General features: G+C 47.2%; 1 protein-coding gene across 2 annotated transcripts; it reads right to left on the bottom strand.

The window, feature by feature from the left end:
- Nucleotides 1-31,461: 31,461 nt before the first annotated feature.
- Nucleotides 31,462-68,965, bottom strand: SNX19 (sorting nexin 19). Of its 2 annotated transcripts, XM_045860223.1 has the most exons (12): nucleotides 66,774-68,965; nucleotides 64,875-65,013; nucleotides 64,147-64,188; nucleotides 63,771-63,871; nucleotides 63,534-63,653; nucleotides 61,552-61,682; nucleotides 60,277-60,373; nucleotides 59,606-59,780; nucleotides 56,982-57,111; nucleotides 34,804-34,988; nucleotides 33,859-33,946; nucleotides 31,462-32,789 (listed from the first exon to the last, which is right to left on the bottom strand). In XM_045860223.1, the coding sequence occupies exons 1-12, from the start codon at nucleotides 68,469-68,471 to the stop codon at nucleotides 32,657-32,659; spliced, it is 3,039 nt and encodes a 1,012-aa protein (XP_045716179.1). In that variant the 5' UTR covers nucleotides 68,472-68,965; the 3' UTR covers nucleotides 31,462-32,656. The 2 variants fall into 2 exon arrangements, with proteins under 2 accessions (XP_045716179.1, XP_045716180.1); XM_045860224.1 differs by lacking the exon at nucleotides 64,147-64,188.
- Nucleotides 68,966-71,381: the final 2,416 nt, after the last annotated feature.

Below are 71,381 nucleotides of genomic sequence, written 5' to 3'. Positions count from 1 at the left end.
CTCAAAGTTAGATGAAGTTGCTCTAGTAAGACTCCCCTAAAAAGAAGGGGAGAAAGACGGGGGCAGAATTGCCCAGGGAGAGGGGTTGGCAGGACTCAGAGTGAGAGGCCAGGCCAGGAAGGACCGAAGGACAGGGTCAGGGTCAGCATGGAGAAGCTGCCAGCCTCAGCCTCCCAGCACTGTCCTTCATGGGCAATGCGGGGCTGACAGGGTAGAGTCAGGTTCCCACTGTCCTTGGATGAGAGGGCCCATCTCCTGCCCAAAAAGCTGTCAGATTACCTTCTTGTTTCCCATTGATCATCCAGAAGTTTGCTTATCTTTTCAAACTACCCCACCTAATCCCCACTGTTCAGGTTAAGGACAAGGATTACATAGAGAGTGGAGGCTCGGGTCTCTGTGGGGTTGGATGTTGGGTAGAAAGAAAAGTCCCCGGTTTCTCTCCTGGGTCCAAGAGGTGATGCAGGGTCAACATCAGTTCTAGATCTCCCCCCAAACTAAGACCATGATGGAACATAGCCTCAGGGCACATGGTCATTGTAGGAATCACTGAGACATTGATATCCAAAAGTTTTGAGTATTTCTCTTCTCTTTCTTAGATTGTAAGATATAACAATCTAAGAGAGAGAAGCATATAACAGTGACCGTGTGTAGCACTGAGCATATAACAATGACCATGTGTAGCACTGAGCACAGCACGTGCAGCCTCAAGTTCAATGTTCAACGTGCGGTAGCCGCAGTTACTGTCTTCGTTGAGGCCAAACTAAAACTTCTGGGGCTTGCTGCTTGGTGAAGACATCTTCTTTGTTTCTTCACAACGAACAAGTAGAAAGCACTTAGTCTCAAAAGTCAATGTAGCCTTCAGATCCTCGCCCCCAGTGAGTTCTTATCCCAATGGACCCCTCCCCCTCGTTCTGGGATGAACCCCTCATGCAGCGAGTTGCAGGGGCCACTGTCCAGGGCCCCTCACGAGCTAAATGTGTCACCCCATCTGCTCTGCATTCATAATTCCTGAGTGAACGCTCTGAACCCCCACTCATGTCTTCCTCCACCAGCTCTTCCTTTCCTAGAAAGACCATGCTTGTTGTTTTGTGCATTTGCAAGATAAAAGGAATGTAAACATTTAAATAATACTGTATTTTTAAAGGCATAATGGAGTTGGTTTGGGTAAAACAATCCATTTCACACCATCTGCAGAAGAAATCTAGTATGTTCTGGAGTTCACTGAGGTTCAGAGAATATTCAATTTTGTAAGATATTAAGTTTTTATTGAATTACGTCTTTATTCAAGGCACTTTCGTTCATCTACTGAAACTGGAAGTTTAACTCAGTGATCTTTGGGCTGGTAAAATGTAAACCCTAATGAGGATCTTTGGATGAATTGGTTCTTTTAACAAAGACTCTGTTGGGGCCTTGGAGGCTGCCAGATGTTGGTGATCCTCAGAGATAGGGTGGTTGGTGGCTGTTGATTTCTACAAACAACCGAAGCAAGCTTGCCCAGGACCCTGAAGCGGCCCAAGTGCAGTGGGATGGACAGTGGGAGAGGACTCGGGAACACTGGGTTCTGGCTCTGGTTTTGCTGCTAATAGCTAAAGCTCCCAAATTTCTCTGGAATGCAGTTTTATCATCTGCTAAAATAAGGGAATAAAGCAATTGGTGATTCTTAAATACTGATCTGACATCAAACTAGTTACTTAACACTCTCCAGGGGAGGTTGTTAAAAATACACATTTCTCAGCATAAATCTGGGAACAGCTTAACTGTCCATCAACAGGGGACTGGTTAAATCAGTTATGGCACATCCAACCATAAGCGCTTTTTAAAAAGCATGCACTGGTACAGGACGGCCCATGGGTAAGACTGTTATGTGAACAAAGCAAAGCACAGAGCAGTGTGCGTGGGAACTGCCTCCATGTGAGTAAAAGCGCATGTACGGGGCATAGTCGTGATGCGATTTCTGTTTGCTGAAGGTATTACAAGGAACTCTTCCCAGAATTGACCTCTGGAAACCCCAACAACTCTACACAGTGAGGTATTGCTAGTCACGGTGGTGATGGTATCAGTTAAGGGCCAAATCACCAGGCCTGCTCTGAGATCGTGTTTCCTTTGTGCCCTTCAAGGTGGACCTATAATGCATCACACCAAGTAGATAACTTGGCATTGCGGGAAGGATGCTGAGTTTAAGTCATATACTGGTTGAGTAATCTTGTGAAAGTATCTTCGCTTCTCTGGATCTTTGTGTTCTTCTCTTTTAAATGGGTGAATAGGACTAGCAATACAATTTGGTGGCTCTAGTTTAATTTGCACTGTGTGTATCATCTGCCAGACAGACACATTCAAACAGAAAAGTGAACAAAGAACAGGCACTAACTCAGCAAATACTTTAAAGCACTGTCTTCGCTACGACTTTTCTATGGGGAATGGGAAGAAGTAATCTGTCCTTGGGAAATGGTAGGATCTGGTATGAGAGGTGAAGCACACTCACATGAATCAACTAGGGAACAATAGGAGGCTGCATATGAACAACCCTGGGTTTCTCTCGTTGGTGTGGAGCTCACTTTAAAGTGTTTATTTGCCTGGAACTCAAGAAAGCCAGACTCAGCAATAATAGTGAAACCCAAGCCCCTTTGCCACACTGGCTCTGATCTGTAAAATAAAGTCTTACACAGATAATCACCAAGTGCCTTGGAAGTGGTAAAATTCTATGATTCTGCAATGTCTGAAATTAGGTCCGAACTGAGATTGTTTCCCTGACATCAGATTCCTCTTGGTTCCGTCATCTCCATTTCCAACTGATGCTTTACACCTCTGTTTAACTCCTGTGCACAGCCCCTCCCCCAGCCAAGGATAAAGCCAGAGAGAAGGCCATGCAGTGGGAGAGGGAACTTGGCTCAGGGCAACCAGGTGGCTGTCTGGCCTGCCTAGTCACAAAGACCCCAGTGAGTGTGGGGAACAGTACATGACAGGGGTTCTGGGCAGGTCAGATTTGACGCCTCACTTGACCCCATTGGAAGCCAGAGTCTGATAAAGACATGATTGAGCTGGGGACTTCTCCTGACAGCTTAACAGATGGCTGTAATTAGGGGCTGTACTGAGGGTGTGCAGATACATAGATCCCATTGTAGAGAGGCTAAATGCTAGGAAGGTCAAGGCCAAAATGCAGTATGAAAGAAGCTCAAAGTTTTCCAATATGTAGGAGGAGGCAGTCTGCAGGGAAATGGGTTTACTGAGCATGATCGAGGATTCCCAAATCCTGGGGCCTCCTGGCCCCTGAGCTGTCTTTCTTGGTGGGTCTGTGTAGTGGAACTTTGATCCCTGAAGCTGTGACTTCAGAGACCAGTTCCATAAAGGTGGAGCCAAGAAAATGAACTTTCCAGCCTGAAAGGTTCTGTGTGGAAGGTCTCAGGGAGCAGCTGGCTTTTTTTCCCTTCTCCTAGAACCTCTCTCCCTAGAATAATAATAATGACCAGAGCATGTGCATAAATTCTTAATGTTAAATTTAATGAATACTTGTCAGGTCTGTTTATGCTTCGTTGTCGAAATGATGATTAATGAAAGTGGCTTAATGCTTTCTGAGACTTTTTAGGCCTTTTTCTTAGAAGCAAGAAGTCACCCTGTGCCAGCCATAATAAGATCCAGCTTAGAACGATCAAAAACACAGTGAGTGACGGCAATAATGTTCTCATAAGGGAAAACAACAGCTCACGGTGTGACAGAGACCCAGGGAGCCAGCAAAACTACCAACCATGTAGGGTCATAGGCTAGACTTGGAGATGCTCTTGACCTGGTCTCAGCTCTCAGGAGTTCATTCCTGGTGAAGCTGGTAGACATCTTGAAGAAGATTCATGAATTCTTCCAAAATTAGATAATCCCACGGTTGGAAGGGATTTTGGAGGTCATGGAATCCAAAGCTTAAATTGTGTCTCCAATATTCCTGCCAAGTAGCTGACCTTCTTTCCTGCAAGGATCCTGGTGATCACAAGTCCTACCTATTCACACAGCCTGCCCCTCATTGGGCAGCCATGAGTTTAAAAAAGTAAAAACAAAACCCAAAAATCTCTTCCTAATACTGAGCAAAATCTGATTCTTTCTCTTCCCACTGATTGATCCCACTGTGTCCCCTGGGGCCACATAGCACATGACCAAGTCTCTGCTATATATGTAGGCAGGACTGGCTGTGAGACTCACAGGCCCCAGGGCAAAAAGGAAAATATGGGGCACCTTGTTGAAAATTATTAGAAATTTCATGATGGGGACGGCAGAACATGCAGCTGCACATGGAGCCCTTCTGGGTGCAGGGCCGCATGCAGCCATCCAGCAAGCCTACCCGAATGTGACTGTTCTGTGTTGTCTCTGAACGACTGGACTTGGTAGAGTACAGACAGAAAGGAACTTTACCATTGCTGCACTAGTGTTAAATTCCTTTTCAAGTCCTTCTGCCTTCCTGCAGAACCCATGAAATATTCTGGTCATTTCAGATACTAAAAAGTCCAGCGCCATCTTTATCAAACTCCAAGCTCCCTTTCGTCACTACTTGTGTCCCTTCTGCCAGGGCCTATAGAGACTGCGAAGCCTGTGGAGACCACTTCTCCTTTTTGTCCTCCTCACTGGTCCCCTCACCCTCACCCTGTCCTTACTCTTCACGATGCCTTTGGCTCCTTCGGGGAGAAAGGCGGTGGGGAGGGGAGGCCCTCCTTCCCTGAAGGGCAGACGTGACCTGGCATAAGCACCCTCCATGGGGAGGCCAAGTGCCGCCTCAGTGTTTCATGGGCACTTTTCTTCAAAACCACAAAACCAAAAACATTTATTTATTTATTTTTAGAGAGGGGGAAGGAGGGAGAATGAGAGGGAGAGAACACGGATGTGAGAGAGAAACACTGACCTTGTCCAACTGGTGGCCTTTACTTTGTGTGGATGATACCATCTAGCAGTATCCATCTCAGCTGCGGATGCTCATTGAAACACGAGAAAAACATACACAGAGACAACCAGGTCCTGTGGGGGAATAGGAACAGAAGGGCCACTCTCTCTAGTGGGGAGAGCGCCATGGCCACTGTCTCTAGTGGAGAGCGCACCGTATCCATTCCCAAGCAGATTTTTATTGAGAATACAGACTTAGTTTGTGGATTCACAGTCTGGCAGAAAAGATCAAAAGAAGAAGATGACTTACAAAGGTGCAAACAGAATCCCCGCTGTGATTCTGGGCAGAGATTGGGGTTTTATCTAACAGGGCTCAAAGGGCAGTTTTGGTTTCCTGTCTGTGCCTTCAAATTCTAATCTAATAACATCCTCCAGCAAACAGATCTCATAGGATCTTGCATATTCTATGTCCCAGGCCTGATTACCCCCGGGGGTCTGCCATTTCTGGTCTGGTCTGCACCGCCCCTGCAGGCCTGAGAAGGGCAGGAGACAGAGACATCCAGGAGACTTGGGTTTCTCACATCTAAGAACAGAGACTCAGGCTTTGACAAAGCCGAAGGGGCAGGGGTTGATGTCCATCACCCCTTCATATCCACAGCCCTGTGAGTCTCTTCCCTTAGGGCATTCCCACGTGATCGCATCTATTTTAGATTCATTCTCTTTCTTAGAGAATTGTTACCCGTCTTTGACTACCAATCATTCCAGGGAAATAAGTTTTGTCTCCTTAGTGGCTCCTGGTCCGGAGGTCTTTCACTCAGCCTAAGTCACGGGGGGTTATAGCTTCCTGAGACCAGGCAGGGTGATCCCCAACACCTTTACAGGATGGCACACACCCAACTGGGCCAGGGCTCATGGCCACTTTTCTAGGTGCCTTTGAGCCTCTCCCCTCGGGAACTCTGAACTGCAGGGTTTTTTTTTGGGGGGGGGGGGCACAGTTTTCCCCTTAGGCTGGCTGCTTGTGACACTGCCCCAGCCCACAGATAGTGGTTTACTTCAGTCCTTTTCTGCTGGGGTCACCCACCCTGTACCCCCACTTTGGTGTCCCCCTTGCTTAGAGAATTCTCAAGCCACTTCACAGTTGGGCTCTCCCCTTGGCAGCTGTGTCCCGACCTTGGGAAATATGCATTTTTCTTCTGCATCTGGTACAACTCACTTCACTGCAGCATCCTCTTCATTCTGCCAACACAGCCCTCTCCCACCTCAAGCTGTAGTCTCTTTCCTTCAGGCTTTCTTCCAAATGGGAGCCAGATACCAGCGCTGCCGTCCTCCCTAATTCCCAGGGCCACATGGCAAACCTGCTGGAAGGTTCCTTAAAGCTCATCTTAGTGGGTGCTCAGCAATTTTTTCTACACAAATATCCTTCCCACTGGATTCTTAATCTTTCCTGCCTTCTGGGGGTGGGAGACAGGCTAATGCGAGCAGGGAAAATTCTTGGCCTAGCACGTTTAAATTTGGGGTGTTGACACCTATTGTACATTCATTAATAATAAAATAAAAACAAACCATACAGGTTTCAAGTGTACAACTTAAAAAAAACATCATCTGCATGCTGCAGTCATATGCCTAGATCGTGGCTTTAGACTCATTCATTTATTGTCTTATTTCACTGCGTTATCCTCCATGCTGCATTTTTTAAATGCAGGTACAGAACTTATATTTACAATTCTTCTAATTGTCTTCAGATTCAATTCTTTGTTCCAACATTCATTGATTTATTCAAAATGATTTATCAGTCTTAGAGCATCCCCTCGCACACTTGTTAATTGCTAATGGAAAAACAATAACTTTTCCGTAGAGACGAGGCAGACAGCACCTTAATCAAGTGATCACTGTTAGCATCACTGCAGTAAGTCCCAGGAACATCTCATACCCCTGACAGGATGCACTGGGAGGGACAGAACATCATGCTGGTGTATTTTTGCCAAAGATACATAACCTCCATCTCACCCCAAGAAAACATGAGCACGTCCAACCTGAGGAATATTTTTATATTATTTTATAATAACTGACCAGAACTCTTCAAAAGTGTCAAAATCATGGAAGACAAAGAAAGACTGAGGAGCTATTTCACAGATTGGGGAGATGGTTCCTGGGTGGGATTCTGGCCAAGAAAAAGGATATCAGTGGGTCTGATTCTGGCACCAATTTTGATGTGTCCATACCACCAGGCAATGAACTCAATTCTACCTCTATCTACCTGCAGCTAGCACGAGGTCCCACAGGTGAAGGGTTTTAGTCCTACAAGACTGTTCCCTTCCTCCCTTCAGAGGTCAACTGCAAGTCCAGGTTATCACCTGTACTTCTGACCCATACTCTATAGTTTGGAGGTTCCCAGGACCCCCTCCTCTGGTCCATTGATTTGCTAGAGCAGCTCACAGAATTCAGGGGAATATTTGCTGACATTTACCAGTTTATCAAAGGACATAAGTCAGGAACAGCCAGATGGAAGAGATAGATGCACAAGGCAAGGTCTGAGGAGACAGTGGGGAGCTTCCTTGCCCTCTTCAGAAGCGCTGCCCTCTCAGCACCTCCTCCTGTTCATCAGCCCAGAAGCTCTCCTAAACCAGTGCTTTGGGATTTTGTGGACGCTCCGTTACACAGGTGCAGTTGATTCAATCTTCAGCCATCGGTGACTGAACTCAACCTCCAGCGCCTCTCCCTTCTGGGACCTGGGGCATAAGATGGGGCCAAAAGTGCAAACCCTCTAATCATAAGGTTGGTTCCCATGGCAACCATCCCCCACCCTGAGGTTACCTAGAGACTTTCCAAAAGTCACCTCATTAACATAACAAAGGACTTTTTGGGGGGGGGCTTTCCTTATAGGAAATTCCAAGGGTTTTACAGCTCTGTGCTAGACATGGGTCAAGATCAGAAACATATTTCCTATTGTAAATCATAACATCACAGTGGGATAATTGGTAAACTTGAAATAATGTCTGTAGATTAGTTAAGCATGTTGGATAAATGATAATATCCTGGTTTCAATAATTTTACTATGGTTTTATAAAATGTAAACATAAGAGGAAGCTGGGTAAAGACTATGTGGGAGCTTTGTGTTATTTTTGAAACATTTTCAAAGTCTATCAATATTTCAAACAAAAGGGCATAAAAATACATTTACCGAGTACCTATTCTGTACCAGGCTCTGGGCTGGGGAGGGGGGTGAAGAAGACGACACAGACCCTGCCCCAGAGGCTTGCAGCTCAGTCTGCAGGAGGACCAGGGCAAGTGCATTCTTAGCAGGGTTTCAAACAGGGTTTTCAAAGGAGATTTAAAGTTTAGTAAAAGCGTCCCGGCTGCTGAGTGGATGGTTGACTACAGGGGCCAAGACCTGAGTCAGAGAAACCCGAAGAGGCTGAGCGGGCATCTAGGCAGATGAGGGGTGTAAAAAAAGGACGACTCAGGGTCCTTGCGAGTTCTGCTTCCCTCCAAGGAGGAGGGGTAGTCACGCGAATTCCCACGGTGAGCCTGGTTCTATTCTTTGCCTACACAAAATGCGTGTGAGCGGTACAGCTATCCTAATTTTATTCGTAGATAAGTGAGTCTCTGTAAGGCTCAGGGGTTGACCCCGCCAGAGAGTGGTAAACACCATGCTGCCGTTCAAGCCCCTGTCCATGCAACACCGGAGCTCACCCTTTCTTTGCAGTCAAACGTCACATGTGGTCTGATCTACTTTCTCTCTCTGTCAGCTCTGTGCCCCTAGCAAACGGTGTGCGTGAGATTCACAACCTAGAGGAAAGCAATCTCGCTTGTGCCCCTCTGAGGCCGGCCACCCCAGTCACGTACAGCGAGGAGACAGCTGTCCCTCTGGGGTGCGTCTGTCTACGGGTGCAACGCTGGGCGAACTCGGACGGAGAGCCTGCTCTGCCCCTTTCATGTCTGGTTCTGTCTACAGATTTCTCAATGACCTTCAATTACCACTCATTCAGATTTGTGTACGTTCTTCTTCACACTCCGCTGTTTCTCATGTTCAACTTAAATGTGAGTTTGCAGTGTTTCAGAAGATGGTCTTAGGTTATAAACAAAAGAGATCAACAAGGTAGGAGCATGCAAAACACATTCGGCCTCAAGTTATACAATTTTATACCATTGTTAAGTCTACAAACACATTCTTGTATTGTCTCTCTTCTGTTCTTGGGGTCATCATAACATCTCCTTGGTTTTTGTGTGTGTGTGTTTTTTTAAAGATTTTGTTTGTTTGTTTATAGGGGAAGGGAGGGAGAAAGAGAGGAAGAGAAACATTGGCATGAGAGAGAAACTTAGTTCGGTTGCCTGCTGTAACACACTCTGTCCAGGTACCAAACCTGCAACCCAGGCTGGGGCCCTGATCGGGAATTGAACTGGAGACTCTTCCTTTTCCGGGATGACGCCCAACCACCTGAGCCCCTCCTGCTAGGGAGGTCCTTGTTTTTTCAAGTGAGGTACTGGTTATTTGTTTTCAAGACCTCCCTCTCTGAGTTCTGATGCCTCCCCTCCCCCTATCCACAAAGAAGCCCCCTTTTCCCTCCGATCACGAAAACCCCCCCTCCCAGGCTGCATCGTTTCCCAGGCCATTTCCTTACTCACACTCCCAGAGGCCGGTAGCTGCTCTCTCCATAAAGGTGCCACGGTGGCTCCCCTCCCTCCACCAGCTCTCATAAAGGAACACACTTCTCACAGGAACGATTTAGGGCCAACTCTAGGAAATCCATTTAGTTCCCTGAGATACAGGTGAAGGTAATCTGGGTTCTGTCCAGCAGAGCAAGAATTCTCATCAACTTAGTCCTCCTGAGGACCCAGGCCTTCCAACGGCAAGCAAATAACAACCCACCTTCTACTAGAGTTCTTCTGCGACCAAGCCACTTATGCAGAGATTGCCCTAAGAACCTTTTAATCCTCATAATTGGGGTATTTATCCTCTAGAAGCAGTCATTCCTAGGCTGTCAGGTTCATGTACTCAGCAGGACCTCAACGCTGAGGAGCTTGTTAGGAATTATTAGGCTACTCATTTGGATGCATGCAAAATAAGATCTTATACAACAGTCTGGGCAGGTTCTAAGCAGGAGGAGAAATCTGGTTTTACCCAAAGGAATCAATTTTTAATGGCGGAAACTTTAAGTACCACATTAGCAGGGGGTAAGATTTCGTACAGGAGGCACTCATCTTGCAAGCATTCTTGTTTTGTCCCTGAGGGATACAGACTTCAGAGTTTTCATCACCTCTGTGTAGTGTGGTACGGGTCAATGTATCACAAGAACCTTCTGTGTTTGATAGTGAATGAAACACAGTTTTCCCAAAATTCCTTCGTTGCCCTGCTTGTTCATTCACATAATCAGCAAACATTTGTTTACTTGGGCAGCCCAAATTCAACGTGAGGAAGAGTCCTGCCTCTAAGTGGTTTAGACCCCATCAGGGAGAAGCACGTCCGTGGTGGAAAAACAATCCCAGCCCACATCGTTGAGTGCTTTCGTTAAATTCTGTGAAAGAAGCCACGGCATCACAGAGGCAAGGGTGTTCTTTCTGAGGGATCACAGGTGGTTTCCTGGGGATTGTTTTGAGGGAGCATTTTGACACTTTCAAGGAGGGTATGTTTGGCAGAGGTAGGGTGACCAACCCTCCTGGTTTGCTTGGAACTGAGGGGTTTCCTGGCATGGAAGACTTCCACCGCCCAAACCCAGACAGTGCTGAGGGACCCTGACAGTGCAGCACCTGAGGGAGGGGAGTGGATGCCACGCATGAGAATGCTTAGGAACTTAGAGCCATTTTTATAATAAAGACCTGTTCTGTGTAGTCAACGTCCTTTTGCTTTTTGGGGGGTTTGATCCTGGTAGGGCACATGTGTGTTGGGGGTTTTGAGGGGAATAAACTGATTGATGTTTCTCTCTCGAAAAAAAAAATCAGTATATATATCCTATGGTGAGGATTAAAAAAATAAAACAATTTTACTTGTTCTAAGATATTTTTAGTGACAACTTCAATATCCACTTTCTCACACAAAATACACCTCACTTGCTCTTCTAACCAATGAAGGCCTTAAGTGGAAACAGAGAATTAAGATCTGTTGTTGCTTTTGTCTTCTCTCCCCCCCCTCTCTGCTCTCCCCCTTCTTCTGACTCCCCGCCCCCCGCCCCCCCCGCCGAAGTCTCCTTCTCTTTCTCTAGCACGAAGCTCCTTCTAAATTCTTTTCCTGAAGAAGCAGCAGAGCAGCCGACTGATCCTGAGAATTTTGTTCCAGGGCCCCGGAAGAAGCAGTGGTGCAAGGACTAACGTAACAACAGGAATGAAACAAGCCCATTTAGAATCTCAAGAGGCAAACGACTACCTCACAGTGAACTTGTAATAACAACGACAGCAGTGGCTGTGACAGCGAAAGCGGATTTCTTCGGGAGCTGCCCAGAGCTTCCCCACACTCTCTAGCACTTCACGGTGGGGACGCGCCCATGCCTCTGGCCCAGCACGTTATTTTCAGAAGCCCCGGCTTGGTCACAGTAGGTTCTGCATCTCCTGCCCTCCCTCTTAATGACTCTCAGTGTTGGTGGAAATACATTCACACCCTCCCTCTTTCAGAAGCTAGAAGTGAGAGTGGAGACAGTCTCTGTAGTGCCAATGCCCCGGAGAGATACAAACACGTCTCTCTTTGATGTATACGCTCAGGTGCGTTTTCCCATTGCTCCACCTGGGAAACCATGTGACCAAGTAGAGCTCTGGGCAGACAAGGAAAGGAACCAGAGAGAAGTTTCAAAAGTTGTGCCAAATGGCATAGCGTGTAGATCTGAGAGGCTGAGATCTGACCTTCAGTGCCTCTCACAGCAACAGCTGACTAGTCGTCCTCAGCAGCAGTAACCGCTGCCTGTGGGAGAAACAGGAGAGTGGGACCCACCGGGCAGCGGCAGGTCCTTGACGCAGGGGCGTGAGTGCTGGATCCTTCAGGGGCCTTGGGTGCAGCGCCTGGTGCACCCAAGACTCACTGTGCATTTGTTGACTTCCTGATGAGTGCCCAATGGGAGGGAATCGAACTGCAGACCAAGGATTCTGACTCCTCAATGAGCCACAGCATAAACAAGGAGAATATTGTCAGCAAAGCTTCCCCTTTCATACCACCAGTTTTCATAACCATTTTCCCAGGATCCCTCACAAAGCTTCTGTTTTCCAGGAAACAGCTGGTATTCCCCCTTTTCTCTTTCTGATTTATTCAATGAAGATTTGGGGAGACGGTAGGGATAAGTTATGGGTTTGACATCAAACACAAGTAGGTTCTCCTCCTAGCTCTCACTTACTAGCTGTATAATCATGTGAAACTGGTTTAATAACTCAGAGGCTGTTCTTTCTCATCCAAGAGTGGCAGCACAGACTACATCAAAAAGGAGTGCAGCGCAGAGACTGGGGGTGTCGGGATCCTCGGTCCATCCCAGCCGCTCAGGAGCTCGGGCTGGCGCAGCAGCCACTACCTCCAAGGCTCCAAGGTTGCCAGTTGGCTGAGCCAAAAGGAAAGCACACTCCAAAGAGTCTCTCATTAGCACTTTAAATGAGTAACAGGGCCAGGCACGTCGGATTGGCTAGAACCAGTCACATGGTGCCACCCACCACACAGGCCTGGGAAGCACAATTCCCGCAGGTACCAGGAAGGCAGAGAGCAGGAAATCTTGGCAATTAGCACAGTGTGTAAAGTACCTAGCACTATGTCCGGCATGCCCTGAGAGCTCCGGCCATGCTAGCTCTATTTCAGTCTGCATCTGTTACATATAAAATGTTGCATGTGTATTATTTCAGTATATTCAAAAGTGTTAAAGACTGATAATTAATTGATGTATTATGTTCTCCCTTTCAGAAGTACCTATTGTTTCATGCAAGCTTCTGAGAAACGTGATATTAAAACGCAAGGACTGGATCTTGCCAGTGACTCAGGTGGTGGGAGGGGTTAGGTTTCCTGGAGGAGGGAGGAGGGAGGGTCTGGACCCATCTGGACAGTTGGGTAGCATCTCAGCAACAAGCAGCCGAGGACAGCGTTCGACACATGGCACAGAGAGCCTGAGGTCTTTGTCAGGCCTGGGGATTTACTCACCCTGTGCCCATTTGTTTATTTACTCATCCACGTTTTCATCAGGTGTTTACTCACTGCTTTAATATGGCAGGTGCTGGGGATGTATCGCTGAAGAAAGCAAAGGCGCTGCCTCCAGGTGGCTTGCATTTCAGCAGAAGACCTTGGAGAGCAGTGTAAAGGAGCACACAGCCGCAGATGCTGACAGCCCCATCTGGGTAGACTAAATGCGGAGCGTCGGACAGGCTCAGGCTGCAGAGGGCAGGAGGGTTTGGCTATTTTTTAATCCTCCCCTGGGATATTTTTTAATTAATTTCAGAGAGCGAGGAAGGACGGAAGAGGGAAAGAGAAGCATCTATGGGTTGCCTCCCCTATGTGCCCAACCAGGGACCGAAACTGCAGCCTAGGTCCGTGCCCTGACTGGGAATCAAACCCACGACCTTTTGGTGCATGGGATGACGCTCCAACTAATGGAGCCACCCAGCCAGGGCAGGTGTTGCTATTTTGTGTGGGGTGGTCAGGAAAGGGATGGGGGGAGCAGGCTCCGTGGAGGTGAAGAGCATTCCAGACAGAAGGACCAGCCAGGTCTGAGGCTGTGAGGGGAGAACCTCTGGAACGGTCTGAGGAAGGAGTGGAATAGGGGCAGGAGCGGGAACTGGGAGCCAGCCGCAGGGACGTCAGCCCTGGTTCTGCCACGCGCACCGGTTCCTGCTGCTGGCAAAACAGCAACAGGGATGTGAGGATGGCGTGGGAGGTGACCGCTGGGTTTGATCCCAGCTCTGCCCCTTGCTAAACGAAGGAGCGGCAAGTCCCCAGCTTCTCTGTGCTTTCCTTTCCTGTCTGTAACCAGGGATCCTCTGACTTCACGCCGTGTTTGGGAGGTGTAAAGGAGTTATTCACACAGAATGCTGAAACCAGGACTTGATGCCCTGTGAACCCAACTGGGCATGACCCAAACCTTCTAGAGCGAGCCGCCTCCCCTCCGCAGCGTCCGCACCGTCCGCACCGTCAACCACAGGCTGTACGCTTCAGAGAGATGGTTTCCTTGTCTCCACTCAAAGACACTCTGTAAGTCGGATGCTCAACCGCGTGTTTTTCTAGGGACCATTTCATGTCATTTTCCTCCCTTCTCAGGCACTGGGTTTTTTATTTTTAGTTTTTTGTAGCCTGAACCCATCATAGTCCTCTTGCGGGCTTAGGTTTTATTTGCCTTTGCCAGCCCTCAGTGTCACCTGCCGATCTCATTCCTTCTGGGAACTTCACACAGCACTGCACTAGGTTGATCGAAAACATCCTTTCCATGAACTTCAATACACTGGCAAGGGGTCTCTGTAGCAGAAAGTGTAGAAAATAAAATTTCAGGCTGTTTTCTGTTTGAAGACCAAGTGTCTGGGAAAGATGCCATTTTAACTAAGGGGCCACCAAGTCACAGGTACTTCGGGACAGCCCTCCCTGCAGTGTGGTCCAGGGTGCCAACAAAGCAGGGTCCGGGCCTAATGGCTGGTCCACGGGGCCCAGACGGTGCACGTTCGTGCTCCTCCGGTCTCCCCAGTGCACTGTGTGCTATTCTGTCGGTGGGGTGAGGAAGGCAGTGCACACTGGAAGGATGGGGTGTTTTAGGATGGAAGCGGCAACCAGGGATTGGTGTCTCTGTGAACGACACTCTGTGTGAGACGTCAGCCCCCAGGTTAGGCACCCCCAGGGCGCAGAGTGAGTGAAGGCGCTGGTACCAGGGATCCCAGACGTGCCCTCCCCAGCTGGGGGCTCAGTTCCATGGGGTCCAGGGCAGAGCGGCCTGGGGAGGGGCGAGATTGGAGAGGGCGGGAGAGCCTGCGCCACCACTTCTGAACTCTGTGACCCGAGTCTCCTGTTCCTCATCCGCAAACAGTGGGCGTGTGCCTTTGTCTTGTGCCATAAATGACAATATGTGCCTTTATAAGTTTGTTACTTACCCTCTTGCATAAATAATGTGCATATTTACATGGCTGTTCTTCAGTTTTTCAACCTTGGCCAGTCCACGGCCTACTGAGTTCACTGCGTTTCTGAGGGAAGAGAGAGAGTGGCAGCGCCCACAGGGGACTCCAGGCCCAGGAGACCCAGCCGGGTGGCCGTCGTTCCTGAGTTTACCCGACCCCCAGTTCTCCCTCACCCTCGGGTTGGTCGCCTTCATCTCCACACGAGTGCAGATTTGTCACCTGCCCATGACACTGGTGCTCTCTGCAGTCCCCCGCCCTTTCAGAGCACGCTGACCTCGAGCCTGGAGAGAAACATCTGGACTGGTCCACCAGCCGCGCCATCAGGCCCATATGCATCCTCATCCGCTCCCTTCTACCACCACTCCCTCAGGTGACAGCCGGCCACACATTCGCTCTTTCTAGTCTCGCTCTCATTGCTTCAGCCGCCCCTCTGCCCGCATTGCCCTTCTCAGCCTTCCTCACCAGCGAGACTCCGACTCACGCGGAGCTCCGTCAAGGGTCACCAGGAAGCCTTCACACCCCACCTCGCCCCGCACGCTCAGACAGGGCAGTCTCCTTCCAGTGCGCCTCCATCCCCCACTTCCTCCCCACAGTGACTTCACGTGTCCACCCACACCCCTCCCCACCCTGAGGACAATGACTTTGTCTTTTCAAATTGCTGGAGCCTACACCCACCCGGCCCTTCAGAATGTCCTCTCAGTTTAGTTGGTTGAACACATCGAAGGTGGAAGAAGCTGCCGGGGAGAGAGAATAAACTATTTCCTTTAAGGTCTCCAGCAAAGTGGCAGTGTGGCCGCATCTGGAACCCACGAATTCTTGTCCTTCATCTAGAGCTTTTGCACTGAATCCCGCTCGCTGGAGCGTGGACCTGCTTCCGGTGGTGGGGGAGGTGTAGTGTTTGCTGGGACGGCAGAGTGAGTCCTGCAGGCACCCTCTCCTGCACGCGGAGGCGCTCTCTGCCCCGGGGCGAGGAAGTTCAGAGCGCGCCCCAAGCCAGAGCCTCTCGCGTCTTGCTGGGTAAGGCAACACCGCCACCTCCTGGCCCTGTTGCCACCCGTTGTGGCCTGACTTGGGAGGTCTCGGGCGCCCTCTTGTGGGCTTTTAGAAGATGCGGCGCGAAAGCGACTTGGTTATTTCCAGGTCACAGCAAGCAATGAGGCCTCCGGGGCCATTTCCTCCTTTGATGTTTGAGTCATTTTGGAGCCTCAGAAGAGAGAGCAAGGTCTTATAACAGCGCAGGATGCAGACGATTAGAGGCGTATGATGTAATAAGTTGCCAGGCTTAGATGACATGGCATGCCCCCTAGGGACAGACTGTCCCGATAGCTCCTCTGAGTGGCTCGGAGAGCAGTGAAAACAGTGGTAAGTGGTGAGGACAGAATTGTGGAGAAGGTTGGGAAGGAAGTGGGTAGAGAAAAGAAGAGGAGAGAAAGGAAGACGATTCCATTCTGACCCTCACGCCCCTCCTCCAGGACTTCAGTCCCTGACAAGGCCTTTTCACAACAGCAGGACGGAGTGGAGTGAAAACCCTTCCCCAGAAGGGGTTCCTTGGTACTGCCGGTTTCCCTGAACATGTGTGACCCCCGAATCTTCACTCAACTCTGAGCGTCCCTGACCACCATCGGCGGCCCAGCGGGGGCTCCGCCGCGCCTCCTCTATCAGCCATGTAAGAATCGCAGAGCCAGCTCAGCTTGAAATGCACGTCCCTGAAAGGCTTATTTTGGTTTGGGACAAATCTCATGCCAACGTGTCTTGCCAAGAAATTATTGCTGCTGAACTGTTGGTTTTCATTGCTGTCAAACACAATCTTACCAGGGAGAGCCAGGGAGGGGTCACCATTGAGGGTGGGTGGGACTTTCTCTGAGCCCTCTGGAGAACTAAAAGAAAGAGAAGAACATCTAGAATGGCTGATTCTGGTGAACACCACCCCTCATGGCGCAGCCAGCCGCTCACCAGTGGCACCTACGGGGTCCGGTCCATTTCAGTGGCCCTCCGTCAGCATCTCACAGCCGTGGCCAGAGGAGGGGGGCAGGCAACGAAGGCCTGGAGCCCCCACCGCAGCTGAGGTCTGGGCATGTGCGGGGAGGATTGCCTCCTTACTCCAGAGGCAGACAGTCCTGCCGGCTTCCGCCCAGCTCACGCAGGTGGGAAGGATGAGGAAACAATTTGCCAATATCTGCTCAGGTCCGGGCTCCTGAAGGGACTCGGTATAGGTGATTCCTTTTCAGGAATGCTTTTCAAAATAGTTGGAGGCACGGGGAGGGGTGAAGTTTTATGCTACTGTCCTTGTTCTCTTGATTTTCTTTTTGATTCCAAGAAAAATCATCTCTAATGCAAAACCAGGAGAAAGTTGAGAGCTCAGAATCGGTTCAGATGAATTGTCACATCAGACCTTGTTCTAGGAAGAGTTCACTATCAGGAGTCAAGATGCTGACTTTCTGAGGGTTCATCCCATTCATTTTCCCTCTCTGGGACTCAGTTTCCTTCTTCACACCGCCGGGAGGCTGACCTTTCAGGGATCTTTATAGTTCTAATGCCCTTTGGCTCTTCGAAAGGAAGCCTTGTATCATCCCAAGGGTGACTGCCTGTCGTCACATTGTCACACATTAGGGTTCTTAGTTCAGAGAGAAATGTTTCCTTGTTCATTCAGTTCCAGCAAGCAGGAAGTGATCTCCAACATTCCTGACACCGTGGAGGACACCAGCAACACCCGGTGAATAAAGCAAGGCCTGGCCCTCATGGAGCTCACAGTCTGCCGGGGTCCGATTCAATACAAACTCAATAAAAATGTACAGGTGCACTGTGTCATGTACTATAGTGTGGTGTGACGGGAAGGCAATGGCTGGGAGTCCTACGTGCTCCAAAGGAAAACAGAGCAGGGGAGGGGCTGCGGGGTGAGGAGTGCCCTTGAGACCAAGTGGTCAGGAAAGTCTCCGAGAGGCTGGCCTTTGGGCAGGGACCACAGAGCCAGGCAGTGAGCCGCCCAAAGTGCAGGGAGAGCCTACACCGGCAGAGCAGGGAGCAAGTGCAAAGGCTGGAGGCAAATTCACTCCGTGTGCCGGAGACAGTGAGTTAGGGGATGAAGCTGCATCACTGCACCCATCTTAAGGTTTGATGCTCAGTGCAGTGAGACGTCATCAGAGAGCTAGTCCCTCGGGAAGAAAGAGCCATCTGGGGGCACGTTGCTAGGCACTGGGGGTACTGAGAGATAACCTACAGTCTTCGTCTCTGTGCTGAAGGACCCTTGGCAGGACGCACACTGATTCCCGAGTGTGACGGTAAGGCGGAGGTGGGGAGGTGGTACCATGTTCAAATGTACGGCCCAGTCATACATCAACAGCGGCCTCACCCAGCAAGAGGAGTTAAATCCCAGCCTTGAAGAAAGGGCAAGCTGAGAGGAGGAAGCTTTTCAGTGGAGGAAGGAGCAGGCACTGGGAGGAGGTAGCAGAGGGCAGGGCTGATATGGAAAAGAGCTGGGTTGTAATGAAAGTGGCTCACAGCAGAGCAACAGAAAAAAGTGGAGTAAAGAGGGGGAGCAAAGCTGCAAGGACCAGCAGGTTCCTCTTTCTAAGGCTGGGCGAGAAGGTGCTTCTCTTTATCGCCAGTGCTATTTCATGATGAAAATGGTTAGGACTCCAATGCCCTTATCCCTCCCTGGGAAGGTCAGTGGTCTCCTTTGAGGGGCTAATGCTCTCCAAGTGCTGAAAGGGATGGTTACCTCAGAGGCCACCGGCCCCATTGGCCCGCCCCCAGAGACACAGCTAAGGAAGGATGGCAGCTGAGCATTGCCTTGAGTGACTTGTCTTTCATCGCAGGAATCCTGCAGGCTGGTTTCTGACCAAGCCTCTTCACCAGCGATCACCTTCCTGCAAACCATGGTGACTTGTCCAAAAATGAGCCTCTCTCCGTCTCGGCCTGTGTTGGCCCGTGCCCACTGCGGGTGTGAAGACGCACAAGACCGTGTGTAGCAGGGCCCAGATTGGAGTCTGGGGACCATAGGTGCACGGAGCACCGTGGATGTGGAATCCTCCTGGGGGGGATTCGGGGCCGCGCCTGCCAGCGGCTCCCTGGCGTCCGCCTGCTGCCACCATCTATGAGATAATGTCTCTCCATTTGGGGACAGTGACATAGTGCCATCAGACCTCAGCAGCCAGTGTTCACATTCCAGGCCAAGACCCGTGTGACAGCAGGGAAACCTGAGCTGTGAGGAGACATTCTCAGGCTCAAAAATCACAAACCCGACAGGGAAAGGCATTTCATCAGAAAACGACACCATTTGGGTTATTTTAATGCTCCGGATTTGAGCTGCCCTTTACACAGAGCCCCTTCTGTCACAGGACTCGGTGCCAAGGGACCCTGGTGGATGACTTCCACTTGTTTTGAGCTGCAGAACAAGGTCATGCCTGTTTCAGGCGCACGGTGAGGTTGTACAGGCCCGAGGCCAGCCCGGCCAGGCCTGTGTTTTCTTCACGCGGGACATGCCATCAGGAATATGGGCCGGGCTGTGAGGCTTTGTGGCAGCCCCTGCTCCTGCCCCCGACAGACAACTCTGGAAACTTCTACCCTCATTCAGGGCACAACACTGTGGTGGCCGGTGCTTTCTGGGCAAGTTCTTTGATCATTCTGAACTTGCAGCTAAGCAAGAAGCAGGGACCGTTGTCCACGCCTTGGAGAGCCTGCCGTCAAACAGTCAGTGCACGGACCAGGCTGTCTGTGCACTTGCTGTTTCCCAGCATGTGCTGTGTGCAGTGCAGAACGCAGTCTCACACGCAGCACAAAACACACACAAGCCTTGTGAACGGACGATCGGTCGCACCCTGGCTGTGGCACCGATGGCGACAGGAAGGAGGAGAAGAGGGGCTGTTCCGGTGGGCAACGGCAGGAGAAAAGCCCTGCATGCACATCAGTGAGTCACCCTCAGGTCTTTCCTATCTCAAGGCCAAGGGTAACCGACCCCTTCCCCAGGAGAGTGGGAGAGTCCGTCTTCAGGATGCCAGTTATACTAAGTGAGAGTCCTTGGTTTATAAATTTTAAAAACTTAAAAGAGAGTTGAGTCCCTCTCCAAAGCAATGAAGACGTCATGGTTTAATGTTGAAAGGACTAACTAGAGTTCCAGGAGAGCTTGGTTCTAGACCCAAGGAATGGAAAGGCTTTGGGGGAGCTTTTCGTTTAAACGTTGAAGGCTTTTGGGTCTCACCTGTATATTAAGGATAATATTGGCGTATGGCAGCACAGCCGTCACACAGCCAGAAGCTGGAAGAGCCAGGTTGCAGGCTCGGCTCTGCCAGTGATAACATTTATTACGCACTGTGGGCTGGAAGTTGTTCTAAGAATCCTAAACATACCAGCCCCTTTCCCCACCCAGTCTCTATGAGAAGAGTGCCAGTGGTGTTCCCGTTTCTAATGGATGAGGAGCCTGAGGCTGTAAATCACCTACCCAAGGACACAGAGCTAATCCCTTGGCAGAGCTCGGATTCCTGCTTGGTTGTCTATTGGCAGAGCCAGTTTCTTAACCCTTGGGCTGTTGCCCCTTGAAGAAAATGGGTGAGTGATCTTGGGCAAGAGACAAAGTCCCTGCATTTCAGTTTCTTCTTCAGTAAAATGAGAATACTAATAAATTCCCAAATTACCTCAAAAACTGATTCCCAAGCTTTAACTAAGATATTGGATATGAAATACCTGTAATTTAGGAAGTCCCATACAGGTGTAAAATATTGCATTTCCCAGAGGAAGCATGCAATGAGAGGGTGGATGAGAAAGATTTCGGGACGTGGAAAACAAAAGGACACACTTTGATCATCAACGCTGTGGTCACCCCGAGAAAGGCCACCTGGAGGACACTAGGACCTCGGACTCCATGAAAAATTAGGGGGTGTGGCTTATTCTTCACATCTGCATGGTATCCTTCATCAGTTTGACTTCGGCGGGCTTGAAGAGGAAAACTGTAGGTTAGAAGTGTTTTATCCAGAGAAAGTCAAGCCGTTCCTCTTGGAAAGAGCATCTCAAAGCTTATTTCCTTCATTCATCACGCTCATTACGCTTCCTTTCTGCCTTCTTCAAACCGAGGCCCACGTGAGGCTGGAAAACCGCTGCTGAGATTCGAGTTGGGATGGAATCTGATCACTCACCCACTTCTGGGGCAGATGTTTAGAGAGCGTCATCGCTGCTCTAGACACCGGCCAGGAGTGAGAAGACAGAGTCTCCACTCTGTGTCACCGACCTGGGCGGGGCATATCTCGTATCCAGTCCGACCTCTGTGTCTGGGAGGGAGGAGAACAACATCGGGGGAGTGAGGAGACTCGTCCACGATCACCGTGACCCACGACCGGAAGCCAGCTCTTCAGGTGCCCGCGCCCAGGGGTTCTGCCCCCTTTTGTCGCTTCCCTTCGGGGTGAGTTTGGGATGAGTGGAAATGTATTCCAGATCCATATCATGGCCCTGTGACCATTCCAAACAATGTCAGGTGATTTTTTAAAAACTCATCTTTGAAATGGCTCCTTCACTGCCTTTTATAGGCCTGAAGAGTGAAGTAGGCACCATCTCTCTGGGTCTCCTGGGTACTGTTAATCACCCAGTTCCCTGGGGTGAGGCGTGTTTCCTTTAGGACCAAAACCTGCACCCATTTAGGATGCTGTGTGTTCCTGTGAGCTGAGACAATCAGTCACCGTCATTAACTATCAACCAATCTCCACAAAACTGGCTTCTGCTGCCCTCCCTCCCTGCCTTCCCTCTTCAAATACCAGTGGCAGAGACCCTTCCCACTGGCAGGGAGATAATTCAAATCCTTTGAAGGCATTGCTCCCTTGCAGTTGAGCTTAGCATTAGAAACAACACAGTGTGACAAAAAGCGGAGGGAGGGGGGACCTTTCACCAGAGTCGGGCTGGAGGTCGGAGAATATGTCTCCTAGGCAGGAAACCACCACCATGTTTTGAGCCCAGAATCCCTCCCACGATGATAAAGAGGACCTTCCGCTCCAGCTACCAAGTACGCAGCTGGTACATACCAAGTTCCATGTGCTTATGAGATGGGTCACGATTAAGAGCCATTTCTCTGGACATTGCCGCCTCAGCCAGTCTCAAAAGGCATTCGAATCAGGAGCTGGCTGGTTACTGTGGCAACAGGTCCCTCGGAGCTTTCTCAGTTTCAGAGGAAGGCTGCTACCGCTAGGAACAGGCTTAGGATCCGACGGAGCAGCTGGCGTGTTTTCACAACACGGGGGCAGTCCGCAGCAGACCGAAGCCGAAGGCTGCATGCACCCGCTCACGGGGCGCTTGGTGCTCTTCCTGGCCTCTGGGTCAGTGAAGGGGATTTTGAGGGGTGTGGGCTCTATTGCGTGTGTGTGGGAAGATGGAAAGAAAATTGCTGGATGGCAGCAAGGATTCCACGCCTATCAGAAGGAAAGAAAAATATTGCTCACTGACACAAGAAGGCTGCCAACCTCACTTACGGATCAAGCAACCGTTCATAGGCGAAGTCTGTTAGAAGCCTAAGTGGAAAGGGTGGAGGAACTGGCCAAGGCTCCTGAGAATTTGTGAGATGACAGGGAACCGTAAAGTGCCACGGCATGGTGCTTGATGCTGGGAAACTCTAGCAAATGAGACGGTCTGCCTCCAGGGGTTCACAGAGAGGCCCTCTCCTACGGGTCGGGCTAGGACAGATGCTTGTCTACCAGGTGCTTCTTGAAGAGGTTGGCTGGATGTGTTGCAAGCAAGTTGTGCTAACTCCAGCCCACTTAAGATACAGTTTTCTTTAATTACATTTTACTGTTTTAAATGGACTTCTTCATTACATATTGCGTGTCAGTGCAGCTGTGAAAGGCATATAGAACTATGAACAGATGCAATTAGCAACAGTTTTTGGCTTTTACGCATCACCTTTCCCATTTGAGCACTAATTCTTTGTCATTTCCTCACCAGTCTTCATAAAATTTGTCCAGGAGGCTGAACTGGCATAGGTGATTTGAGGGGCAGGAAAGCTTTAGCAATATCTCCAGAGGTTGTTTTATATTGTTTTAATGTCTGAACTGTTTTTACAACAGGTTTTCTACAGAAAGCCCAGCAAATCACTAAACTCTCCAACTCTTAGAATTTGGACTGAAAATCAGGGGAACAGATTGACGTGGCTGTGGTTTCCAGGTGGGCGTCTTAGTCAGCTCACACTGCCTTAGCAAACAGTATGACAGGGTGGCTCAGACAACAGAAATTCATGCCTCACAGTTCTGGAGGCTGAGAAGTCCCAGGTCAGGGTGTTGTCAGGGCCGGTTTCATCCTAAGGCCTCTTCTCTTGGTCTGTGGGTGGCCACCCTCTCACAGGCACTTCCTTTGTTAGGCAGGATGGATAGCAACCCAGGCAGAGAGGGGGAGGGGGCACGTTTCCCTCATTAATTCAGCAGTCCTGAGCCTGGTCAGATAAGGTTGCCAGGCATTCCAAAAATCACAAGAAAAACCGCGATACCGTGGGAAGAGAGGATCCCTTGAAATTTTGTATGTGTCATTTCCACTATCTGGGAAAGAAAGCCTTCGAAACTGTGTATTAATCCCTGGGTCTGGAGAGGGAAGGAGGAGGGGAAACCTAGAAGTCGACTACAAGCATAAACCCCCTAAATCTGAAAAGGTGGGGCACTCAGACTAATTGGGTGCCTGCATGCAGCTTCGTGCTCAAGTGTATTTCATAAATAAACTTGCTATTTCATTTCCACCATGCATGTTGTCTCTTATCTGAATTCATCTCTTGAGAGCAAGACAAGAACCGAGGAGGAGGATCCCCCAAACTCGGGTCTCCCTGGTAAGGGACCCCCCTGCTAAGGGACCCCGACCTCTTCTTCAAGTGCATGAGGAAAGAGGACATTGTGGTGTGTCTTTCTCTTCACACAAGGGCATAGTCCCTATGTGGGGGCTCCGCTCTCATGACTTCATCTAAATCCAGTCTCCTCCAAAGGTCCCCTCCTGATACCATCACACGAGAGACTGGGACTTCACTGTACAGAGTAGGCTGAGGGAGGGGGAGGCGCAAACATGTAGTCCATGGCATTGTGTGAAGAGTTTGGAGTACGTGATGAATTCATCAAGATGTTTAATCTTAGGGTTGATAGTTATTCTGATTTCACAGGGGAATACCAGGTCAAGCTTGCTCATAGAACATAAAATGTGGAGTCACGGACAAGCTGTATCATTGTATTTAAGGTTCGTGGGTAACCTTAAACTGAGGTCCATATTCATTTATCCAAAAGACAATTAGAGTTGTTAAGTAGCCAAGTTAACCCACGAAGATTGGTAATCTGCCACAGGAGAATAATTTAGGGATAGAGAGAAAGCAATTTTGGAGCGACACAAGAGAAAGGAGAAATGTTGATCTTCAAAGACATCATTTTTGAAGTTGTATTTTTTCTGTTACTTAGTTTTGTTTTTGAAGAAAAGGCATTCAGAAATAAGCAGAGAGAGGAATTGGGTGAGGAAAACTGCTGGTCCAAGGCTGCCTGCTCTAAGAGGGACCAGAGGAGGAAACTTTCTGTCACTGGGGAAAAATCCACAGAAACCTTCCGCTTATAAAGAACACAGGTCATTCCACGCCAACAGTGGGTGTTCTTCCATATCCCAAACCTGGGTAAGTGGGGCTCGCTGACACCTAAGCCCACGCTCAGCCCCCTCCAGACTGCTCCGAGGAGGTGCCCAGCCCGGCCCTTCAGGCACGAAGGCTTCAGTGCTCACTGTTGCAGACTCACATGCATACTCACCGCCCCCTTAGCTGTCCAGACAAGTTTTTGCCCTGTAAAGGCCATGTGCCACTCCCAAGCCCTTGTCTGAGCAAGGGGACACACCTATACGTGGGGACAGCTCGTTTCCAACATTGCAGCTCCGACTTTCTCTCTCTCATTTGAACAGATCACGGAAAAGGAAACTTCTGGGTTCCTCACCCACAGGCAGGATGTGCAAAGCTGTGTGGAACAGATCTGGTGTTAATTACCCAGTGCTCTCCACTGGAATAAGTGGTTAATCTCAAGGAGGTTTACGCCGGAGACTGACCAGCCTGTCCCCGGGGGGCATCCAGAGCCAGTCTCGGCCCAGAGACTGTTCCACGGCAGGTGTTGTGCGAATGTGCGCTGGGACTTCATTCCACGGCAGACGAGCTTCTTGTGCAGGCCGACTCCAAGATAACACATAAATTATTAGTTTGTTAATTATTAGCACTAAATTATTAGTTTCCTTCTTCCCTGAAATGTGTGTCTTCCCTCTCCAACTGAACTTCCTCCTCTGCTCCTTCACCCTCTCTTCATGGTAGTTGCATTCCTTATAAATTTGTGTCTGAGGCAGGGAAAAAGTTGATAGAGAAAAAGCTGAGAATATTTCCTGCAGGCAGATTTTTCCTCCCTCCCTCCCTCCCTCTTCCTCTCCCCACTCTTTTTTCCTTTCTCTGTTTTCTGATCCCAGTGAGACAGCGAAGACTGGGGAGTAGACAGTGTGTGCTGGGTAATTTTGTGACTGAATAATTTAAAAAACTATTTTCAAATCAGAACCGATTTTCTTTAAAAGCGCACAGCTTTAGAACCTTATGGCCCATGTACCGCAAACAGTACTGTTACAAATGGTGTGGATTTTGGCATAGAAAATATAAAAAAAAAAACTTCATTCATTTGCTGTTTGATTTGATGAAGATACAAGGTTCTAAAAAAGAAAATTTGTTCCCCCCTCATCCCTCTGTAAGTATTATCCCCAGGAAATTCTTTTTATTAAAGTTACTCACAAATTTTACCTCCTAAAACTTAATAAGCATAATATTTAATTAGATGAGCTTCAGTATTTATTTTGTATCTACTACGCACTAGGTTTATACAGGGTGGGCAAAAGGAGGTTTACAGTTGTATGTGGAATGGAGCTTATTCTTGTATTATTGTTTATTAATTACTGTATTATTTCCCACATGAGCAGTTCTGTAAACCTACTTTGGCCCCACTCTGTCTATGGGAAAGCTGAGGAGGCCTAGGGTTATAACGAGAACCAAAGGGACACAAGATATGTTCCTTGCTCTTGAAGAATTACACTCTTACCTAAGAATATCTATCTGTTGAATTATCTACTGGCCTACATACCCACCCCACCCCATACACACATTGATCTGAGGGGCAGTGCAAGTAACTCTGAGGAAGGAGAGTTCTGATTGGCACCATCACATAAAGCATCATGGAGAAGGTGGGACTTGAATTGGCCACAACAGAGAGAGGGCGCCCCCTATGCACGGCTGGAGGGAAGTGACCTGCCCGGTGGAAAGAGGAGCCTGGGCCAAAGGACAGAAGGAGAGAGCAGACAGATCAGCCCGTGCATTTCTGTGGAACCATCTCCACGGTGCATTCCACCCCAAGTAAAGTCCCACTGCCAACCAAGTCCTCGCGATGCTCCAGGACACGTGAAGCCTAATGAAAGGTGCCCTCAATGTTTTTGAAAGAACCCTTCATGTGTATGGAAAATAGAAGGCAAACTTTTGACACAACCACATGGGGCTGGAAAGGAGCTGGCTTGCCATCGCCGTCTTGAATTCGGACTCCATGTGAGTGTTTGCAGAGGATGTCACACCAAACAGTTATTGTTGTTCATAAGGCCTGTCCTCCCTAATGGCAACATATGAAATACAGACATTTTGCTAAATCACAGTTAATCTTTTCCATAGGTGCAGGGGCAAAAAGATTATTTCTCAAGGGCACAGACAGGCAAGAGGACCGTTTCCCCGGGCTTACCACCAGATCCAATGCAATCCAGTGCGGAGCAGTCACAGCTTCTGAAGACAGGTTAGCGCCTTTATCTGCGGTCGCAGACTTCTGTGTTTATCTAGCTTGGTTTAATCCATGTGTCTGGAAGTAATTATAGCCAACTCTCTGCTGCTCATAATAACGGGGAGCAGCAGTGACATGGTACATAAAGGAAAGAAACACAAGCCGAAGTGCAGATTGTATATAAGCCTAGATTTACCTCAATCCCTGTAACACTCCAGTATTAAAATTAGCTTGCCACTTCCCAAAGAAACACTGGCTAGTGACAAAGAGGGCGACTTTGGGTTAAAATGAGTGGATAATGCAACTTCAAGAAATGTTTTCTAAGTTTGGATCTTGGTATTATTACTTTTCTTTGGTCACATTTTCCCTCCCAACCTTCCACATCCCAGACATGGTGAGTGGGGACTCGTGTCTGCAGGTAGGGTTTGACTCATCAGGGTATGTAGAAAAACCAGGTTTTGTCGCGTTGGTGCAGAAACATCAAAGCCAGGAGCAGTTCTCCGTATTTCATCACGTGCTTGTTTTCACTTCCAAGAAAGTGTAGTTGAAATGTGCTTTCAGCCCAGAGACAGGTGAGAAGTGATAGGGAGGCAGCAGGGACGCCGAGCAAACTTGAGGGCAGTGCAGTGTGTCTGCCACAGAGGCTGCTGTGGCCCAGTTCCTCTGGCGCTACGGGGCGGCCTGCTTTCAAACCCCACTACTGTTGGGTCACAGCAGGAAAGAGGTTCTGACGATTTTCAGTTGTTTCTCTCATACACATTCTTCTGGCTCCAGGTATTGTTTTGTTTTTAGGCCAGCCGGTGCTGTCTCTGCGTGATAGGAACCATCACACTTGCCTCGGGATGTGGAAGCTATGTTTGGGGCAGTGTCCCCTCATGGGCTCTCACCTGAGAAAGACCGTTCTGTGGGTGGCAGCGTCTCTCAACGTTTATACCACAAAGGAGCGATGAGGTTTGCTAGCTGGGTCTACCCTTCAGTGGTTGCGTTCTCTCGTTCCCAAAGGCAATGTGAACGCTGCTGCCCTGTGACCTCTGGCACTCCCAGCGGGAAGGAAATGGGAGCCAGGTTATGGCATGGCTTATTGCAAAAGCCTCATGGTGTCCCCCTGCCTCCCACCAAGTATCACTGCTTCCTCGGTTCCCATTCTCTTTTGTATTCAGCACAGCTGGCTGGCTAACCTTCCCTTCCTCATCCTGGGAAAGCACTCCTTGCTCCACTGCAAACGATGGCTGGCGTCGCCAGCAGGCTGAGGGGCTTGGGAACCTGAGGCCTGCCTGCCAGAGGCAGCTTGGCTGAACCGGCCCGAAGCCAGGCGTCGCCAGCTGCTCCCACAGACAGCACAGGCCTGAGAAAATGATGCCATCGACATTTGCAGAGAACGGCACTTGCACTTTGTAAAGCTTGTTCGTATATATGATCTCATTCATTTCTCCATGAAGCTACCGCCTGTACAGGGATTAGCAGGAACAAACTTGAAACGATGGAAAGGAGTCCGAATGTGACAATGACAGCAGCAGGTGTAGGACTAGGGGCTGTGCATGTGCACCATCAAGCCCCTTCATCTCTCAACCAGGGTGATAAATCCTCCTCAGAAAGGGTCTTTGAATATTCCCACGGTGCGAAGGGACACAATCCCAGGTTCCTTCACCTGCCCCGCCAGGCAGCCCCTGGTCCGTCCAGCCTCCAGCGCTCTGTTCCTGCACACTGTGGTCCAACGGCGCTGCACTGCGTAAAGCTCTTCACTTCTTTTATTTTTGCCTTTCTTCATTGTAGTGAAATATGCATAACGTGTAATTTACCATCTGAAGTGTGCAGTTCAGCAGTGTTACTGCACTTACACTGTTGTAAAGATCTGCGGAGCCTTTTCATGCCATGGAAGCGAAATTCCTCACCCATCGCCCCACCCTTGCCTGCCCTCTCTTCCAACCGCCCGCAGCCCTGCTCTTCTGTTTCCCTGAGTTAACTACTCCGGGCCTCAGGGAAGGGGAATCAGGTATTTGTCTTTTAGTGACTACTCTTTTTTATTTTTAAAACTCCTCACCCAAGGATATGTTTTATTGATTTTAGAGATGGGGGAGAGAGAGACACACACCAAAGTAAGGGAGAAACATTGATCGGCTGCCTCCCCTATGCACTCTGATGGTGTATCGAACCTGCAACCATTCCCTGGCTAATTCTTATTAATTCCTCAGGAGTCAATTTAGATATGAGCAGCTCAGGCTTTCCAGGGTCCCCCAATCTCAAGCGCCCTTGCACAATCACACCCAATTGGAGTTGTCTGTTCTAACCCCTTGATTCTCAAAGTGTGGTGGAAGAGCAGACTTCTCCTTGGCGTACACCTGGGACCTTGTTAACACGCAGCGTTCCAGGCCTTTAGTAAGATCCCAGGTAAAGCACACACACAAAGTTTGATACAAGTTGTTCTAACTTACTAGACAAGGGGCCTGCCTGCAAACCACTCGTGGGCCAAAATCTGGCTGGTGGCCTGTTTTTTTAAATAGTTTGATTGGCACGCAGCCACGGTCACTTGTGCATGTATTATCTGTGCTTTCATGCGACAGTGGAAGAGCTGAGTAGTTGCAACAGAGACCAACGACACGTGGCCACAAAGCCTGAAATATTTTTTCTCTGGCCCTTTACCAAAAATGTCTGCTGGCTCCTTTACTAGACCGCAGGCTTCTTAAAGGGGAGAAGCCGGTCTTGTTTTGCTCTGAAAGCAGAAAGGCAGGTTAGTATAATGGTGATGGTGTACGCTTGAGGGCAACCAACAAGATTTATAGCAAGTTCTGCCATTCCCTCGGAAATGACTCTGCCTTATGTTCCTGGTCTATAAATGGGGATATATGATGAAACCTCCCTACAGGGTTGGTGTGCGGGTTAACTAAGTTTCTGTACGTGGAGTGTGTCACGTGGCACCTTCAGCAAATGCCACCTCTCAGCTAGTACCAGGTACTTTGAGAGGATCGTGGGGGACCGTTGATGTCAGCAGAATAGCCCATGTAATAGAAACTGTCTAGGACATTCACTCTCTGCCTCTTCCAACATCTAATGATTTTTTAGGTATCTCCCCTTCCTGGCAGGTGGCCTGCTGTCTGGGGGCTGAGTACCCCTGGTAGTCTGTTGTGATGCCACTCTGTGTCCATGGATCGGCTCATGGGTGGGCAGTCTCTGGCCAACGGGTCATGACGAGATTCTTGAAGGGCTTCTGGGAAATGGTTTCCGAATTCTTTAAAAGAAAAAAATGGAAGGGATTCGTCTGTTCCCTCACAGGTACTATTTTTGTATGAACGCAAGGACCCAAACTGCAGCCACCACAAAGACGGATGGTCCGAGTCCAGACTTCCACGTCCACCCTGGCAGAGCAGGAGGATGGCAGGAATCTCTAGCCCTTTCTGCGGTCAGAGTGGCTGAACCCATGAACCCTCCCTCGGGGCTCACCCACTCAGGCAGTCCTCTCGTGGAAAAGCAATAAATTTTCCTAGTAGTTTCAGTCCCAAACGCCCTAGCTTGTTATCACCAGGGACCATGTTTACACATATTTTTACTCCACCCAGGACCTAACGACTGTTGTTGGGTACGAGGAGAGGAAGTGTAGCTGGAAAATGAATGGGCTCAGTAGGGGAAAAAAAAGGATAAACAATGTCCTGGATTAGTACAGGCGCCGTTCCTCGTTGCCTCTCATCACCCTCACCTGGCGGTATCTTTGCCCCATACCTGTGGCTCTCTCCCAAATGCCTATCTCCTTGTTGTCTGAACTTGTTACCCAAGTAGCAAGTTGACAGGTTGATTTGAAGCCAGATGGGTTTTGATTATTTCCTTGGTGATATCCATGATTCCCCCTTTGGGTAGGAGGGTATGAAGACAGCTTATCTTTTTAGGGCAGAGTGACTGCAGGTGGGGTCTCTTATGTAACATGAAATACACGAGTTTTGGGGGTTGGAAGTGCCAAAAGATTCCTTAGAATTTATAGCCAGAGGGATTTTCTGGTGTGCCAGCTTCTGTACTGGTTTTGCACCACTTCTGAGCCAAGACTAGGAGCTGAGATTCAAAGCAATACAGGTGGCTGCATAAATATGAGGGTAAAGTAAGGGGAGAGAAGGTAACACAAGACAGGGTGCCACCTGTCCCGAAGAGCACTGTGGCCCCAGATGTCCCCTGTTGCCTGAACATGTTACAGGAGGTAAAGATCGGCTCCAATAAGTCAGCTGGAGTCACGCAATTCCACACCCCTACAAATGCTCACCAGGACGGACATGCGGAACTCCTTCTGCCTGGAGGGGTCTAAGAGGTAAAAGATGCTTGTGGAACTTTGGAGCCATAAAAATCACTGTTAACAATCAACTTCCAAGGTTAGCAGGCTCCAGGAGACACTATCTCAGTCATCTCTTTGCCCCGAGGTGGTAACGACAGTTACAGTAGCACAGAATTCAGGGTTAAAAGCCTGGGGATTTGCGGAAGTTGGCAGAACCATTTTACTCGTGTGCACATCACCTGCTTCAGAGTCTAAGAGAATCTTGACTCTTGTTGTAGACCTACCCGTTCTTATCAGATGCCCCTGTGGATGGAAGGGTCTGGAACTCAGTGAAAGGACGGCTCTAAAAGGCCAGCACTGAGGGAGGAAGGGTGGGCACACGGCTCCCAGCCACACCCTTCAAACCTTTTCTCAGCTCTCGCACGCAGTTAATGTACAGCACTTCTCCAGTGTCCTCCCTTCTGCCTCCTTCCCTACCAACACTTCCTCCTCATTGTTCCATTGAAAAATTTTATTGATGAGAGATAACACTGATTTGTTGTTCTCTTATGTATGCATTTATTGGTTGCTTCTTTTATGTTCCCTGTTTGGGATCAAACCTGCAACCTTGGTGTCCTGGGATAAAGCTCTAACCCACTGAGGTCCTTGGCCAGGGCCCCACTGTCCCACTTTTCCCTAAGACCCTGCAGCCAGACAGCCCCTTTGGATTTGTCACTAGTGTTCCTAAAGACTAACTAGACCCTTCAGGACAGGAAGTTAAAATGTTTTTGTGGGCAGTCAATTCCCTGTAGGTTTGCTAACAGTATGGGTTCCGATTACACTCCCGGTCAGACTGGAGGAGAGAGAGCCCGCCGTTGCTGGCTCCCGCTCTCTGGGCTTTCTCAGCCGGGGAGCAGGTGTTTCCCTTCCCACTGGCAGCACTGAGCTGAGTGTGCACGTTGCCTGTGATCCTGCTGAAGGAAGACAGGTCACAAAGGACCAAACTCAGTTGACCTTGGGGAGGAGACTAAGAGTAAATAGAAGCAATAGAATCTGTGATGCACTTTCTCTCAGGAAAGGGTGTGGAGAGAGGGGTGGATCTACCAGAGGCTTTGGCTGTCTGCTCTGAAGTCTTCTGGGTGGGAAAGGGGAGCCCCCAGGGAGGCAGCCTCCGATGACACACATGCTCCTTAGGGCTGCTGTGCAGCAGCACCGCCAAGAGCAAGACGTCCCCGGAGAAATGCTCCCGCTCCCTCTTCCAGACCTGTGGGAAAGCAGAGATCTGGCTTTCAAGAATCTTGGTGGACTTCCAGGTTCCTGGTGGGAATGGAGAGCTCAGGAGATTATCTTCTCCTCCACGGAAACCTGCTCTCTTTTCTTCCTGGTTTTACCTACATGTTGAGTGTTGGTGGATTAGGTGCACGTACACACTGGGCCAGGCTACTGGCAAATAATCTTATGAAGGAGGGCAAAAGGGGCTCCTTCTTTACCTCGCAGATTGTCTGTGAACAATCGACCCAGGAGTGACACCCCAAACACCAGAGAAGGTGTGACAACTGGACATGCACACAGCTGCACGCACACCCCTCTCAGCGGCTCCAGTGGAGCAGAGCCGAGGGGAACCCGCGTCGCCAAGACCCGGGCCTTCCGAGTCACCGCCCAGCTCCAAGGGCGAAGGCCGGCCAAGTGGTCTCTGGGTGGCAGAGACACCCTCCTCCCCACCCTCCGAGGAATGGCGGGTGACCTGCACCTAAGGGGGGACACCCGTCTTCCCGGCACTGTCTGGGGTATCAGAGGCAGAGGTGGCCGTGGGGGGCTCCTCAACAGAGGCGCTGAGATCCAGGAATTCCAGGATGATGTCCCAGAGGCAATAAATCAAATGCCTGAAACAAATGGACAAAACAACTCAGAGAAAGGTCTGGTTTAGTCAAGACACCAGGTCTTGTTTACGACACTTATCTAACCCCCCGCCCCCCATTACTGATACCCTCAGTGGACTCGAAACTTAAACAGCTTGACAAAGCCTCTGCCATGAAACAAGTTTGCTGAACTGAGAAAGGCTCTGACCCCAGGACAGGCGGAAATGGAAGTGGAGACCAGATTTCAGGAAATGCTATATATAATGTTTATGCAGCGACGTTAGCACATCCGCACTGTTCCTGTGAGGCGGGTATCAACTTTCTAAGCACCGTCAGAGCTCCTGGCTGCTGCTTGTTCTCGCTCACCACTGCAGGTTTACTGGTTACCTCACGGGCAAGGGGGTGAAGGCCAGGACCCTTGAGAAGTGGGAGTCGGTAAGTGCGGTCTGCTCCGGGACAGGGTCTGACGGAGGAGTGGGTGGACTCAGTACTTTTCAGAAGCATCCCATCCCCAGGTACCAGCCAGGGGAATGCCTGTCTCTTTTGAATTATCCTAGGAGGGTTCACCTAGTATTTCTGGTTGCTTTACCAAAGTACAATCTCATCACTAAACAAAAACAGTTCCTGGTTCGAACACTCATCAGAGCTTTGCTGTGAGGCCAGGAGCCTACAGCTGAAAACCACTGTGTGGCCTATGAGGTACGGCCCAGGGGACACTCTCAGTGTTCTGTGTGCACAGAGCCTGGCAGACGCTGGGAAGAGTCACTGAGCACACTGCACATGGCTGGAGGGTGACAGGGCATTGTCAGCAGCTCGTGTGGGGGCCTGCACGGGGTTCTTCCAAATGCAAACACAGAGGCTGGTGAAACCCTCACTCACTGCCATGTGACAACCCACTCAGGAGCCAACAGCGTGGGTCTCACTGAATGTGTGTTGTGTGTGGACCTGGACATCAGTCTGCAGCCAGGGCCCAGGGCAAGGAGAGACTGCAGTTCTGTTCTCCGTGTGGGCTATTCACTTAAAAACCCTGGCACCTCTGAGACCAGAGACGGCTTCAGCTATGCCGACGCTGGGTCCACACTTTTCGGCCTACCTGTTGATGAGTGGTTGCTGTAGTGACTCTAAGACTAGGCTCCAGCTCAGCTTGCATTTGTTCACCCCAAGGATTTCCACCACAATATCTGCAGAGGAAAACACAGACGCGGTGTCAGTGTTACAGCGACACCTCACTGTTGGCACTACCTTTATTCAAATGGGTGTTTTAGGCATATCTTTGAACTACACAGGCAAACTAAAAATCCTCCGAAATAGAGAAAAGCTATGAAAACACATCTTTTAAGTTAGGTGTCTAAAACTGGGCTTCCAGAAATAATTTTGTAACCTGCCACTGAAGTGCAGGTGCCGGATGGTTTAGGTTGGAGAACAGAGGTTACAACCAGTGACCAGCACTGCCCAGAGCCAGGGGCTCACACTGCACCAGGTGAACAGAGCAGAGCCACACACCAACTGCCTCTGCTGCCCTCAGAAACCAAATTTGTACAAAGCAAAGAAAAAACCCCTCTTTGGAATTTGTTTTTGCCCACTGCTAAGGACCATGCACCTTACTCCACATCCCCAATTTATCAAGGTTGAGCTTCTGCAGGACATATCATCTCCTCCCTGGCTCAAAATGCTGTGAGCTGGCAGAGAACCCAAGCCTTCCTCCGGTGGGAACGGCTTGGAGACCTGCCCCTGCAGTGTGGGCAGAGGTTCCCAGGCCTGCCGCACGACTACGACTACAGATGCCGGCAGGATTCTCACCTGCTATTTATGGTGTGTCTCAGTGATCCTCTCCACGCCCGCAGGGTCACTTGGGTGAGGAGTGAAGGAATCGCAGCCCCGATCCTTCCCCTGCTAGCCTGAGGACTGCTGGGTCGACAGGCTTCGAGCCTAGCCACATTTAAGGCCTTTCAAACCCGGGGAAGGGGTGGAGTGATGGTGGTGAAGCTTGACTGGAAGGGCCGAGTTACTAGGATAATCAATCTCTTTGTCCAATTACCTGGCAGGACTCCCATCAGGCTCTGCAAAGCCTGTTTCTCAGCTGCCACCTTCTGTTCCTGGGTTCTGACAGGCCGTGGATTTTTAGGCAAAACCCCACCAGGCCAGATGGACTCCTGAAGAAGCTGGAGGTACTGCACCCAGCGCTGTGGACATGTGAGGTTAGCTACTTGCACCTCCAGCCACCTGTGGTGGAAGAGAAAAGAAAGGGGAAAGAAACCTGAAGGAAAGGGCACAGTGAGATGCAGACGATGTGAGCAACTGAACAGGGCGAAGCACAGTTAGCACTGACTCTCACAAATGCAGCCAAGCCAATTCAACAGCTTAGGATCATGGAATTTGGGGTGAGAAATAACAACGACAGTTATTTACTGAGTGTCCGCTATGAGCCATACATCGTGTTGGGGTTTTATGTAACACAACGATGAAAGGGGCCAACCTTTCCAACTCTCCTCCAGCAGAAGTGCTGTGACGTCTCAGTGACGTGCACACACAGCCTTACAGTCCAGGCTTCGAGGGGCCCACACGCACGACTCTCCCTTGCCTTCGCGTGTACTTCTGGTCAGCCCTCGGTCCTGGGGACCTGCCCCCAGCTCACACGGCTCTCCCCTAGACAGGCCCTGTCCTTCTCGGCGGCAGCAGTCCGCCCCTCTGGCAAGACCAGTTCCCACTCCAGCTCCTGCACAAAGCCCTTGACTGCTCCAGGCAGAAGTGCTTTCTCTCCCCTTACACCTCCACTGGCACTTAGTTCTGCAGCACAGGTTTGAAACTAATATTTTACTTTGGGATACCAATTATTTTCTCTTGTGTTTACAGCTTTACTTTTCCACTGAAATTATAAGCACCACAAGGGTTCTATGTTTTATACTTCTAAAAAAATCCCCACAGTGCCTTGGTGCTCAGAAAACTTTGCTGAGATAATTTTTATTATAATAAAAATTTCCCTTTATCAAAATTTCAAAAGCATGTTAGTAACTGTGAGGGGTCAGATATACCAAGCCTGCAGCTCTTGCAAGGATTCCCATCTTAAATTCTTTATTTGTCCCTGCATTTGTTCAGAGCAGTGTGGTCACTAGCTGAAGTTCAAGACCAGGGAGGCCTCCTTAGCATGTACCGTGGTTGAGACTGGCATGGCTGTGATGGTAACGGATGGATCATCAACCACTTCTACTCATACAGGGATGGCTCCGTGGTACAGCACCATGTGCAGCTCATGCTGTCACTCCTATACCCGAGTTCCCTGTCACCCATGCAAGAGCAGGGCGGGCTGCCAAGGCAAACTTTATTTAACCTCCACTCTGCCAGACAGTCTGCATTCCGCTCAAGCTGGGCATTCCAGCCTCGGGGGCTGCAGTCCCCCAAGTCCAGGGCTCGCAAATAATTCTAAGAATAGGAAGTCTGAAAGGTAACGGCAGGGCAAGAATGGTAGACAGACACTGATGGAGATCAAGAGCAGAACAAGGCTGCTCTTGCCCAAAGCAGCCGCAGCAGCGATCGTAGGTGTTATTATTAGCCCTGCGTGTCCTTTTTACAGGGCTTTTCATTCAGTGAGCTGAGACGCCTGATGAGAGGGATCCAGCAGCAAGAATTCCTGTTCTGTTTATAGAGGAGGGCCAGCAGAGGGGTGTGTGCAATGACCCGATTGGGTTCTCTGCGGGAAGCAAGTGATCCCACTCCCTCACACTGCGCTGTGTCCTTTACCTCAAGCTGCACGCACTTGGGTGACTTCTGTGGGGGTGAATGATGGGTACTGGGGTCTCATCTAACTGATGAGCACTTAGAAACCAGAATGTTTAAGTTCTTCAAAGAGCCAGAACCCTGAACTAAACAGGAAATCTTCAGCTAGAATTAGTTCCAGCTCCTTTTCTTATGCACCTACACACACAGTAAGTCAGTCTGGCTTTAAATCTGTCCTCCAGAGCCAACAATGCCTGTGACTCTACTCTTCAAAAGGACCTCCACCTCTACCCTACCCAACAGCAGCTTTGGGTGCCCCTTCCATTCTGTGGCCTCCTCTGGAGTGAAGGCCTGCACCCTACCAGTGCTTCATCACACCTGACTAGTTCCCTTAGTCCTGCTCAGTTTATTCTGAAACTGGGCTACAGCAGAGAGAGCAGAGAGTTTAGGTCTTAGATGATTAAAAGAGAGACGGATGTTTTAACTCCTCCTCTTTAGCTCTCTGCATCTTCTACGCCACATGGTGTCTTTCTGTGCTTAGCCTAGGAGTGAGAAGCTTAAAAAGAAATTTGTGTCCCATAGTTCTCTCGAAGCAAAAGGAAGGAAATTCATGTGTCAAAGTTTCTGGAATCTGTGGGTGCCACTTACTAGTATGCTAACAGAAATCTAAAGTTTCAAGGTGGACACACATATTTATGCCTCTGACAATTAATTATGAATTATTTATGAGAAACCATTTACTATGTACACATGCTATTGCTTATGTAATACAAGACGCATGAGGTATAAATATGGTAGAAAATAGCCTCAAATAGCACTGGTTTTATTTTCCACTACTATTTCAGTTCTGATACTTGATTTAGAGATGCCTCCTTCTACCATCACACCTTTTGCCAATCAAAAGAAGAAGTAAACAAACCAAAGTAGGCCTGTTCTGTCAGGCCACCTCTGAATGATTCAGAGCAAATGGGAGCCTTACTAGTGGGCCCAGAAATAGCCAATAAAATGAGAAAAAAGCAACAACAGATTGACACTGAGATATTCAAGAGCTCCTTTGATGCCAGATGTGGAAGGAGAGAGGATGTCGAGATTAGGGAGTGCAGACTCATCCATGTTCAAAGGAACCTGGTCTAAAATAGCTTCAGATAGAGGGATGAAGCAGTGGCTAAAACATGAAACGGTTTAATACTAGGGCTTAAGATGGCACTTCAAGGTTAGCAGAAGGTCATTTCCCACCAAAACAGCAGAATCAAATCTCATGACTGGGGGAGAAAGCTTTTGGGACCATGTCTAATCTCATTAGCCAAATTCCTTTCACTTCTTTGCTAAGAGCTGCTATGGCTGAGTAAGGAAGGGCCCCCAGTAAGCATGGCTTAATGGGGAAGTGGGAAGGATGGGGGCGGAAAGGATAGTGAAATCAGAACACAGAAAGACATTCCTAAAATCAGTAACAATATTTTAACAAAAATGTCTCATGCAATCTCAATAAAAGAAAACAGACTCATTCTTTGTACCCTTTTCATCCACTGGGCTGTACCTCCGTGGACAACCCAAGGGTAACTGTGCACCAACTTGATCTTCACATAGCAAATACAGTTCAGAGAGAGAGAAAAGGAAGGTCGAGTTAAAGCTCCCATCATTCTAAATAGGTCTACAGTGGAGTAGCAGTGTCCACTCGCTTTGCTGCCCTCAGAGCAGGGCTGTGAAGGGCTGACTCTTTGCTACGGAGGGCTGTCCTGTGCACTGTGAAATGTTTAGCAGCATCTCCCTCTGCCTTGTACAAGCTGTGTGACAACCAGTTCTGCCTCTAGACATTGCCACAAGCTGTGTGACAACCAGTGCTGTCTCTAGACATTGCCACATTGCTCTAGACAAAATGTTCTCAGTTGAGAATCACTGCGTTTTGGATGCAGTGTATCAGGACATTTTTATAGTCATTTTAAAACTGGTGGCTGCAGCATGATATTTTTCAAATTGTGGGATGAACAGTGTTAGAGGCCATACAATCAACTTTGTGGTTTATGACATTTAAACACATCTAAATAAAAATAGATGAGAATAGAAAACATCAAAGTGGATGTATCAGGTGTGTACTTGTGTGTACATGTGTTTACTGTGGGTCCTGACGTAAAATGTATTTCTTACTGTACGCTGAAGTTTTAGAAAAACACTGACATTGGTATGAGAAATTAGGAATTTCGAGAAAAGTGGGGGAAAGCCCAAACCATGTTTCTGGTCTTCTGGAAACACTGCCCACTCCCACCTGCCCCCAGGCACCCTGTAAACTGTTCACAACTGCATGAGCCCCGAACACTGTGTTATGTCCACAGTCCTAGCACGTTCCTTTGCACGTCGGCTCGTTGCATCAGCAGCAGCCATCTGTAGGGCTGACAGAACAGAGACTGGAGGGTGATGGTGTGGGTCCATGGCATTTCCCACCACACAAGTTGATTTTGCCAATGTCACACCCGATAAAAGCAATACTTCTCCTCCTTCTGGTTTCTTTCCCAGGCCTCGCCTTCCTGCCTTATCCCCCTGTGTTTGCTCAGTTTCTCCCCGGCAGCTCTCAGCTCCGGGTTCCTCAGCCCGAGAGCTACCCAGACGCAGGCTACTCAGGGGTGTCTGAGGAAGTGCGGCACAGTTACCCTGACAATGAATCGAGGTCCCCATCCTTTCCTGTTGGGGAAAGAATGAGGAGGAAATGCACTTCAAGGGCAAAAAACTCCTTTTTCTTTCTCTCAATGACTATTATAAAATCTAACATGGCTCATGGAGTCTACATAATTTCTTCTTTGATTTTTACTTTTATGTTTTCAATCACAGACCCACATCTTTAAAACATGTGCTTCGACAGTAGACTAAATACTGCCTAAACACCACAATTTAAGAATCCGAGTTCCACACTTTTATATCTAGCCACAAAGAGTTTTTGTTTTTAACTAGTAATGTATAAGTTATGGATGTAAAATGTATTAAGAATCAGAGCATTCGTATTCAAGGAAGGAAGTTAAAGAAATCATCTGTTGAATCTTGGAGGTTATCCATTTCGATCTCATCAATTCCCATACAAACACTGAGCACCAGGGAGCATTTCACAGCAAGAGGCTCCTTTAGGGCTGGAAGCAAACGGAGAGGTCATCCGAGTCCAACCCCCTCAGAGAGTAGAAACCCCCGTGCAACAGCACAGTGTAGAGAGGGTTCTAGCTTGTGAATTAGGAAGGCTGGGCTTTTGTTTGAGCTTCACCACCGGTTAGGAATGTGACTTTGGTGGAATTGCTTAATTCCTGAAAAGGATAATTTCAATTCAATAGAGACGCTTCTTAAACACTGGTGACCAACATCTGCCTCTTTGTAACTTCTAGCCATTGCTCCTACTTGAACCCCTGCAGTTAACAGGAGGCACTGAAGTTACAGGGTCAAATCTCTCATAAGGCAACACTTTGCAGTTTTGAGTCCATTTGTTACTGCTCCCTAACTCTTTTCTACCAGTTGTGCATCCTTGATTCCACCAACCTCAAAGCTGAACACACGAAGACACTCAGGCAGTGTCTGATGAACGAAGGAGGGGGACGGACCAACCACTCATCATCCCGATTCCATCCTCTGTGTGTGCTGCTTCATTCTCTCTTACAACCGAGTCCCCAGAACCAAACAACCCCGACCGTGCCCTGACCCGCAAAGAACGCAGAGGATTAGTGCCTTCCTTAATCCAGACACCATACTTCTATTAATATAGCTGGAGACTGTTTTGGCTTTTTGGGCACACACATCAAAGCACTGAGAGTTTGCACTCAACCAGAACCCTAAGTCTGCACATGTACTCTAACAAAAAAACCGCAGGCCCCCTGTGGAGCCTCGTCTCGCCTTCTGTGCTTGTGCAACTTTAAACAAGTATCTAAATTGTGATTTATTTTTATTATGTTCCATCTTACTGTTTTTAGACTATCATTCTAGCTTTTCTAAGTCTCTTTAAATCTTAACTTTTGGCATCCGGTATTATTAATTATACCTCTAAGAATGGAGTTACTCTCAAATGTACTGATGAAAGAATTTAACAGGATAACAGGAGCGATGCTCTGTCACTAGAAATTTCCCTCTAGGTTCACATCCATTTATTAGATATTTTTGGATTAAAGACACTCAACTAGCCACAAATCACTTGAAAATATTACAGAATAGGCCATGTACATCCATTCTGCCCATATATATATTATGAAAATATGGCAGAAACTTGTTGAAATTCATATACAATATAACAACCAATGCATTCCTTTTGTTTAACGGTCTAATAATCCTGCTAAAGAAATAAAAAAACTATGTTTATCAAGCAGGACACGTTTCCACTGAGGAAGGCACACTGGTCTCTACAGCCAGCCACTTCCCTTCCACGTGTTCACAGAATGTCTGTTTAATGAGCTGCTTCAGAGCTTCCCAGGGATGAATGTCAGGTTCAACCACCTGCACCCATTTTTCACACGACATGATGTGTCTGTCTCCAACCCAAAGCACCACCGTGCGGTGACTTTCCCAGTGATCTTAGATCTTCATGATAAATCTAAATCTTTCTCAGTTCCATGGAATTTTATTCACCTGGACCAGGTACATGAGCTTTAGAACAGGTTAAATGCTCTCTTATTTTCATTCCTATTTTAGTCTTTGATTCTGGTTTAATCATGTTCATTCAATTCTTCTTGTTAGACCACTTTCCTTGATGGAGAAGAAAGAAATTCAATAGCCTACCAATCAGTAGACCAATGAATTGTTGGGTAAATAAAAAATGCTCTCTCAATGCAACTAGTTAACACTATAGTATCGGTTCCAAAAAATTTACCTATACAGAGTGGGGCAAAAGTGGGTTTGCAGTTGTTCATATGGAAAACAGTACAATAGCCAGTAAATAAATAATCTAAGAATAAACTCTGTTTTGTGTGCTCACAACAGTAAACCCACTTTTGTCCCATCTTGTATTTTCTTTGTTCTTAATGTTTCTTGGGTTTTTTTTTTTGCCTCTAAATTTATCCGTAACTTTGGCTCCTTCTGAGTTTAAGCTTACTATACACCATTCTTATTAGTTAATATTATTCACTTAGCATGTGTCCCTTTTATTTTTTATTTTTAAATCCTTACCTGAGGATGTGTTTTATCGACTTTATGAGAGGGTGGGGGTGGGGGGGAGAGCGGGGGGAGAGAGAGAGAGAGGCATTGATAGGTTGTCTCCTGTATGTGCTCCAACCAGGAACTGAACTTGCAACCGAGGTATGCGCCCTGACCGAGAATAGAACCTGCAACCCTTTGGTGTATGGGCCGATGCTCCAACCAACGGAGCCACCAGCCAGGGCTCTTTATTTTTAAACATGTGTGGATCTACAATCTGATTTATTAACTACCCTGGTTTCACTTGATGCTGATTTGTGTCCCTCCTCATTAGAATCATGTGTTTAATTTGTTTATTCCATTTACTTGAAACATACTGGTTGAGCTTCATGTAAGTGCCAAAATAAGAAGACTGTAAGGTTTTGAGAGCAGGGATCTTATTTAATTAATTTTGATATCTTCCTCAACATTTCCCATAATAGTGCCATTCACACAATAAGCAGTCAAGTATTTACCGAAAGAATAGAATCTTATTCTACAACTCTCAGTGATAACTCCTGAGGCTAAACCTTTAAGTTCACTTGTTATTACGACACATAAGTCAGTGTCGTAATTACTTATCTCATACTGTTATGTTGTTTTGTGAGTTCTACCTCTAGTACCTCTCATCCACCTCTGCTTTCCTTTCTCTCTCGGTTGTTTTCCGTAATACCCAGTTTTAGCTTTATCTCAAATTTGTCTCAGCTTGCCCCACCTCACTCAGCTGGCGGACCTCCTGCCAAGCACGTTCTCCCTCGCATCCCTGAGTTATGCTCCATCTGCGGTCAGAAGCCTGCCGTGTGAGTATTGTGTGCCAAGGTACAGAAAATTTAAAAACCTTCCCTTTATACTAGCTATACAGCTAACTAGTCATTCCATATTCTCCCTTTTCTCCCCAAGACAGAACTGACAGGTAGAAGAAAGGACGAACACACCATCTGAGCCTCGAGGTCCTTAAGTTTTCTATCAATAATCTCAAAATTATTAGATATAGTTTATGCTTCCTCTTGTGTCATCATTTATTTTTACACATAAGTATTGATTTAATAAGAGGAGACTTTTAATCACAACTCAGATACACTATTCAGAAAGGTGTTATACGCCCTATTAGTCATGCTCCTTAATCCACAAGGTAGGAAACCAGCCATTCTTGACTTCTCTTTTTCCCTGTCCCTAATCCACGTGGCCCCAGCCACACCCACACTTTTTAAACAATTACTGAATCTAGTTGATTGTACTTCTTTGGTTTCTCATGAATCACCTTGTTACCATCTCCGTAGCAATGATCTTAGTTTAGGGCCTCATCACCTTTCACTTCTATTAGTTTAACTCTTTCCTAATTTGTTTTCCTGGTCCTAACTTTGCTTTCTTCAATAAACCCTCCAGGGCACTAGTTAAGTGCTTTTTCCTGAGTTACAAATTTGATCACATCATCACCTGTTTAAGTTTTGAAAATGGCTTCCCACCAAATGGGGAACCCACACTGATTTGCTCACAGAGCTCTGCAAGAGCTGGTGCCTATTAACCCCTGCAGTGTAACCTCTGGCCACTGTACATCCTCATCATACCGGGCTTCTCTGGGTAACACAAGCGTGCCACAGTGTTTCACCGCTCTGCCTTTGCCGCTCCACTCTTCACCGCCTTCTCTCAGCTTCCCTGCACCCTACTCAGTCTCTGAGTAGGAAGACACGTCCTACTCAGACGTCTCTTCCCTGTGAGCCTTCCCTGGCCTCTCATAACTGATGCTCTGCCATGCACCATGTGCACTCACATTTTTGTCCCAAACTTTCAGGGGAAAAATCTTCCATTTTAATTTTTTAAATTCAATTATTTATTTATTTATATTTAGAAACCAAACCGATTATTGTATTCCAGGGTATTATTTTATGTACATATATCGTTATTTCTTTCTAGAGTTACAGTTTTAACATATAAGCATAAGTAAAAGAATTAAAAACATTTATATGATACAGAATCAGTACTACCCATATATAACGTGAATCCTTATTTCCCCCTTCAAAAATCTGGGCAAAAAAGTGCACATTATATGTGGGAAAATATGGTACTTGGTCCTTTCTCTGAATCACATACAGGGTTCTTTTTAAAGCCCTAATGTTATACTGTAAGTCCTTTTATAAGACTGCACTTCCAGCAGGATATTGAACTTCTAAGGGTGGGAATTTGGGGTCTTTTTTTTTTTTTTTATTTTGACCACTTAGCGTCTGGCACAGAGTAGATAACCAGGGAGTGTTAGTGGTGCGTGAATCAATGCTGCACGTGGTGAGCACCCTGGCCTTAAAGCAGCAGCAGCAGCAGCAGCACAGTGAGCTCTGAATTATTCGTGCCCAAGGAGGATAATAACAGGTTAAAGAAACCTGCTTATGTAAACATTTAGCAGGTTTAGTTCCCTAATATTTTTTGTTTAGGCTAATATTAAAATTACTCTGTGTGCCAATACACCAGCTGTAAGGTGGATGTTGTAAGAAGTACACTGGGTAATATGTCAGCTGAGCTAGAATTGAGAATTCGTCATGAGCCCTGGCTGGGTATCTCAGTTGTGCAGAGTGTCGTCTTGATATGCCACGGTTGCTGGTTTAGTCTCTGGTCAGGGCACACATAAGAAGCGACCAATGAATACATGTTTAAGTAAAATGAACCAGTGTTTATGTGTGTGCATCTCTCTCTCTGACAAAAAACAATTCATTGTGAATGATCCATGCAATTCACACCCAGTTTTGCATGCCCCTGGAAGGGAAAAAAAGGTGGGGTGGGCCGTCCATGCTTCCTGTCTGAAATACTCTATGCATCCTAGGGAAGAGAGATAGCTGCCAGCAGCTGCATCTTGGTCAGTTTCCAGAGCAAATAGTCCCACAGGACAGAATGGACTGAAAGTCAAACAAAAGCAAAGGGGTTACAAGGGCCACGAGTCACACTTGTATTTTGAGAAGTGCCCCTGATGGATGGAACAGCATCAGACTGTTTCCGACCCATTATTCACAACTAGCAAGAAGAAAAGAAGGCAGCAGAATGTTGGGGCAAGCAATGACCAAAAGTGAAAGTCAGGCTACCTTTTCATTAGATACAAAATGAGAGGGGTGCACTTGGGGGTCTGCTCATGGGACAAATGAGACCGACACAATGGTAGAGCTTGAGAGACTTGCTCTAGATTTGAGTCGTGTGCCACTTACAATGCCCATGTGGAAGTCTATGCAAACACAGCATACCTCTGAAGACCTTCAGGTTGTCTGTTCTCAGTTCCACACCATGCTGCTATCGATGCACCTCAATCAAGCTCTGAAAATCCAGGGCTGATCGACTTTACAAAAATCGACTAGGCAAAATCAAAGTTGCACTTTCTGGACGACGGTCCGATATGCATCTGAGCCAAGGAGAAGCAGCAGCAGGACTTCGTTCTCACAACCAAGAAACCCCCCAGAGTCTCCAGAACAGCCAATGTCTCTGCTCCATGTCTAAGAGATTTCCCTGTTAGGAAGAGGCCACCAGTTTCCTCCCCAACAGTGAGCACAGAACAGGTTCCTACCTGTCTGGGGACAATACAAACTTGGTAGCTGGAAGAGTGACAAAGAATTTGCACAGGCAGGGTGCAAATTGAAAAGACGCACAGAGGTTGGAGCCTGGCTTGACCACTTAAAAGCTAGATGAACCCTCTGAGTTCTGGCTTCTTTCTTAATGAAGTGGGCTAACTCTCGCCTGGCATTCGTCACAGGTTATCCACAGGAAAGGAGAACAATGCAGGAGATTTCCAGAGCGCAGGTGCTCCCGTCGGAGAGACACTCCTCTGACACCTCTTTAAAACCCCTGTCAGATCCAGGGGACTAAAGGACCAGCAAGTTTTGCATTTCATGCCTGCCTTTCCCCTTTTGCATAAATCAATCTCCCAGTGGCCTCAGGGGTGTAGATATTAGAACAGTGAGCCCTTTTTCTAATGTGCTTAAAAAGACTGTGGAGGACTGACTCTGTGGAGTTATGAATAATTAGAAAACTGTTTCGAAATCCTTCCTAAAACTAGATCTCACTGTACGTTAACCAATGAAAACTGCACGGCAGGGGCTGCAGGGTCAGAAGCAGACCTTTCCTTCTCTCCCTGGCCCCAAGCGAACAGTGAGCCTGGCTCATTCTCAGGCACCTGGTAGGAATTCTGAACCTTCCCTTTTTCAGTGCCTAGGGCGTGGAGGCAGGTAAAGGAGGGAAAGGCTGATTAAAATGACTATCCATTCAGAAGAATACTGAGTCTGCTAGAGGTGAAAGGGCAGGGAGAGGAAGCGAACTAAAGCTGAAACACTTGGAAGAAAAGCAAGTTACAGAGGAGAGCAAGAGGCAGGAATGAAGTGGTTGTCTTGACAACTAGACCTCCGGCCGTTCCTGCTGACCTTACCTGGAAGGCAGACCCCAGGCTCTGCTCTGGACCAAAGGTACCACTGCAGGAAAGGAGGGAGGTGAGCGTCTGCTGCACTGGATGTGCTGGCCCCAACCTCTACAATTATTGCTGATCACAGATGTAGAGTATGCTCAGCCATGATTTGAAATACAAGGATTAGGGACTGCATTTAGGAAAGCAGGGGTGGTAGAGGTCCAAATTATGCTCTGAAAGTGGCTGGAGGATGCTGAAAAGACCAGCCTGGAGAAGAAGGAAGGGTAAACCTGAGAAGCAGATGTCCACGTTAAGAAAGCAAGAAAAATATTGGGAAGAGCGTGGGGAAGGAGGAAAAGTGACTACGGTGAATCGAGGTGCAGTAGCTCTACCAAAATATATTTGTTTCCAGTTTCCTTTGAACTTGCTGAATCTTAAAACCTTTCCAAACACAAGCCTATCTATCCCGATACTAAAGATACAGAACTAGCAGCCATGCTGTAGCGACTCTGAGGGTAAGACTTGTGACTAGAAAACAAGGGGATGAGAGGAAGAGGGAAAGGGGGCTGCATTAAATCTGACCAGCTCAGGGAGGCCTGCATGGTGGGCCACACAGATCCAGAGACCAAAGTAACCACACAGGGCCATCCGAATGAAAATTCCTCCCTCAAAGTGGGTCATGGTGGGCAGTCATGTTCTAGGCCTGTGGCTTCCTTGATAAAGGTCAATCCTTACCTTTGAAATTGTCTACAGTCCCTGTGCATCTAAGGTAACGTACCTTTGATAAGGTAGTTTCTTCCTCCAGGCCCCTCAAAGGCACCATCACTGGCACCGGAGCAGGGAGGAGACCACACCATTACTTTGCGGCCCACGTATCATCTCCACGTGATCCAAGATTGAAGACAGTTAAGCGTTATTAACTGTCCAAAAGCATGTGTCTTTCTGTTTTACTTTTTATCCAATTCCACAGATCTGTGCCTCTTCCAGCCTCCCTAAGCAATCTACCACCAGTGGATTTCATGTAGCCCTCCTTACATCTCCTCCTTTGATTCTAATGTACAAAGTAAGCTGCAAAACTGCCCTTCTCCAGAGCATTTTCTTAATCTGTTTAGATTTTGCCTCCAGCAGTTGCCATCAGTTTGGGTCAAATAAACTCATATGAGACTTTTTTAAAGCTGGATATTCTTTCATTGACATCCTGAAGCTGCATTTACACAGTAAATATACTGTGTTAAAACAGATCATATACTTATTGGGGGACAGCTAAATTCCCCTAATCGAGGTAACAGGAAAAAGCCAAATGATCTCTGTCCACGGCAAGAAGCAACAGGCAGTGCCCTTGATGATGTCACAGGCAGATCAGGTTCCCACTATCAGTGCAATCCACACTGACAACCTCTCCCTCAGGCAGATGTCTATCTAGGCCTTCCACATCCGAAAAGGCCTGGGGCACAGGACAAACTAGGTTACAGAGAGCACTGGCAAAATGTTTTAACCTGGGTCCCTCTAGGTTCCCTCAGGAGGGACCCAGCTCCAGCACCGAATCCTTGACAGACAGAAAGCACTTACAGGGACAACTTCCAGCAGTGTCCCTTGCTCAGAGAAGCAAGTGTGTGTTGAAGACTGATCAGATGGCAGGGAGAAGGGTAAAGATGAAAATCTGGCTTCTCTAACAGCCAGTGGTACCAGGGAGAGGACTGGTAAGTAGCCTCTGAGTCATGGAGCAAGACTCGAATAATTCTGATTAATATCACCCTGAAGGCAAGGACCTAACCTACAATTGCAAAGCAAGGCTCCCTCCTATGGGAAAGGTTATTATTTAACCTGCAGCGCCTCCTGGTGCCCAGAGATGGAATTTCTGTCTTAACTCTCCCAAGCAGCAACAGCCTGGTGGGTTTTCCATGATGTTATTTCACACAAAAGGGTCTCTGTCTTGTGTGTAAGCGCACACATTCAGACAAGGGCTGGCTGAAAATATTCAAAATATATTTAGAGGTTACTTTTAATTTAAAATTACAAAATGACCCATCCTCATCTTTAAAAATGTTTCAGTGCCTGGAATATTCTTTATCCTAAACCAGCCTAAATGATACCCATCTTGTAAGGTCTAGCTTTCAACACATACTTTCCTCTATAAAGCCTACCTAACACTTACCCGGTGCTGCATGGGACAATGCGTCACATGACTTCATGTTGTTTGGTATTTCTGATTCTATGGGTTACTGTTTCTAAGAAGCTAAAAGGACCTTCCAGTAGGAAGAGTGCCATACTAGGTCTGAAGAGCTGGCACCCAGCAAGTAAATCTTTAATAAATACACACAGAAACTAAATCTCACACCTTTCTAAGGTTATCTGTGAAGAGGCCACTGTGACATAAACTAAAGTTACTGTCCTAGAAGGCAAAGGCACAGGGTGGGGAGGACCTGGGTAAAGAAGTAGGTAGCTTCCTGGTTCTGAAGAGACCCAGAGTTTCTGCTCTGGATACGACTGGGGAACGTCTTAAGCATATATATAAGGGGGGATGGAGCGCAGAGATGGATAATACGAAGGAAGAGAACATGGTTAAAGGATGCAGGAAAGACTTTCTTTCTCACAGGGTCTTTACTATCATCAGATCACAAAGCAAGCTCACTATAAAGACGTCTCCAAAGACCCGTTACAATGTAAACATTCTGTATTCATTATGTCTACAATGTAAACATCATCTATTCTCCATCAGATGTATTACTGACATAGCAAATAAGAGTCCCTAAGGAAATGAAATATGGAGCCTGTAAAGATGGATGAGTACTCACATTTATTGAGCGATACCATGTGTCAGGCAGACACCAAGAGACTTCCATTTATTGTGTTTTACCTTCCAACCAACTTCACGAGAGTAACTTGAGTTACTAAGTTACTTGTTCTAAGTTACACAGAGGGTAGCCCTGAAAGCAGAATTCGAACTCACACCTGTATGACTTCAAAGTCCGTATTCTTATTTTCCCATCTGGAAGGAAAGAGGTTAAGAAGGCACAACAGCTGGAGAGGCCTCCAGAGAGGGCAAGCTTCTACGGGGCTCCCAGTGGGAGGACGTGCCGGAAGCGGACATGTGTTGTCTGGGAAGGGAGCGTGCCACGAGAATGGGAGGTAGCTGGAAGGGCTCCAAGGCGAACCCTCTTTGCTCAGGCTCACGTGGCTCTGCACGTGGCTCCGGAAATTGGAGCTGCCCTGTTAAAGAAAGAGCTGTGGGGAAGGGATATGACATATTGTTAACGTTTGAGTTTCTTACCGGCCAGAACTTTTAGGATCCCCTCAGACTGTCATTAGTGATAAGCAGAGGACTGATTCCATTGGAAGAGCATGTGCTGTTCATTCATTTGACAGAAATTTATTAAGTGCCTTCCATGAGTAGGGCTAGGTGCTGACAACAGAATGGTGAGTAAGACCTGGTCCCTGCCTTCAAGATGCAAACACTCTGAAATGTCCTCAACAACTGTCTTGGGCTCCTATTTGTAGTTTGAGATGGGTGAGAGACACCGATAGCTTGACTTGGAATATGGGCCTGAGGTTTAAATACCTTATGATATTCTGGGTTTTTTTCTTACCTGTTATCACGATGACTATACCTCTGAGGTATGAGAAGTTAAGAACATGAACCACACACAGAAGTACAAAAACATACATGCACAGGCACAGAGCCAGTGAGCTGGCACCAGCTGCTACAACCCTAAAGATGTATTCAAATAAACACTGTTACACACGATAGGAAAGGCATGATGTCTTTATCCTGAAATGGGTGCAGAATAAGTGACATCTAAGAAATAAGATAAGGAGGCCACTGACGTAATAGGGAAAGACTGCTGGGACCATGCTGGCAAGTCCAGAGCCTCCCTTTGTTAAGGGCTAATGAAGAGGATGGGACAGGCAGCGCTCCTTTTAACTGAGGAAGCACAATATAACCTGAGCAAACCATCACTGCAAAAAATTACTCTCAGCACCTGTAAAAGCAGCCAAGTCAATAATTGGAAGGCCAGGAAATAATCTGACAGCAACATTTGAAGACTTAGTTTGAGATAATTTTGTATCTGGGGCTCTTGCAAAAGTATGCAATTTTCTATAGAAGCTGTTCATAGAAAGAGATCTGGTATAAGCACAGGGCACCAGAGCTGAACTGAAAGAAAAAGAAGTTTATGTCACATAGGGAAAAAGCTGTAATCGGTGTTTCCTGGAGAACTATAAATCCTTAACTCTGATCATGTTTTTCTGAATGCAATTAGAATGCAGAATAGAGATACCCAAGGGAGACTCTAATCTCTGACCCAGGAGTGCTTTAAGAATAAAATCAGAATATGCAGATGGAAATGAATTCGTATGCTGCCATCACATGTATGTGTCCCTAAGGCCAGTGACATGGACAGCAGGAGATCACATGGGAATAAGGCCTAGGGACTTTCAAGGGAAGCTGATTTTAGTGGCCACTGCTCAGTGAGAGAGCTTGAACAGCGGGGAGGCAGCCTGGAGGAGCAGAGAGTGCATGGGTTTGGAGGCCTGGATGACTTAAGTGGGATCTTGGGTGTTGTGCTTACTAGTTCGGTGATTCTGGGACAGTTATGTGACCTGAGTGTCATTCTTCTCACCTGTAAAATGGGGAAACACAAGTCTCTCTCAGACATGCACTGCACATGAGTACATAAAGAACACAGCAGCTCAGCTGGTGCCATAATTATTTCATAAATGTCAGTTCCTGTCTTGTTGCAACTGCTTGTGACCTTTGGGTAGCAGGCCTGGGGCTTCCCTAACAAGAGAACCAGTGTCAGGGAGACCCTCTGTCCATCTGCTCCACAGACATGGCCACGGAGGAAAGGCCCCTGCACAGACTATACTCAGAGAACACCTGAGTATAGCAGCCAACTGCTATATCTCAGAGAACACCTGAGATTCTGCAGTCACCTAAGAGAGGGGTGGAGGCAGAAGGGCTCATGATCATCTGCTCACAGCAGTCCTTAGGGAAGATGAATGCCCCCTGGGCAGCACAGTCCTCTCCAAGGGTCCCCTACTCTGCAACAACAAACCTTCTCCCGACCCTTCTGGGGCTGCTTTGTAGAGGGAGCTCTTTTGTAAGGAAACAATCTCATGGCCTAGCATCAAGTCCAGAGCTTGTCTCCTGGGTCTGCTGCTTGCTGAACTCTTTAAAGCTAACACAATCTTTCTTTTCTTCCTCCTCTCTCTATATACTCTGACTTGACATACTTTTCTATTCTCCTTTGCCCACAGAGAATCTTCTCCTTTTCTCCCTACTCCTTTTGGCACATGGTACCATTCCCACGTGCCTCCGACAAACACACACACAGTGTTCTCTCTCTCTCTCTCACTAAGAAATCCTGACGCAGATGCCAGGAATGTGTCTGCTGCCCTTTTGACATAGAGTCTGATGCCATCTTGGGGCCATGGGGAGGGCAGGGCCACGGGACGTGGCGTTCGAGTGAGTACTCTACTGCTAGCCTGGCTCATATTTTTACCATGGCATTACTCTAGGCATCCAACAGGGAACTGGTCCAGCTGCTTCTCATTCCTTCGCTCTACATCAGTACTCCACAATAATCTCACTCCTTGCCTTGGCTGGACCTTCCAGCCCAAAACCTCCACCATCAATGGAGCACAGCACCTCTCTCCTCCTTCCCTCCAACCTAGGCTAATCTGGGTCTATGCACTTGTGCAGCTCCCTGAGCCTGACTCCGATGTGTGCAGAAACACTGTCAAGTTCCTTCTGCTTTCGGACATGAGCCATCTGCACAAGCTGAATCTACTCCTTGGCACAGACTGCCACCCCCACTTCTCTTCCCCTCATTTGGTCTCTAATTCCAAATAAGGAGCGCTCCTTCTTACATAATTGGATGTTCCCGGCACAGAAGCTGACACTCGAGGTCAGGCGCGCATGTGTGCAAGACTCCCCTTTGACTTAACGATGCCTTTTTTGGGCATCTTAACCTCTCTCTGGCTCCCCTCCCCCACCGTCCCCACACTGTCAACAATCAAGGGAGATTTATGGAAGCTGTCTCAGACCAGGACTCTTCCCAACTTGGCTTAGGAGGGGTCATGAGGTTGAATTTACTCTTTTTTATTTTTTTTTCTTTGCAGGGGAGGAAAGGAGGGAAGGCAGGAGGGAGGGGCAGAGGGAGAGAGACAGAAAGAAACAGAGAGAGACACAGAGAGAGAATGAGAAGGAAGGCTTAAGGTCTGACAGAACTCCCTGGGAGGGAGTTCTGTATTCGGGTCTTTCAAGGCAGTGAGGAGAGTAAACAAAGCTGGAAGCAGGAAAAGGGAACTCATCATCTTGACGGTGACCATGCTGGAGGTTAGAGTGATGGAGGGAGGAGATGCATCTAAGTCCAGATGGCTGTTCTACCCCTGATAACCGCAGTGTGTTCATCAAGACAACCAGAGAAGTGGCCGAAGCTGCCTGTGGCCCTAACACCAGCCACCCTGCTCTTTGAAGTGCAGAGCTCAAAGAAAAGGATTCAAGTCCTCTGCACAAGGGCCCAGCTCAGACACCCGTGGCCGCAGAGGGAAGAAACGTGCCGCCTGCTGGACAATGGTCATGGGGACAGTCTCAGGGAGGGCAACACTGAGCCGGCTGGGGCCATGCTACCTCCCCCAGGGAGTAGTGGTGGCAGGCTGGGGTGGGGGAGGGCTGCAGCTTTGAGGAGCTATCAAATTCCAGTTTATTTGCTTACCAAAGCAAAGCCAAAGAATGTAGCACTGCACAAACCTCTTTTTAAAAATAAAAAAAGGCAAGCTGTCAGGGACAAGGAACATAGGCTGGCTTTAGGGCAGGTCAGTGCCCTTTGTGCTGCAAGTGTGCATACATGGAAATGCAGTTTGGGTTTTACAAAGTGAATTTTGAATTGGTTTTTATCCTTTCACATCAAAAGTCTGATCCTGAGAGATAGTCATGATAGCTGAAAATCAGACAAACCTGGGTTTGGAGTCTGCCTGTGGTATACTTATAAGCTCTGTAATTTTGATTGAACAACCATAATTCTTTCTAAGCCTCGGTTTCCTCATCTTTGAATTGGGGATCTTGATATCTCTCTCACAGGGCTTTTGAGGGGACTAAATCGCATAATATGCTTGCAGTGTTCAGCACAGTGTCTGTACAAAGTAAACTCTCAAGCAATGTCTGCTGGATGGTAAACATCCTGAAGCTGATGGGATTATCAGTGTCGACATTGGAACCCTGAAATAAGCCCAACTTTTCTGTGTGCACCATGTACACGGGATCTTGCTGGTCTAGAGCTGGGATTCTTCCTCCAGGTATCATGACTCCTATCTTAAGGAAGCTTCAAGAATACTGTAAACCTGGCACAAGAAATCTGAGAAGAGGGCCAAGTATGTTCTGAATAACTGAAAAGGACAGGCACAACAGGGGTAGCCTGAAGACATTAAAAAATGGAACAAATTTGGGGGTACTAGCTAAAGGAAATAGAAACAAAATACTTTTTACCCTTCTTTCCTTTTTCTGAAGAGCAAATATTAGGATATAACATTCACTGGACATGTTCCATGTACCCAGAGACATAGATACCATTATCACTCCTGCTTTCCAGATGAGGAAACCAAAGCTCAGGGAGATTACATACAGCAGAGCAGCGGTATGCTGTAGTGGACAAGGGCTTGGGCTTTGGATACCTGGGTTCGACTTCTGGTTCCACCACACAAACATAAGGCCCTCAGTTCTCACCCCCACTAACCTGTAAAATATGTTGAGAGTAGGGACTGTGTTTGTTTTGTTCACTACTGACAAGCCCTTACTGTTTTTCAATAAATAAGGAATAAGACCAAAACAATTCCCCAGTTGGACAGAGAGTTATAAGCATTTTCAGGGAAAGTGGGATGAATGCTACAAAACAGCCTGAACAAATCTCTGCCAGTCAGATGAAGAAGCAGCGTAACGAGCACGCCCATGCACAACACACTCCTTCAGATGGCAGCCACTCCACTTACTGCTGTCTCTTCCCCATCTCTAGGGAGTTCATAGTCATTGCCCACCGAGGTGACGCAACCTGGCCTGGGATCCCCACAGCCTGCAAGCACCGTGTATGGAAGTTTCCGGTTTTAGATCTCCATGAATGCATGCCACACAAAATACCCTTTCTGCAATGATCTGCCTGCAGATCCCAAATACACATTTCTCTCTACTTTATTTAGTACTGATTCAAGCTCTTTAATATGCTGAGTTATTTAAATTTCAGGTAAATTTCTTCCTACCTTTTCTACCTAAGCATCTTAATATCTTTGAATTTCTCCCGACTCATCGACATTTTTCTGTTCCTACTAAATAATTTATTGTGTTCTGAAACCAATTCCTCATGTAAATTACTTCAAAGGGAAGAAGTGATCAATGATCACATACTAGCTAGTTTTAGAACCTTCCCATTTGTTGAAAGCATTAGGAAGATCGGCAAAGGAAGCCTAATAGAGGAAGAAGAGAAATGAAGGCTTAATTAGAACATTCACAAGTGACAGAATAAAACATTAGGAGCCTCTACGTTTAAGTAGAAAGGTATTGAGAAGAGAAATGTTTATCTTTTTATCCAGGAATGAACATCTTCTATAGCCCAGGCACTGTGTAAGTTGCTGGAAATATAATAATGCTAGTTCTGGCCCTTAAAGACCTGGTAGTCCAGGGCAAGCTTTCTCAGCCTCTGCACTAGTGATATTTTGTGTGGAGTAATTCACTGTTGTTGGGGTGGGGAAGGTGCTGCCCTGTGCAGTCCAGAGGTTTAGCTGCATCCCTGGACTGTATGTGCTAGAAGGGACAGCTAATTAAAAACACCTGAAATTGCCAAATACCCCTGGGAAGAAAAATGCCTCCCAGCTGAGAACCACTATTTAAGGGAAGTAGATCATTTCTGTAATACACTGTGATAAGTATTATTATCAAAACTGCACATAAAGAAAAGACTCATGAGTGCTGACAGAAAGCGGGAGAAGATGTCATACAAAGTTTTATAGAATAAATTGACACAATGCTCAATTTTGGAAAAATAGTTAGTAGGCCAAGCAGACAAGAGCAGAGACAGCATGGGGCACAGAAAGAGGCAGAAGAATGAGTAGATACTACTCAGGTGGAAACAAGAGGAGGAGCAAGGGCCTCGAAGAAGAGACACCATGGGATGCTCAGGCAACAATGGATGGTTTACATGGGGGAGAACTGGAAATGCGGCTGGGACCAGATTGTGCCAAGTAAGAAAAGAGGTGGAATGAATGAATAATGAATGAATATACATGTATTTTAAACACAGTGGAGCCCTTTTTTCAAACAAAACCTTACCTAGATCCCCAGTCTATTAAATTGGTCAGAATGGAACTACTTTGGCTCTGGCCAAGTGGCTCAGTTGGTTGGAGTGTCATCTTGTGCACCAAAAGATTGCTGGTTCGATTCCCAGTCTGGGCACATACCTAGGTTGGGGGTTTGATCCCTGGTTGGGGCATGTACGGGAGGCACCCAATTGATGTTTCTGTCTCTCAAGCTCTCTAAAATCAATAAACATACCCTCAAGTGAGGATAAACAAAAATGGAACTGATTTCACTGGATCATGGTCCACTTAGTTTCGCCCTTAGCCTCCAAGGTGGCTTCTGAAGAACCTCTGAGGAATCCTGGAACTCTAGGAAACACTGGGAAAATCACTTCTGTAGGCAACAGAGTGCCCCTGAAGGACGTTTAGTGCAGAGCACGTGCTTCACACCTGCTTTTTAAAACACATACTCTAGTAAGAGAGCAGAGTGCATGGAAGGGACGAGGGGGTAAGCCTAAAGGCACCTAGACCAGCCAACATTTTCTATGTGGGTTTCACATACAGCCAGTCACCAGGCCATAATGGGTAGGAAAGAGCTCACTGGTGTGGAAGTTGTGTGCATCTAGCTTCAAATTCCAGGTGGGTCATTAACTATGGCCTTGGACAGGTCAGTTGGCTTTGCCAAGCCCTGTTTTCTTATTTGATTTTGTAAGATGGGGCTACCTATCTCACTTGGTTGCTGTAAGAAAATATGTGCAAACAGAGGTCGGATGGCGGTGTATGAGAAGCACTCAGCAAATATAAATGTGCACCGTTCCTTGACTTAGTCTCTTTATGATTAAGGCTTACCTAACCCTTCCTGATCCTATGTAACTTTGGGTGTGAGAGGGGAGACTTAACAGTTGGTGATGGATTTTCTACACGTTGTAGAAGAGATGTGTAATTCTTCTATTAAAAGTTGTTCTTATTTTTGGAGTGCCTGTAAGCATGAGCCACATGCTAACAGAAGAGGTCAGGACTGGCTCATAACTTTGCCAGGATGTCTCATGAGAGTGAACTCCAAACCAGAGTGGCCAAACCTCACACGCTATGTGTGTGTGTCTGGTTCAGCGACAGTACTCTTCAGTTTAGCAAAGCGCGGCAGTTACATGGTTAGAAGTCAGCAGCTAAATACTCCAACTGTGCACCAATCTTTCAGGAGATTCAGGTGGTATTAGGATTATAAAGCCTGAATTACAAAATCCAAGTTTTAACTATTCTGTGTAAGTGCTTCTTTAATTGTATTTATATCACTTTCAGAGAAAATAATCTATGAGAACACTGATCTGTTTTCTCCACAACATTCTTATTTTTACTGTCACTGTCTATATACACTGTCACTTAAGACAAATGTCCACCAAAACAAGGTGAGAGGTAGAGGGTGTGGGGATGGAACTGGGTGGGACTTGACCCTGGAGCAGGAAGAGTTCAGCTGAAGTATTTACAATCCCAGGCAGAGTCTGTACTCAGCAGGTTAGGGCCAGGGTCGTACAGAAGACTGCAGGCGGTCTTCGTTTCTGCGCCTCTGTGACAGAGACCCTGTCTTCCTTCATGACCACGAGTTCCCTGGCCTCGAGGCCAGGTGCCTTTCCCTTTCCCTTCCTAGTGGAGAGCTCGGTATCACAGCAACCCCTGTCCAGCTCGAGACCCTAATGTGAAGAACTCACCGGTCTTACCTCTGAATTAGGGTCCCGAAGGTGAGATGAAGAACCTTCTGCATGTTTTCCGTACACAGCCACCTCCACTGTTCTGTCAGCAGCAAGAGGAGCAGCTCTAGGGCTGTGTCAGCTAACTCTGTCTCTGTTCCTGGACAATGAAAAGACATCAGAAGAGACTCGTACTTGAGGGACATGTTTCAAGGCACTGGGTCTTCTCTACCTTTATCTTATCTGTATTTTTATAATCCAGCATTTCTTATATCATATCAAGAGATGTCTATTTCAGATCTAAAAAGTTCAGTGGTAGGCTCTGCATTTCTTTACAACTCTTAGTCACCTAGTAAAATTTTTTTAATTTTTAAAAAAGACTTTGTATACAATTATTTTGCCTGCTAGCTTGTTCCTTTGACTGTCCCCTAGAGCTGGATATATCTGGCCCCAGGTAAGCGCTCACAACTGGTGACTACATGGACCCGGCAAGGCCCGGCCTCTTCTGTACTTCTATTCCACTCGCCTCCCCAAATATCACAGAGATGTTGTGGGCAGCAGGTGTGGGGGAGATTTGGGGTTTATTTTCCAGTTTAAAGCATCTCCCAGGTGAAAGCATCTCCATTACACAGAGCTGTTGGGCTGGGATCCAGGAAGCTTCAGTTTGGTTTTGAGACAATATGTGGTTTTCGGAAAAGCACTATGCCTTTGGGAAAATGCCAGGACAATTACTGATTTCTTTCCTATTTCAAAGCCTGGCCCCAAATGGGCTCACACCCATGCTCAACTGAAGTCTCCTGAAAAGATGTATTCTACGGCTGGAAGCATCTTTCTCTAACCCTGTTGAAGGGACTCTGTGTCACCTCTGACTTGGTTCCTGGGAGACTTTCTCAGGGATACATAATGTCCCTGAATGAATCTTAGCTATCTGGTGTTACTGCTGACATTAATATTGTAATTAATCACCAATGATAATTCTGTTAGTCTAGCACCAATGGGTATTCTCTTAGCTTACCCATGCTCTCCTCCCTTACGGATTCTTTTTAGAACATGAATGACCTCAGACTTGGATGGATTGCTAGAAATAAAACCTACTGTCGTCTTAATTCCATCCAATGTATATTTTCTTTCTTCTGTACTGTATTTTAAGGGTGCATGGGAGCTGATGAGTTCGCTTTCCAGTCATTTGCTCAAAGATGTGATATTTGACTTCCTTGGGAAAGAGCATCCTTCTGAGTCTTAGTCACCCTCCTGAATTCTATTATTTTCTCAGGTTTAGGATTTACATAGAGCTGCCACCATGTGGCGACAATGTTCATAACAGTACAAAATAAGAAAGCAAACAAGGCACCAGGTGCTCTTGAAAAAACTGGCAAATTTTCTATCAACAAGCATTTTGAGTCTCTTAGGGCTCAAAGAAGGGCTCAAACATAAACAATTCCTTTAGAGACAGGATATTCAAAATTTACAGGTTTGATCTGGACTTGATTGTTTTACCCAGTCCCTTTTATAATTTCTTGCAGTTTTCTCATGATTTTGGTGTCAGAATACTTTGTTTACGTGACAAATGAGATATGTGTGAAGAGGTGGGGTTGTACTCTGTTTTCACACAGTTAGGCTGAGGTCCACAGGGCACAGGTCAGGTGACTGTTCGTGCAATCAAACTTTTTTTAATTTTCCTTCTGAACCCAAGATTTTGTGATCTCTATTTTCAGCAGGAGCCTTCATCTTGGCAGAACTGAAACTTTTTCTTCTTATAAATTCTAGTTCAGCAGATATACCAATATCCAGGGCTCCCAATTCTTCCCCTTTATTCCTCTGGGAAGCAAGCCTGCCCTGCCTCAAATGCTTCCAAGGAGAGGGTAGGGTCCTCACCTCCTCTCCCTCCCTGCCCTTCCTTGGGTTACTAGGTGGTGTCACTTGCCATGTTAGGAAATAAAACAAAAGGAACACATCTAGGGAACAAGACAAATTCCATTTTGCACATGCTGTATCTCAGCTGCCCTATGGTATGTCTCAGTGCAGATTTCCATTAGGCAACTGGAAATACAACATCTGATGTTAGGCATCTAGCATGTGTATTAGAGTTAAAGGCCACGCTACAAATGAGATTGCCCAGGTGAAGTGTGCAGAGTAACAACAGAGAGCCAAAAGAAAGCTCTGGAAGGCTAATAAGGGAGCCAACAAAAGGGACTGATGAGGGACCAACCAGGAAAGTGGTACCATGTACCCTAAGGGAACAGCTGAAGGGAGCAGTTCAAACACAGGCCAAAGCACACCAAAAGGCACTTCAACGAGGTAACTATATGATAAGTATGGACCTTGTTTTGGACTGGAACTCCCTGACTTTATGCTCTGTTCTCCTGCTCAACTCAGCTCTGGGGACTGAGCTGTATTCTTCTTTGTATCCCAGCACTCAGCACAGTACCTCAAGCTCTGGTGTTTAACTGTGGCTTACTTAGCAGAACAGAAGATAAACCAATGCACTGAGAGAAATGATGTGTTGCCTCTCAGATGCCCCAATCGGGGACCTGGTCCACAACTCAGGCACATGCCCTGACAGGAAATCGAACAATAACCTTTTGGTGTGCGGGAGGAAGGGCAACCCACTGAGTCAAACCAGTCAGGGAGGAAGCGGAGATCTTGTCACTCACTTGGATCATCGTTGCTGAGGTCTTGGGCTGGCACGGCTACATCTGACAAGTAATCATCCAAATGTCCTTTGGGGGCATGTTCAGGATCTTTTTCTGGGGCTTCTCCTGGCTGCAGTAATTTTGTCTGTTTGTCAATAAAGGATTCCATCGCAGACATGGATAGGGTCTCTGACTCCTGGAGAGAGAGCCAGCGAAGCATCACATAAAGAATGCGGAAAGCAGAGAAGCAACCAAAGCACTCTAGGCTGTCCATGACCCTTCCCTGCAAATGTATCAGGAACACAGAACCCAACGGACTCTTGTGAGCACTTCAGGGAAGCTTTTATTTTTTACCAAGACTGCAAGTAAACAAAGGCCTGTATATTCTTACTGGCTGCAGACACTTTCGGGCTATCTGTTCTTTTTCAGGAACTGGTTTTCCTTCTCATTCTGCCATACATTATCCCACACCCATGACCCTTGAGAAGCCAAACTACCAACCTAGAACTAGTAGTGATTCCAAACCATTTGGAGAAAATACTTTCATAATAAAAATTAGAGATGCAGACGTTGGTAAGTTGTTTAGCAAGTCACCCAGGTCCTTTCGGACTTTGGAGAATGTCCTAAGTGCCTGTATCTGCAGGACCAACTTCCCAGCTATTCATTCCAGGAGTTCTCAAGGAACTTCTCACCACATTGCTCTCCTGGAGACAGTAGAGAATCTTCTCATGTGGTTCATTCATATTCAGTGCTGGAGCAATTTTACTGGATGGGAACCTCAGCCTGGACCTAGTACAGAAACAAAGAGCAAAAACAGGATGTAATTCATGATCTTGATTCCTATAGAAAGGGATGACAAGTATTAAGACCTCAAAACAAATGTACCTATACTTATTCTGGGGGCTTACGGTGGTCAGAGTTGCCAGAATGGACCTGGCCATGAAATCTCCCGAACAATATATATTCTGGAAATTTTAGTACTAGTGTAACTCTTGCACTAAGCTTTGTCTACAGTGCATCTGGGGAAGTGCTTTTGCTAATGTAAAAATGTCATAGTTAACTCTCAGAGGCTACAAGAGTGGCTAGTACATGCTAAACATGCATTAAATATTTGCTGAGGAGCAGACAAGTGGCACAGGTTTTTGTTCCTGTTGCCAGTACCTTTTCGCACACCCACTTTCTCCCTGTGTTCCAAATAAAACCAGGGAAGGGACTGCAAGTGCTAACCTCACTGTGTTCAGGACTAGGATTCTCATAAGCCCAGGCCTATGGTCACCCTTCAAAGTATGGGCCCAGTGAAAAAAGGCTAAGAACTGTGTCATTGCTGGCCCATGAAGCCTGAACAGAGACAAAGAGACAGCCAGACAAACAGACCCATACAAATGTTCTCCACCACATGCTTTCTCTCCATAGTCGCCCAGACACAGACATAAAATTTCCAGTGAGGGTGAGCGTGGTGGTGCCCTTCCCTTCCACGTGGGGCTCTGCCAGGGAACATCTGGGACCTGGTACAGGAATGGCAGCAATGACCAGTTACTAAGTGGGCCCTGCAGGTGTCCATTCTCACTCTCCCCCGTTTATGGCTACTACACGCAACTTCTGAGCCAAGAGTTCCAGGAATGATGGCAAGCAGAGAACAGTTACAGGCCTTAGCTCTTAATGGGAAAGAACATCTCAATTTCCCAGGAAAATGGAAAAGGGAAATATCTATATCCTGGAGTTTTCCTTCTAGTCACAAATCCCGGGTTGGTTGGGGCCCTGGGTTCCCATGGCAAGACAAATGCACAGCAGGGCTGCCCATGCGGGGTCTCAGGTTCCTTTAAGTTGAGCTCTGAGGAGTCTGAGGTCTGGCTGGGCAGAAAAACTAGTATGTAAGACTCATCTCCTCTCTTCTCGAGCTTGAGAGTTGGGGATGGGCTTTGGCTGAGGATTGAGAAAGGGCCCCGGGTGACTGAAGGGCTTCTCACTTGCTAGCCTTCTTGCCTTCTGTCTGGGGCTTGCTTTCTGTCTCGGCCTCACTCAGTTCCTCCGTGGGACTCTGGGGTTCAGAGCGAGGAAATGCCGTCTTCAAGGTGTCCACGATAGCATTCACCACCATCTGCAGGGGTCAGGGGTGCAGGGTCAGACAGAAACCAGTAAATGAGCTTTACTGTATCCTCCTGGTGCCTTATGCAATCAGGATGGGGCGATAGCTAGGCTACCTAGGGGAGCCTTATCCATCAGCACAGGCAGATATCACCTAATGATTAAGTGGCAACTATTCTTCCTCTTCTCTATGGCCATAAAAATCTTTCTCACAGAGTTAAGACAAACAACATCATGGGAAAAGAAACTGAAGGAAACAATGGGGTAAATAAAACCTGAGAGTTCTGTAGGCTGGTGAAATATTTTTCATTTTCAGTTTCTTCGTATATAAAAGAGTAATTTTTAGATTCCAAAGTGATACATTCACCAAGATGTGAATAAACAAAGTAATGCAATGTTAGGCGGGAATATATGAAGAACAGGAAGAGTGAAGATTACCAAAATAAGAAATACAGTCTAAAGGCACATAAAAAAAGAATATGTTCAGAGTAATTCACACAGAGGAAAGAACTGGCTTTTCTAGTTAATTTGAACTATTTTCTTCTTTAAGTATAGAAAGAAGAACAAAAACCACTCAGGTCAAAATGAAGAAATCTGAAGTTGATATAAACTTCTCTACTCAGAAAGACTAACAAAACAATCCTCAATGAAAAGAATTATCTGTGTTTCTCAGAATGGGAAAATGACATTTAAATATTTGCTAAAAAAAAAAACTGTACAAATGAAGCCCTGTAATACTGAGGAGACGTTTAAGTTTCCTTTGGAGCCTAAGTCACTAATGACTACCGCTGGTGTGGAGCAGCCCCGAGGTTACTGTAATTCAGCCCTGTGCTAACTCTCCGAAAGGGCCCAGCTAGCAGAGCTAGGACAAGGCTGGAAAGGTCCAGTAAGAGTACAGTCAGGACTCCGGCCTAACGAACGAGGGAAAGGACACAGAGGGGAGCACTCTAAGCATGCAGAATGTGGTTAAAGTGGCTTGGAAAATACAACTTGCTTGCTAGGCTCCCAAAATTGTGGTCTGTGAGTAAAGTCCTTATCTATTTTATTCACTATTGTATTATGAACAGCTAGTACAGTCACAGCTTTAAAGAGCCAGGCAATAAGTAGATGTTCAAAGAATCAGTGAACGAACACGTCCGTGTGGAACTCTGGGAATTTTACCTCGTGCATCTCTCTCTAGTTTGCAGTGAATGTCTCCTAGCTCCTACCAGGTGCAATTCCACTTGATCCTTTTATCCCCTGAAGTCCAGATGAGAAGAGGGAGGGACCTTTTTTACTGAGTCAGTGTTTTCTAACCTTTTAAAACACAACACCTTTTGATAAACATAAACCTCAGACTTCTGCCTTGGAGATTGTAACATCAGTTGGTGATCACTGCTTGCAGGCTTCCACATCCTCCTACCATCTCCGAGGTCCTGAGATAACTTCCTGAAGGAGGTACCAAGTCTCCCGACACTCTGTTGTCCAGCAGAGAACCACTACACCAATCTAAATCCAGCTTAGTGTCCTGCCTTAGCAGCTTCCTTCCTCAGTGACCAACCCTGGGAATGACCTCCACCTCTAGAAAAGACCTTCCTGCCCCCGCCTATCTATGGAAGTATAGATATATTCTTATATCCCTCCATTAGAATTATGTCCCCAGGAGACATGTGCACACTTACAGTGTCAGGGATATTCAGAGTTGCTCACTGTAATTCAGCATGACGATGACCCAATAGAGATTTGGGAACAGGTCTTGAAAATTCTAGCCCATGTTTTATTGACTCCTCTGTGCTGCCTCTCGCCACCCTCCTCCCCTTATTTTTAAAGCACTGCCTCCACTCTGATGAGAAACTAAGGCTGGGCACAGTGGCCCTGCTGGTACCTTGTCTATTCTGGAGACCATGAACGGTTTCTTGACAAAGGCAATACGAGCATCTGTGTTCAGAGCAAGGAACTCCTGCATCTCCTCACTATTAGCGATTTCGGGAATGGCACAGAGTTGCTGCAAAAGACACAAGAAGCACTTCAAAGAGAAATTTCAGTCCCCTAGATCTCTCCATTTTGGCTTGGGTGTCTGGTGGGTCAAATGAGTGCAGAGCCAAAACACAAGGATGCTGACCTTTAGGAATGATTCCAGGAGGCTCTTACGGGCTTCTACTCTGTCACTATCCATGTTTCCAAATGGAAGATCCGGAAAGAGCTTTTTAGGACCCTTCACATCTTTAAAAAAAAGTTTATCCACTTAACATTCATTAAGAGCTACTCCATATAAAACACATTGTATATGTAAAAAATTATAACTGATGAATATAGTTCCCTGGGATTTTTCATTTTAGGAGTTCCAAATATACCCCAGAAACATAATATATACAGCCTACTCCCATTATTGTTAATATTGACGTATAAGAGGTGAGCTGGTACAATGGTTATGAATGAGGGCCCTGAAATCCAACTGCCCAAGTTGAAATTTAGGATACAATTCTTCCTATAACTACCTTTAGCAAGTTGCTTACTCTTTCTCCGACTTTGTTTCTTTTCTGTAAAGCAGAGATAATAATAGTATTTATCTCATAAGCTGTTATGAGAATTCAATGAGCTAAATATGTATGAAGTGCCTAGAAGAGAACCTGGCCTATATTTTCAAGCTTGGCTCAGGAGTGGCTATTGTTAGTAAGAAAACAAATACGTAACTGAAATCCACAATTTATGCCTCTGCTTATTAAAATGTTTATTTGGGTGATCATTAGCTTTTTTAAAATAAAAAAGTAGCTGTTTACTAGCTTATTTTTAGAGTTAAATTTCATTACATTTTCTTATTGTCCCTATGTCTTATAGTATACTTAAAAAAGCTTGGCTGTTAAAGGAAAGTTGGCAAGGATTTCTGGGTAATATTTTAATATTTAAGAGCAACTGAACTCCTCAAGCCATGTCACAGACATAAGGGGAAACATGAACGTTTTTTTCTTCAGTTTAAACTGAGTGGGACCCTAGAACGAAGCATTCAGTGACAAAAAAGCACCTCAGGAACAGTGTGCCCATGGCTGCCCAGTACTAAACACACGTTACCTGAATGCAAACTGAGGGTGGGGGTGAGCAAAGGACCCTTGATGCTGCATTCTCTGCCTCCATCCCTCCCACAAGCCAACAGGCCACCAGCCTCTCAGGTCAAGGTGGCTAGAAGTGAAAAGCAAGCAGGTATTTCAGGGCTGGGGAAACTCCTGACTTTTGATGAACTTTCGTAGATCCGATTTCTCCTCCAGACGGGTCTGTAGATTCAGGAACTCACGGTAGCGACGATTTACAGTGTGGTATGCCAGCTGCTGCAGGCTGCCGCTGTTCTCGCCGTCAAGGACTGTCTCATACTGTTGAGTGAATAAATCTGTTCACTGCATCAGCTCAATAGTCACACAGTAAGAGGAGAGTAAGGGTAAAGGAAGGGATTTGTTCTTATTCTGTCCCCGAACCTACCAGGACTGACTGCTGCTCTAAGTTGTAAAGAACAACTCAAATTCCAAGGGTGACTGAATTTTTAAGGAATGAAATGCATTTCCAAACATAACGTGGCCCAGAAAGTGAAAAATGAGTTTTACTGCTCCCTACTCCTTCATTCTCAAAGCTCTCTCCTGCAAACACTTTCATTGACACAAAGGGCTACATAACTCTTTTTCAAACCCCAAAGACACAGCATAAAACATGTGAGACACGGTAAAAATGATTCTATCTCTTTCACCCCTGAGTTATGGTGTTGGAACCATTTTGCCATTATAGTCAACCTGTGATTATATGTATTAGTTGGGGAGAAAACACTTCAAAACAGCTGATGAAAACAAAAATCACTTGCCTGCAATGCATTCAAGGGACATATGTTTTTGTTTTGCTCAGGGCAGATGAATTATTCTTGAAGCTAAACTGAACATTGTTTTTCCTAAGCACATAACATCTCTATTTTGAGAAGTCATGTGAAGACTGGATATGTCATAAGGGGTTAAAGTTGGCTGTCTTCATATGCTTGGAGGGGCAGTACATGGGAAAAAAAGTGTACTACATGTTCCCCCCAAGCCAACACCCAGAACAGCATGAAAGCTATAACTTAGCACAGGGGAAGACTTTTTGACCGAGTAGTTAAAATACAGTGATATGCTGTGGAAGAACTATGTATGTGCTTGTTCTCATTAGAAGCAGGTTACTGCTGTTTTGTTGTGGTATTATAGTGTGGGCAAGTGATGGAGGAAATGATCTCCTTGCTGGTGGGATATGAGGCTAGTGTTTTAAAAATTTCTAGAGCCAGAGAGAAAAACAGAAGAATTCATTATGAGCTGACATGAGCAAAGTAGTCCATCAGACCAGTAAAAGGCCTAAGTAAGAGACAGGTAAAAATTCCGGGGAGGGATTTTAAACTTAGAGTACCTTGAAGTTATAATGCTTTCTGCAGAATATTCTACTCCTTGAGGGACCATCAACACAGACACATCCCCAAACCTGGCTGCACCTCCAAATCATTTGGGCTTCTTTTTCAATATATAGATTCTGATAGGCTCTTACATATTCTGAATGAGAATTTCCAAAACTGGGTCCTCAGTTTTTTTTTGTTTTTTTTTTTAAATACAACTTTCCAGGAGACTTGGAGGTAGCCTACGCCACAGCCTGTTTTGGGGAACTGCTGCTCTAACTGAACGAGATATCTGATATATAAACCCAGTTTATACCATTTCTGTGCTTAAACATCTCTGGGAATGAGAAACTCACTGTCTTCCAAGGTAGGTATAGGTAAACAACCTTCCTTCCAAAACAAAGTACAAAAGATACTAGTATTTTTAAAAAGAAAGAAATTAGCAGGAAAAAGGTGTGGAAAGAGAATTTCTGGACAAGGCTCTAGACTTTGGGAACCACTGAACACTATGACCCTCAGTAGCCTAACAGTAGCCTACTCGTAGCTGGTAGCCTAACCCTGAGATTCTAGATGGTGTATGTGGGTATTGGATAGAAGCCTACTCCACTCTACAAATGAACTTCAGACTCACAGCAAAGAGTAGCCCCTCTCCCTCAGAACCCTAGCTTCACTGACTGCTTTCTAAACCCATTCCAAGCCCAGAGTGAGTGACCACAGTTCCAGTCCTGTTACCTTCACCGTGTAGAGTGTGTATGGGTGGAATCCGGTACCACTGTGCTCTCGAGCAGTGATGGTGCCAGTGATGCGTAGGTTCTGGATGACAACTGGGCCATCTGGACTGCTCAGGGGCTCAAAGCTGAAGGTGGCTGAGCTGAGAGGACCAGTTGGAGAGGAGGAAAGCAGAACCTGTGGCAGACTAGGGTCTAAGGAGCTCACACCATTGGTAAGATCTTTCTTTAAGCATGAGGGTCGTGGCGGGCAGGTCCTTTCTGGACTCGCCAGCAAAGGTGTAAGAGAGGTGACATCTTGCTCTGCCTCCTTGTCTGTGGTGTCAATCTGGATCTCTGGGCAGGAATTCAGTATGGAGACCAGCAGGCCTGTTTCTGTTTCTGCTCCTGGACCTTCCTCAGCCTCTGCTCCTTCAATTCCTTCAGATCCCTCACCATCCTTAGACTCGAGAGACTGGGAGCCCTCTAGGGCACACAGGGCATCCTGGATCCTGTCTGACAGGAAGGCGCCTGGGGTCATGAGCAGAATGGTTTCTTTGCTCAGTTCAGACAGTGGAGATTCCAGCTCTGCATCTTCACAGAAGAACAGAGGGCCTCGGATATCTGGCTGGAGGAAATGAGATGAGCTGTTCCCTAATTTTCTTTCTTCTGGCACTCCACCCAAATCTCCTTCTATAACTTCATGGCCTTCTTCAACTTCTGGGGAGCAGCGCAACAGTCCCTCTGGCTCATTACAGTTTAGGAGCACCGGGGCTGCAGCTGGAGAAGGGGCTCTTACTTCTGGCGGAGTCTGTACCTCAGTGACCAGCGGCAGAGATGTGGGCGCTGAGGGCTGTTCCGGGGCACTGGCTGGACAGAGTGGTTTAACTACTGCTGTATCATTTCTGTTCTTGGAAAAGATGCCCACGAGTACAAGGTGGATCCAGTCAGGATCTGACAGCTTGCTGATCAGTGGTAAGATCACATTGCAAGTAATGAGTTCGACCACTACATGGCGTCCCGTCCGAGTCTTCAAGTGGGGCTTTGGCACGAGTCCTTGAAGCAACAAATTCACAATCCTGCGTGTATAGGTAACCTCAGCACTGGAGCTATGTACCGCAGGATGTGGGGCAGTTGCCCTGCAGTATGCCTCCCAGAGTTGGGAAGGCTCAACTCTACCACTCTGCCTTCCTGCTGTAGCCTCCTTTGCCTGAATATAGCTCTGCAGGTGGCAACCGCAGAGAGTCAGAACCCTTTGGGCAAGAGCATGACTGTCCACCATGCCCATCCTTCTCCGCAGCTCCTGCGCCAGTCCTCTCATGGCCGCCTCCATTTCTTCCTCGAAGGCTGGCTCCTGGCTCACTGAGCGATACCAGGATGACACAAAGTCCCGAATAATCATTTGGATGGTGCGGTTGATCTCCTGTTCCAGCTGCCTCTCTGCCTTGGGGTCTGGGGGGCAGATGGCCATTGGGATGAAGCGTTCCAGGTGCAGTCGACCTGAAGCCCCCACGATGGCATTGGAGCCCAGCCATCCTCCCAGCACCATGAACGATGCAGACAGAAGGCAGAGAAGCCACACATTGACCAGAAAGTGGATGACCAAGAGCCAGCCAAGCAAGACCCCTACAGCCATCAGCTTCCGGCTACTGAGCAGGTCACTGAGGCCAAAGCTGGACACCGCTGTGGTCTTTTGTAGCGAGGACACTGTTTCTGCCTGCATGATTGAAAGGACTAGGGGACTGCCCCAGATGACTGCCCTTTTTCTATTTTATTTCGGTGTTGGGGAGTGGGGCATAACTTTGTCCCGGACACTAGGAAATCTGGGGTGCTATTCGCGACCCCGGCTGAGGATGTGGGCCCTCGACGTCCTACAGGCACCACAAAGCGACAGGGGCAGTTCTGCTTCCCGCCCTGGCTTCGTGGCTCTCATAATGTCGGGGCCGGAGGGCCTCGTTGCAACCTCCGGAGGGCGATGCAGGGCCTTAGGAGGTCTCTCCCCGAACACTTACAGACGCCGAGGGCCGGGCCGGATTGGAAGGATCACACACCGCCAGGGCGGCGCGTCCAGACCGAGCCCGGGCGCGTGGTGGGCTCAATGGTGTCTTCTCCGGCTTCGGAGAGATCCTCCGCCGGGAAGGAGCAGCCGGGACGGGAGATTGCGCTCCGCAGCCCAGATTCCGCCGGGGCTGCCGGCCGGCGGCCGCCAACGACAGCTTCCGGGTCGCGGTCGGCGGGAGCAAGGCATGCTGGGAGAGCGGCCCTGCGCCCGCAGACGCGGCGCTGCTCCGCGCCCCCTGGTGTTGAGGAGCCGCCATGCCATCACTACACAATTCGGTCTCCAGACCTGCACCAGTGCAGAGTGCGCAGTTGCCAAGAGAGTACGCAAATTGCCGAAGTGGCAAGGAACGCTCAAAGACCCAGACTCCTAGCTCTGATTACTAAATGACGTCAGCCAACACATTTTGCTGCTTAGGGAAGACTCTCAATCCAGTTTATTTTAATCCCATGTGCGCAGTTTCCCACTGAATGGACACTTTTGAACGTTCACTGGTTTCCTCCAATGCACTCCCGTCGCCCCCAATACGCAACTCTTTGAACTTATTCTTGGGAATTGCAGAATACAAGACATAGAACATTAATACAAAGATAACTTTGTTTCTTAAAGTTCATATACTGTATAGCAAAATCATATTTGCGATTTGGAATTATTTGCTGGTGGCATTACCCGAACGAACCAATACTTCAAGCATCTGCCGTAGTCGGTCACTCTGGAAGGTAGTGCCATAGTCAACCACTCTGGAAGGTAGTGTGGAGGAATAAGCAGTCCTTATCCTCAAGGAGCTTGCAGCTAACTGGAGAGATGAGTCCTTGGATCATTAGTGGATACCTAATAATACAAGTCAGTATGGAATACAGTAAAATGCAAAATCTTACAGATATTCACAGGAAAGATCACTGTAGGTTGCAGTGGTTAAAAGGGGACCTAAAAAAGGAGGTACCTTTTATGCTGAATCCTCAAAGGTGAGAATTTCTTTCCATTCCCTTTCATTTCTTCTCCATTCCTTTCCAAATATATAAGAAAAGAAGGCAGAGGTAGAAGGTGTGTTTTCAGACCATTCTCTTAATATGTGTGCTTTGGAATAGGGTCTATGTTTTTTTTTAAATGTTCCTTCAGTTGTCTAGACAGACAAAATTACCAATAAAAAGATTAAATATCTGACAGTAACACTGACCATGCATAACAATGTTTGTGCCAGTTTCATGTGAGGCCGGCTCCCTTCCCCTAGAACCTTGGTCTCTAGAACCTCTGTCTGCAATGTGGTTATTTTTTTTTTATTTTGGCACAGGTTGTACATGATTTTTATAAAGCTGCTTATGATGGCCCATTTCAGCATTTTCCATGCTGTTAGCAGCCTTTCGTCATTACAACATTAATTCCCTGATACTTAGAGGAATCTTCAGGCAAACTCCCACCCAAAATTGTGTCAGCAAGAAGCCTATTTTGGCTGCTTCTTTCATCTTCATTTCTCCTTTTGGGGTAAAGATTTTTTTGAATGCAAAAAGAACCATTTAGACGTGGGGCATAATTTATGACTATCACTTCTAAAGCAAAATTTTGTCCACAAAGCAGACTGGGCACATCCCTGAGATCCTAGAATGCTGATCCCTCCACTGCTGTTCTCCTTCCCGCAGCAAAGGAACAGGGGAAATGGGGACTGCCAGTGTTTGTGCTCCCAGACCATTCTATTGTCTTCATGGGCAGTTGGAAGATCACATTGATGCTCTGGAGAAATATCCCTGCCACCTAACTGAGAACTAAAATAAAGAAGGGGGTAAGGGAGGTACTGATGAAGATTCTGAAGGTTTCCCTGTGACAGTTCAGAGAGAAAATTTACTCTGCAGCATAATCTGGGCTGTTCAGAGTAGTAAGAAACTGACTTTGAAAGTGGGTGCCGTGCCAACTAACCAGATGGTCTAGAGCACCAAGGTAGCCAAGAATACCTTCCTGATTCTGAGGTGCATTTGATGAAGGAGCAGAGCTCTCAGATGAACATGCCAGTGCACTTGTCATCTTGACCGGTGTGAGGGCACTGCCTAGGGTGCTGGGGCAAACTCCAGTCTCCAAACAGACTAATCACTGGGAGCAGGTGAAAAGCAGGCCTGATGTTTGGTGGGAAGAGGCTGGCTGTTTGGACACAGTGCTCACTATCTCTCTAGGTCATTCCTTTTTTCCTTCTTACTATTTCTCAAAACATTATAGTCATAGTCCTAGAGTGCTGGCTATAACAAGACTAATAAGACACTGTAGTTCATCTCAAGGGTTCTCAGTCTAGTTAACAGACAGAGACGCATAAATTAGGCCACTGCAATCAAACATTATCACATGTAGGATGACAGTTGCAAGAGATGTATATAAAATGAAATGGGAACACTAAGGAGTGGTGGTCAAGTGGGGAATTGGCTGGTGCCAATAAAGTCTTTATAGAAAGAAAAAGATACAAGAAAGTTTTTTTTTTTAGGTGAATGTAGGGTAGGTAGAGCAAGGGGAAGAGGAAGGTGTAGTCTGTTAGACAGAGGCATCAATGACAAAACAAGTGGGGACAATGAGCAAGGGGAACTGCAACAAGAG

Source organism: Phyllostomus hastatus, unplaced genomic scaffold (assembly GCF_019186645.2).
Source record: "Phyllostomus hastatus isolate PE091 unplaced genomic scaffold, TTU_PhHast_1.1 phas_scaffold_193, whole genome shotgun sequence".
In the NCBI taxonomy this organism is placed as follows: Eukaryota; Metazoa; Chordata; class Mammalia; order Chiroptera; family Phyllostomidae; genus Phyllostomus; species Phyllostomus hastatus.
The sequence above is the reverse complement of the archived record's forward strand: the minus strand, read 5'-3'. Positions and strand labels throughout refer to the sequence as shown.

What these genes read in the sequence shown, in the direction of transcription:
- SNX19 (XM_045860223.1), bottom strand. Translation starts at nt 68,471, where the DNA reads ATGCAGGCAGAAACAGTGTCCTCGCTACAAAAGACCACAGCGGTGTCC. An exon ending in GAAGGCAAGAAGGCTAGCAA is followed by an intron (nt 60,374 to 61,551) that starts GTGAGAAGCCCT and finishes TTTCTGTACTAG; the next exon opens with GTCCAGGCTGAGGTTCCCAT. An exon ending in CCTCAGCAACGATGATCCAA is followed by an intron (nt 57,112 to 59,605) that starts GTGAGTGACAAG and finishes TTCATTGTCCAG; the next exon opens with GAACAGAGACAGAGTTAGCT.